Source organism: Candoia aspera, chromosome 11 (assembly GCF_035149785.1).
Source record: "Candoia aspera isolate rCanAsp1 chromosome 11, rCanAsp1.hap2, whole genome shotgun sequence".
In the NCBI taxonomy this organism is placed as follows: Eukaryota; Metazoa; Chordata; class Lepidosauria; order Squamata; family Boidae; genus Candoia; species Candoia aspera.
The window spans coordinates 6,576,109-6,637,056 of NC_086163.1; the positions used below are offsets into that span (position 1 = coordinate 6,576,109).

Here is a 60,948-nt window from a genome sequence, read left to right on the forward strand (position 1 = left end):
TCTCTCTCTCTGCTTTTTTAAAAAACAGTATTAAATCTCTTTAGACTTATGCTACATTTTCAATGTAGGAAACCCACATTCACCAGTGCAGTTACAGCTGGGTATCTAGGGTGGCAAAAAAAAAACCAAACAAACCCAGAATTCATGGATTATGCAAGTCCTAACCATACTGTTGCCTTTAAAACTCAGGCACCCATATTGGCATGGAGCTGATAAGAACCTGATCCCTGAGTTTGAAATGGAGACACTAACTTTGCAAAGTGGCTTTTTCCCCCTCCCGACAGTACAAATCACCAAGTACTTCAGGCAAAGCAAAAAGTGTTTTTTAAGGGGGAGGTCAAGTCTTTATATAGGGTACAGAAACAAATGATACATACATTCCGTATATGTGATGCATCAAAAAGCAACAAATCAAACAATAAGAGACATTAATTAGATGTGAGAATTAAAAAATACAAAGCATTGATCCTAGATAACATTCCACACCCGCTACATCACCCCCTTTCCCAGTCAAGTTTGTATCTTTCTGAAAACTTGCAGTGAATTCAAAGACAGAAGAATACGCTCCCTATTGTTTAGTTTCTGAAAAGGCTAGTTCTTGCACGTAAAATAAAAAATGATTTTGGCTAAAAGGAAAACATGGTTTCCTGAACTTCAAAAGGAAACATGGATGCCATGCTAAAATGCTAATATCACCATTATGTCCCCCGTTGGGGGAGATGGATGGTGATATAAATTTAAATAATAAACAAATAAATAATTAAAAAACTAATAATGAAGCCTAAAATTCCAGGTAACAATACCATCCCCAACCTGGATACTCTGCAGATATTATAGACTTCACTTCTCAGAATTCCTTGGCCAGCCTTGCCATCACTAAGGTTCTGGGACTTCATGTGTATACATCTGGAGGGCACCAACATTGGGATGGACCTTTAAAGAAGCCAGATCACAAGTCATCAATGGCAGCAGTGCCCAGTAAATTTGGGCAGCTATTAGTGTGCCAGGATGCCCAGTGCACGCTGACTAAGCCCTCTTGGATGGTACTGGAGAAGGAGAGTCATATTAGTCTAGGGTAGACAAATGGTATGCCTTTTGACCAAATGTGTCAGTAAGAAAACATGCTACCAGACTCCTGATTTTTGGCTCTCTGCTAGGAGAGTCTAATACAGCAGGTCTGCAGGTTAAGAATGAGTTCTGTTCCTAAGTCTGTCCTTAAATCAAATTCGTATGTAAGTTGGAACAGTTATTTAGCATGAGTTAGTCAAATGTTGGCCTTAGTTTATAGTATATATTTTACCTTTCTATCCATATGAACTTCAGCAAAGGATCATTACCTTGTCGTGGTGCTGGAGCTTGAGCACCTCAATGATGCCATGAGCTAAACCGTGAAGGGCCACCCAAGACGGGAAGGTCATGACAGAGAGGTCAGACTAAATGCGATCCCTGGGGAAGGTAATGGCAACCCACCCCAGTATTCTTGCTGTGAAAACTAAATGGATCAGTACAACCAGAGATATGTCGGTATACCATCGGAAGATGAGACCCCCCAGGTCGGAAGATGGTCAAAATGCTACTGGGGAGGAACAGAGGATGAGCTCAACTAGCCCCAGACGTGATGACGCAGCTAGCTCAAAGCCGAAAGGACGGCTAGCGGCCGACGGTGCTGGTGGTGAACGGCGAATCCGATGTTCTAAGGATCAACACACCATCGGAACCTGGAATGTAAGATCTATGAGCCAGGGCAAATTGGATGTGGTTATTGGTGAGATGTCAAGATTAAAGATAGACATTCTGGGCGTCAGTGAACTGAAATGGACTGGAATGGGCCACTTCACATCAAATGACCACCAGATCTACTACTGTGGACAAGAGGACCACAGAAGAAATGGAGTAGCCTTCATAATTAATAGTAAAGTGGCTAAAGCAGTGCTTGGATACAACCCAAAAAACGACAGAATGATCTCAATTCGAATTCAGGGCAAGCCATCTAACATCACAGTGATCCAAATATACGCCCCAACCACAGATGCTGAAGAAGCTGAAGTAGAGCAGTTCTATGAGGATCTGCAGCACCTACTGGACAACACGCCTAAAAGAGATGTTATTTTCATCACAGGAGACTGGAATGCTAAGGTGGGCAGTCAAATGACACCTCGAATTACAGGTAAGTATGGCCTGGGAGAACAAAACGAAGCAGGACATAAGCTGATAGAATTTTGCCAAGACAATTCACTCTGCGTAACAAACACTCTCTTCCAACAACCTAAGAGACGGCTTTATACATGGACTTCACCAGATGGACAACACTGAAATCAGATTGATTACATACTTTGCAACCAAAGGTGGGGGACATCTGTACAGTCGGTAAAAACAAGGCCTGGAGCTGACTGTAGTTCAGATCACGAACTTCTTCTTGCACAATTTAGGATCAGATTAAAGAGATTAGGGAAGACCCACAGATCAGCTAGATATGAGCTCACTAATATTCCTAAGGAATATGCAGTGGAGCTGAAGAATAGATTTAAGGGACTGGACTTAGTAGATAGGGCCCCGGAAGAACTCTGGACAGAAGTTGGCAGCATTGTTCAGGAGGCGGCAACAGAATACATCCCAAAGAAAGAGAAAACCAAGAAGGCAAAATGGCTGTCTGCTGAGACACTAGAAGTAGCCCAAGAAAGAAGGAAAGCAAAAGGCAACAGTGATAGGGGGAGATATGCCCAATTAAATGCAAAATTCCAGAGGTTAGCCAGAAGAGATAAGGAATTATTTTTAAACAAGCAATGCGCGGAAGTGGAAGAAGACAATAGAATAGGAAGGACAAGAGACCTCTTCCCGAAAATTAGAAACATCAGAGGTAAATTCCAGGCCAAAATGGGTATGATCAAAAACAAAGATGGCAAGGACCTAACAGAAGAAGAAGAGATCAAGAAAAGGTGGCAAGAATATACAGAAGACCTGTATAGGAAGGATAACAATATCGGGGATAGCTTTGATGGTGTGGTCAGTGAGCTAGAGCCAGACATCCTGAAGAGTGAGGTTGAGTGGGCCTTAAGAAGCATTGCTAATAACAAGGCAGCAGGAGACGACGGCATCCCAGCTGAACTGTTCAAAATCTTGCGAGATGATGCTGTCAAGGTAATGCATGCTATATGCCAGCAAATTTGGAAAACACAAGAATGGCCATCAGACTGGAAAAAATCAACTTATATCCCCATACCAAAAAAGGGAAACACTAAAGAATGTTCAAACTATCGAACAGTGGCACTCATTTCACATGCCAGTAAGGTAATGCTCAAGATCCTGCAAGATAGACTTCAGCAGTTCATGGAGCGAGAATTGCCAGATGTACAAGCTGGGTTTAGAAAAGGCAGAGGAACTAGAGACCAAATTGCCAATATCCGCTGGATAATGGAAAAAGCCAGGGAGTTTCAGAAAAACATCTATTTCTGTTTTATTGACTATTCTAAAGCCTTTGACTGTGTGGACCACAACAAAACATTTATTAAAACATTTGCACTACTAATTTTTCAATGCATTTTGCTACATATTTCTCGGAACATGCCTGTTTTTGCCTCCCATACCTGAGTTTTGCAAACTGTTTTGCTTATTCCGATGCTTTGTTCAGTCTTTCAAGCAGAATATCCTTTCTGATATAGACTTCCTAGTAGACACTGTTTTTATTGATAAACTGTGCAACAAACACTGGAGAGCGGGGTCTGTTTCAACTTATAGCCCCTTTTCAATTTGTGTTTTGGCTGGGAAGGCAAGGTGACCTACTCTGATTTTCAAATATAATTGCCAACCTATAAATAAATACTGGGGAAGGCAATGGCAAACCACCCTGCTCTATAGTCTGTCAAGAAACCGTCATGAAAGTGGCATCCCCCCAAAGAGTCAGACATGACTCGGTGCTTGCACAGGGACCTTTCCCATTTTCACATAAATAAATATAATTTAGAATAAATATAAATGTCAAAAGTGCAGGGATGAACCTCACACTATTCATGTCACAAGTGAACAGCACGTGTGTTCCAGAAAGTTGGCCAACAGGGATGTTGTTAACTGACGATTTGGGGGTGAAAAATGGCGGCCACAGCCATGCAATCAAAGCCCCACCCTTTTTGCAGGCATATTTAAAAGGGGCGACACTTCAATCACATGGTTGTGGCTGCTGTACCAACTATATTTACCCCTTCCTCTTCCCCCTCATCCCTGTAGATGCCCCTATTCAAATCTGTGACCAACCTAAAAGTTTCAATGGCTCACATCCCATATAAAAGTCAGAGGAGATTTACCTGGTCCTTTTAAAATAATGTAAATTTAACTGTGGGGGGAGAGAAGAGAGAAGTTATAGAGGGGTGAAGGGAGGATTCCCTTAACTCTCCCTTCCCATCCAGTTACAGGTCAGATGGATTCATTCTGCATACATTCCTTCGAGATTAAATTTAGCTATCAAATATATGAATTGGTGTTCAGGTAGATCCTGTCTTAAAGATACTTCAAAGCCAAGCCCCGTTGTGATCAGACTCAGAGACAGCAATTGTTTCTATAGCGATATGCCAAAAATCCTTAATTTAAAATTAAATTAAAATTGTGCATGTGTTGATTGGCCCTGGAGATCAGAAATTAACACACCTAATCCTGCTTTTGATCCACACTTGCAGATGCTTTGAATTTTTTAAAAAATGCTTCTGTATTTACTGGAGGAGAGGGAATGCTAATAGCTGGAATATTCAGATGGCTGACCACACCACTATTCTGTGTGCTGTTAGTTGTCACAAGATTTTTTGTGTGTGCTGTACATGCACTATGAGTAGTTGGAGGCACAGAAAATCAACAGCAGTCTGAACTCAACCACTCTGAACTCAAATCAGTTTTGAAGTCTACCAGTTATGGATGTACAGCTGTTCTTTAAAATATACTAGCAACATCCCCCCTGTATATTTTGATAGCAAGAGGACAGAATGGTATAATTCACTGTGCTGTGCTGAACAAAATGGCACCTTTTTCTGTTCAAGAAGCTTACCAGCAAACAGCCATATGTCCTTCCAGAAGACTCCATTCCATCCTTAGTCTGAAAGTGCATCCCTTCCCCCTTGCCTTTACAGTCCAAGAAACTAGGGAGGGTCCCTTCTGAGATGTTTGCCAGACCCCCATTGCTTCTGAGGACTCAGCTGCCAATTGCCTAGTCTGCGGCTCTTTCTCCAGTCTCCCAAGGTCATTCCCATATACCATTACACATCCAGAGCATCTCCTTTTATTTTCTCTGTGAAACAGTTGACATTCATTGCCCAAGTTTACTATGAGCATGATCAAACTCCAAGAAGATAGGAGTTGTCAGACCTGGGCTGCAGAAACCCCAGCTCATCTGGATTTTTCCAGTGTAGAGTTGGTATCCAGTTAATCCTTTGAAGTAGGTCAGGTCAAGAAAGAAGCACAGCAGAGATTCCAGGAATGCTCTTTCCTGTTGAAAGGTAGAATAAAAGAATCTTGAAAGCCCAACTAAGTTTCTCTCTGTCCCATCTTTTACTAAACAAAATCAAGGTGGGGTTTGTTTTTAAGTTTCTTTCACACAATTCTCTTTTTGTTAGGATTGGGTAATCTTTTCTGCAAGTCTCCCTTTAATAGTTCTCTCCTTCCTTCTCCAAGGTCAGCTCTATATTCCTCTATATATCCTGAGCTAAAGGGAACTATGAGATTGGGGTGGGGCATGGGATAAGAAAGCAAAGGGTACCCTTTCAGCTCCACTGGGAAGTCCGCTGGAAAGGACTGATGGAAGCTCTCTTGCAGAAGAGAAGGTTGAGAAGTGACATGATAGCTGTCTTCAAATATATGAAGGGCTGTCATATTCTAGAGGTTTGGACTTTTTCTCGCTCGCTTCAGAGCAGCCTTTCTCAACCTTTTGACCTTGGAGGAACCCTTGAAATATTTTTCAGGCCTGGGGGAACCCCTGCACGTCCAGGCTCAAATATAGGCCAGAAGTTACAAAATGAGTATATTCATTTCATGGCTAGGCCTGTACATATGCACTAACAGTGTTCTTAAATAAAAATAAAGAATGAAACCTACCTCTTGAATGTGAAGTTGCCCAAATTTGAAATAATTTTTAAAATAAATTATGATCTCCCAGGAAACCCCTAGTGACCTCTCGTGGAACCTTAGGCTGCCACGGAACTCTGGTTGAGAAACCCTGCTCCAGAGGGTAAGACTAGAATGAGTGGGATGAAACTTCAAAAATGTCAATACAGATTAGACCAGTGTTTTTCAACCTTTGCAACTTGAAGACATGTAGACTTCAACTCCCAGAATTCCCCAGCCAGCATGGCTGGCTGGGGAATTCTGGAGTTGAAGTCCACAGTCTTAAAATTGCCATGGTTGAGAAACACTGGATTAGACATTAGGATGAACTTCTTGACAGGAAAAGCTGTCAATCGGTAGAATAGGTTACCCCATGGAGGGGTTTCTTCCCGTTCACTGGAGATTTCCAAACAAAGTCTGGATAGTCTTCTAGTGGGGATGGTGTAGCAAATCCTGCAGTCTGCCCAGAGTTGAACTTCATGACCTCTGGTCCCTTCCAACTCTAGAATTCTATGAAGTTGGAGTCCACTTGCTGCTCATCCTTGTCCTGGAGAAACATAATAGAAGAAGCTGGATACCCGCAATTGAAGAAAAAGGCTGGACTACACCCAGGCAGGAATCAGCAAATCTTTTGGCAACTAAGAGATGGCGATTAAGGAAGAAGAAAGGATAAATCCCTGTTTTTTGTTTTGTTTTTCCTGCCATAATGTCACCTTCGTTGGTTGTGTTGTTTTTAAGCTCCAGAGATTCAGCCGCAAGGCGTTTGCTTGAGTATTCCCTGGCAGACTTTTTAGCGCAAGGGGCCTTTTGGAGCAAACTGTCAGAGTGCTGCAAATGCAAGAACAGCGAGAAAGAGAGACAGGCAGGCAGAGAGGCAAGGGGAGAACGGTTTGTGATAAAAATAATTGCCTTCGCAGCCGGTGCAAATGTCATCTGTTTTGCTCAGCGAAGCATGACTCACCCGTCCTTCGCTTACCAGCAAAATAAAATAATAATAATAAAAGATAAAAAATGGGCCTGTACATATTCTCTTCCCAGTTGCACTTTTAATTAACTTAAATCTTCCTAGGAGATGGTCTGACAGAAGCGTCTGGGAAGGGAGCAGGTGAGGACATTCAAACATCTACCCCTCCCTCGACAAGCCCCTGTTACGTTGGCAGGGTAGAAACCCAGCATACACTGCCTGGAGCAAATGATAAATGTAGAGAAAATAAAATAATCCTCCAAATCAGAAGAAAGGAATCATGCTCTCTCCTTATCAACTAAATGAAGCTTCTTCTTAAACCGCCTTCAGAGGAACTTATCACAGGAGCCAGCTTGACAAGCAGCAGCGATCAATCAAACATCAAAAGCTCTGATAGGGCAAATAAGGCATTCTCTTCGCCTAGAATTAAGACTTGTCAAATCTGGGCTGCATAAACCCAGACAACCAATGGGGGGGGGGGGGCAACCAAACATGACACAAAATCTAAGCCTTTGCTCCCATCTGGTGGTGGATTCTTGCAGTGCATAGATGTCATCTGGCAGATCCAAATGGTATAAAGACTGATTCTTTCCCCCCGCACTTGGTCACAGATTGGTACGATCCTGTTGAATGAATCTTTCCCAGCACTTTATGTCCTTACATTTTCATTATTTGTTTGGATTATTTGTTTACTGTGAGTTTTACATGCATTTAGTGCTGCTTATTGATGATGCACGCCACACCTATCATGCTGGTGGCTGTATAGAATGAATGGATGGATGGATGGATGGATGAATGATCCCTACCCAAGATGCACAGCTTGAATTGAAAGAATCCAATGAAATGAAATATGAAATGCAGCCTTATCTAAGATGCACAGCCTAAATCAATCAAACAAACAAATTAAATATATGGGAGCCCCACCCAGATCCAGTTCTTGTGACTTCTAGAAATCTTGGGTGATCCTTCAGTCTTTCCAAATTTTGCTATTCCACTGTAATTGTTAGTGTCTCAGAAGGGGGAAATTATTAAACATACGGGTGCATGTTAAATTCAACGTAAATTTTAAATTAAGCATGGAAGTACCACTTCTGCCCTGTCCTTGCCTGCTGGCTGGGGAATTCTGGGAGTTGAAGTCCACCTGTCTTAAAGTTGCCAAGGTTGAGAAGCACCGATCTAATGCAAGCCTCGCCATACTGATCCAAGACTACCCATTGCTATCCAACCGTCACAGCTTGCTTCGTTTAATCCAATTCAAGCCCCCTTTTCTTGTCCAAAACATTTCAGTCAACGACCAGTATGGAACAAGGCAATCAACAGAGTAGAAGGCCAGATATGAAACAAAAAGCTAAAAGGTAGAACTGAAGAATATTACCACTAGTGTTATCACTGTAAACTGTTTGTCTAAAGCTACAAAACAGAAGGTGGTTTGTCTTAAAAACTAAGATTCTAAGGCAGAAGTAGGCAAAGAGTAAAACCTCTCTGTATGTATGTCTATTCAGTTATTCAAGGGTTAGACCCTGTTGTGCTATATTACGGAATGTGGGGATTCGTCAAGTTGAATCTTATCTTGCTGGCAACCTAACAGGATTTGGCAGTCTCTGGGGAGACAGAGTTACTTTGCATTTAAGATGAGCAAAGGGCTTGCATAAATTTGCTCAAAGTGCTCCAGGAATCCATCTAAATCCAAATTCAAGACAGCCAGAAAACTTTTTTCCCTTGAGCACTAACTTTACCATTTGGTAAAACGTTGGGGGCTCCGTGAAAAGTTTTATGGAAACCATAAAGATTGCGCCCTTGTTTTACAGGCTCACCTTTTTTTAGCATTCCAAGTTTTTATCCTAACCTTTTTCTTATCCCACTTTGTTCTCTCCTTCCGTATCTTATTTTGTTCCATGTACAATAGTTCATCCTTTGGCCCTCTCTAAGAGGTTTGGGCAAAAGGCAAGTCAGAGCTTGATTCTTATCTGTCCACCATGCCAACAAAATGTAGCTAATTTGCTCGCTGCTCTTTAAAGGGTTATGTTATTTTTAAAGGAAAAGGAGGGGAATCAATAGATACACACTTTTTAATTTCCAGTTCTACAAGATCAGCATGTCCAATTATTTTTTTTTCTTTTACAACCGGCCACAGCCTCTAGCAAAATAAATCCATTGGCTGTGTATCTCCACAGAGGCTGTGAAAATAATAGTGCTGACCAGATAATTTGAGTCGACACAAAAGAATTTCCCAGCATAAAAGAAGCAATCTGTGGTTTCCATAGAAGTACTCTACTTCTGGGTTTATGGAGGCACAAAAGCCGCTGTTGCTGCTAAATAATGTCTTAAAGCAGAGTTTGCGAAGGAAGGAAGGAAGGAAGGAAGGACCAACCAGCTCTCTTTCCGGAAAATAACCCTGTGTGTTAGTGCCTTAATTAAATGTTATGAGAGATCTTTGCCTACATTTCCCATTCTTTAGTCCCACTGTATGAAAACCCACACACAAATAGATTTACCCTGCTTAAGAACAATTCAGAAGAAAGCTTTCATATGCTACATTGATACTTCTGGACTCATAAGTGTCTAGATTATCTTTTCCCCAAAATCATCAACAGCCTAACTTCGCTTGTCACAATCTGGTTTTTCTACAGCAAACCATCTTTTCAATGGGACTGACAGCTGTTGATGAAAACGTGTAGCTGCCTGTGTGGAATACCAACAAACAAGCTCAGAGTATCTATCACTCACATTTTCAGGAGGGCGGGATCAAAAAAGTCAAGCCGTTGGCTTCAGTCACAAGTTTCTGGTCAATGTCTTGATTCTCCTGACTCCCTCCCTTGCCAATGCCCCTTCCTGTCAGTCTTGTGGAGGGATAATGATGCCCTTTAACTAAAGTTCTTTGTTAAGGACACCTTGGGAAAGCCGAACCACGACTCTGATTCCTGTTTCACAAAATGAGATCTGACCTGAAAGATGTCGCAAATGCAGGCTATAAATTAATTTTTTCTTTTCAACATACTTCAGTTGGGTTGGATTCACCTAAGACAATTTGAGTAGAAGTTTGCTGCTGGATTGGAGTGGGACAGCTCTTCCAGCACAAACAGAACAAAGAAAGAACAATGTCAATTGGGGCATTTCCAATGTGGGGTGGGGGTGTACGGATATGCAGCCATCTCCTTTGTCCCTTGAAGGAGGAAGGCTGTAAAATATGAAGGCAAAACCATCTAAAACTTTTGCTGCTCAGTCGTTATTTTTTACCCCTCTGACATCCTGGGTCTTTTGCCAATATTTGATTTTACGCTTGGTCGGAAGCACTGAACCAGATGGAGCAGAAACAGATGCTGATTGGAAGAGACACCTCCATGAGGACCAGCGCTCCTGGTTGGTACGCTGCAACACAAAACACTTGTCCTGTGTAGCAGCGCTGTTTCTAAATACAGGGTTATTTTCTGGAAATAACAAGAAAAAATGCTGGATGGCTGCGATCTGATGCTTTCTGGGAAATGATGCCTGTCTTCCTAGCACAACTAAAAGTGGTTCTAGGGAGGAAACTGACCAGTTTACCTTTGGTCCGTGGTGTTTTGTAACAAGTTATGCATTCAGCACTCAGGGATCCTCCCCACAACAAGGGCTTTCCTCCTGTCCTTGAGATGGGAGGAGAATGTGTCCTCCCCACTCCCACCCGCCCCCAGTCTCAGGAGCAAGGGTGGCCATATTGCTACCCACGCACAGCGATTCCCTCTGCCTTCAGCCTCATCAGTTGCGCCCGCTCCTCCCTCTCTGTCTCACCTGTACTAGGAGAAGGTGCTATGGACCTAATCAGTGTCACCCTCTGTTCCCTACTGACCTTTTGTTCTGCAAAGGAGGAAAAGTGCAGAGAATTGAACAGGGCACTTTTGGCATCTTCCTCAAGGACAGTGTTTCTCAACCCTGGCAATCTGAAGATGTGTGGACTTCAACTCCCAACAAGGCTGGCTGGGGAATTCTGGAAGTTGAATTCCACACATCTTCAAGCAGCCAGGGTTGAGAAACAATGCTCCAGGACATGGAAGAACACAAATGCAGCCAGCCCATCCAAAGGGAATATCAACCTCATGGAAAATCCAGGAAGGGAAGGGAGGAGAAGGAGGAGGAGGAGAAAGGGAAGGGAAGGGAGTGAAGAAGGTGAAAGAGGGAGGAAAGGGGAGGAAAAGAGAGAGAGAGGGAGGGAGGGGGAAAGGGATGGGACAGGGACAGGGACAGGGCAAGGACCAGAAAAAGTGAAGGGATGGGAAAGTTGCTTTATAAGCTGCTGGGCCAGGATCTTGCTCCCTAGCAGCCAAAGCAGACATGCAAAGATGGCCACCGAGGCCCACAGCCCAGCAACTGGATGGGAGAGAGCCATCTTGCAACGGGGCCCAGGAGCTTGCTGGCTCCTCCTTAAAAAATGTCCACATGGGAGATTTTCAATCTTCCCAGGGAAGACAACTTTCAATCTAGTACACCTTGAACCAGCTTCAACCTGCTTCAGCAGCTGGTTGAAGGCTCTACAATGGTGTTTTTCAACCTTGGCAACTGGAAGATGAGTGGACTTCAACTCCCCAAATTCCCCAGCCAGCCTGCTCCACAAGATGGGGGTTCTGTTGTAAGAACATGTCCTTAGCAAAAAGTGGGGTGTGTCTTCAAGCCAGGGCAAGGAAGCTACAATGATGACCTTTTGCTAGATAGGCAATCTTGTTCATGGTATCCGCTTGGGGGGAGTGCTTGCAAATGGCTCTCAAAATTCCAAGTGTCTCCCTTGTGGCATCTGCAAAAGCAATTTAAACTGCAAGATAAACACTACCCTCAATTTTATGATACTTTTTTTAATGACTTTCTCAGCCTGTCTCCGCTTCTGTATGCCATTTTTTATTTTTATTCGACAGTTGCTCTTTTTAATTGTAATGAGTCATATCACGCAGTGCATACACCTTGGAAGGGCAGGTGCACAGTTCCTAAAATAAAGACCTGTAAAATATGATAATCCATCTTTTCCCCAGCTACAAGGAATGAGAAGCCAGATCTCTGCCTGCAAAGGTTTAACATCTAGAAACAGAAAATAGATGCAACAGAGGTGGAGCCAGGCCTGAACAAGAGAATGGACAAAGTATTTGGCTGTGATGAACTCTGGGTCTCTTTCCTGAGCCAGAATGAACTCCCATCCCCAGTGTGAATAAAATCTTCACACAGAGAAAGCAAGAGGTTATTGCAAAGAGGGGAAAGAGCAGAGGAAGCAACAGATGTGAAGCTGCTTCAGGTCTCTCTATGGTAGAGAAGAGAACCAGAAGCTGCTGAGAAGCAGGTATGGAAAATAAGCAATTCTCTTGATAGGGCCAAAAGGGGAAATCAATATTTCCTTCCCCATTTTTTCTTTCTCATAGGGGTTGTACACTTTGCTCCCCGCAAGCTTCACTTTTCTGGTTCCAGGACAGAAAGTTACTGAGCAGTCACAGCAGAAGCAGCCCAAAGACATTTCCCAAAGCAAAATTGAAGGCCGTGGGTTGGAACCCTGCCGGGGGAATCTAGGCCGGACTGCTATAAATTAAGTCCCCAGCCAACCTCCCAGGAAAATGTCACGACTGACAACATTTCTTCTTGTCCAGGCTTTTGTGCCCTTTAATATCACATGCTCCTGAAAAACCAATTGCCGCTGCTCTGATGCATTGACAGACACGCATTTGGCAGGGACCGTTTTCACCTTGAAAAGAGCAGAAGGAAAGAAGGTGGCAATTAGGGAAATGGATCTACTCCATAAATCAATACAGGTAGTCCTCGCTTAACAACCATTCATTTGGTGATGGTTCGGATTTATGATGGTGCTGGAGAAACCAATTTATGGCCGGCCCTCTCACTTACGACCATCACAGCATCCCCCAGGTCACATGATCACAATTTGGGTGCTTGGCAGCTGGTTAGCATTTATGACCATTGCAGTGTCACATGGTCACACAATCACCATTTTCATCCTTCCTGGCCAGCTTCTGGCAAGCCAAATCAATGGGGAACTGCATGATTTGCTTAACAATCACGTGGTTCGCTTAACACTCACTGTGATTTGCTTAACAACCACCACAAAAATGGTCATAGAATCAGGTTGGATGCACTTACTGACCGCTTCACTTAGGAACTGAAATTCTGGTTCCAATTGTGGTTGTTAGGCGAGGACCACCTGTAGTCCACACTGGCTGTGGATAATGAGGATTGTAGTCTCTCACCTCTGGAAGACACCAGTCTGGAAGACACACTTAAAGTGGGAAGGAAAAATACTTGCTATCAGGGGTGTCCATGGGAAGGTTTAAAAAATCAAGAGGCTAGCCACAATTGTATAAAAAAGGAAGGGCTTCAATCACATTGTTGTGGCCACCCTATTGACCTTTTTTAACCTCCTTCCTGGGGACATTGGCAAGGCTATGCATTGCACTGGATTGGTTTGGGAAGAGCAGTTTGGAACAAGGATGAACTTTGTCTATGGCCAATTAAAGCAGCCATGTCAGTTTCTGAGATCACCTGGCTGTAGCAGAAGCCTCCCCAGAGAAACTACGCAGCCCTGGAAAAACAGAGTTACTTTAATGAGTCACAAACAGTTAGCACATTCACACTCCCATACCTATTCCTGATCAACCATGATTGGTCATAGGTTTGGCTACAATTTTAAACAGTCTGACAATTGGGAAATGTTAAATGCAAAACGGTTTGGTGGGCCTAACACTAGCTATATATGGTGCGTATATTATAGATACGTGTAGGGGTTAAAAAGTGCAGATGTATGTATACACAGCAGAACCAAATTTCTTTCTTTCTCCAAGATAAAATAACTTCATCTTATTTAATCTGTGGATCTGCAAGGGCCAATTAAAACTGGTACAAATGGAAACAAGCATTCAATCTTGTCAAGATCTGTCCTTCAATATATCAGCTTGTAGTTTCTTTCTTTATTCAATGAATAGCATGCTCTAGGTTAATGTTTTCAAAGGTGAGGGGTCTTTGAAGTTACAGACTTTACATGCCATGGGGGTTTTCTAAGAGGAAAAAAAGCTACAGAGGATTTCTTTGATGCTACTGCTTAATAAACCCATCTTCTGGCAGTTCTGAATCTCTTGTGCAACTTTGGGTTGTGAACTTTATAGCTTCAGTGTCCCTTTTATTTTGTCTATTGATCATGAGTAATTTATACATGTCAAAGCACACAAAGAACGGGATGTCTCTGAAAAAGTCATTGGACTGATTCTCCCATTTAGAAACGTAAAAATATATGGGTAGAATATATTTGACAAGTTGGGTTGACGTTGCCCTTGATGACGTTGGTGGGCCTGTTCTGAGCAGAGGCCAAAGTTATTCTGTTTCAAAACGTACTTGATATGTCTACCTATCACCCCATGAGTTTGTAACCCTCTTTTTTCCCATGAGCCGACTTTTTTGACTGCTTGAGTCATACCGTTTTCTCCCAGCTCAGTGCAGAACTATCCTGATAGGGATTAGTCATATAAGGGGCTGCAAAACATCACCCTTTCTTACTCAGGCCTTGAGTGGCTTTTCAGTGAGTTCTTAGCACCAAAGTCTGGACATGTTTTTGCCCAACACCAAGTCTTATGAGTTGGTATAAATCCAGTTTTTACTGTAGTTTCACCAGATTTCTACTCTAGCATATTTATGTCTATATTTCTAATAAATAACAGTAAAATTCCCTTGAACTAAGCTTGAATGCTGGTGACTACATGGACATGTTTGCATTATTTTCTCAGAAGCAATGTGAAAGTGGTTTGTCTATTGAGTTGGTTAGATATTTTATTATTTTATTTTATTTTACTTTCTGCTCTAAGCTACATCTGTTGGATCTCCTGAAGGTGTCAGGTACTAACCAGGCCTGATCCTGCTTAGCTTTTTCCAGATCAGCCCAAGTCAGCTAGTAAATGTTATGACTCTAATAAAATAGCTGGACATAAAATTGCTGCTCTGTTTGGGAACAGGAAGAGTTTTCCTTGATTTTGAAAATGTGCAGGATGAAGATGATTCTTTTTTTGTTCGTTTTCTTTTCTTTTTCACAGCAAAAATGCCCTGCGTATTTCTAGCAATGCTGGGCTCATAATAAGAGGAAGGCTGTCTGTTGCAGCACTTCATGGAATGACCATGCAACCACACAACGGGAACATAGGGACTTAGTTTTTAGAAGGAAAAAGTCAACCCCAAGACAGTTAGGCATCTGAGATGTTTTCAAGAGGGACTGAGATATTTTTCTGGGGAAGACCAATCTGACCTCATTCCTGGTATCATTTTTTTCTACCAAGCATTTGCTGGGAGGAATAAGCTGTTTCTACTGCCAGAAAGATCTGTAAGGAAATTCTTGGCCATTCCAAGATACAATGTTTGGAAGATCCAAGTTCTGGTACAGTAGTTATCTCCTTTGCTTTGGGGGCAAAATGAAGTCAAGAAATTCCTTGTCCCCAAGATTTAGCAATCTCTTTTTCAATAATGGGCTTTGTGGAGGCATTACTGAGAAACTTGGGACTGGCTAGAGAAAAGGCCAGCTGTGGCAACCTGATGGAAACTTCAGCCAGCATGCTGACCTGGTGTGACTGATAAGTGTATCAGTAGGGGACAGCTCTGAAAAGAACAGCTGTGGGAACTGTAGCAAAAGGAACTGATAAGGAATTCAGATAATCTTCTGATGCATGGAAAGTGTAACTGGATTCCATTGGAATGCTTTAATCTTGAGTATGTAACAATGAAGTGATTGCCACAGATCATGACTTTGTTCCATGAAAAATATCTCTGGAGCATTCTTTGTGACCTGGAGGTCCCATTAGATCAAGGGACCTCAGTCTATGGCAGTCATCTATCTCCCCAGGTCAGTTTATCTGGTCCATCAGACTTCAAACAAGGATTCCTTGAATCATCAAACTGCTCTGACTGTCCTGATGAGACCAGGAGCCACAGACCCCAAGCCTGGGATTGTTTTATTCTTATCACAAAAACTTCCAAAGGATTTGTAGACAAAGGTGGGGAAGTCTCTTTCAGTAAGAGCAACCTTGGAGTCTGTTTCAGTAAGCAACCTGGCTAGTTGGGTAAAGAAGTGTGAAGTAATCAAAGAAAAGAGTGAGGCTGGCCAGGCAATCCCATGGCTGGGTTCACACAATATGGTAGACCAGATTGTGGTTGAGTGGGTTCTGGCACTCCAGCAATTGTTTTAGCAGGTAGGGCAAACCAGGCCATCATGTAATGCCAGAAAATGGTTTATTGGTTGGGTGTTGCATCTTCTGTGGACACAGCAATTGTGTTTTAGGGTGTAGTCTATTGTCTATGCAAGTACAGAAAACAGGAATGGGATCCCTCTGTTTGTGAGTGGATTTTAGCAAATGTAAACGTGTGTGTCAGAGAGTGAGAAAATTTTGGGGAGGAAATTAAATAAATAAATGACTCTTACACACAGGAAGTGTGGAATGATAGAGTGACTGGGTTCCTACTATAAACTGGATTAATCAGATACCTCTTGGCTGCATTTTCACAACTTGCTAAGCTTGGCTAGTTTTCTTGTGGACTTAGGGTGCTGTACAGTCAAGGTAACTGGTTCAGAAGTGACAACAAGGGGCAGGGGGGAGCAAGAAGAAATAGCAATCAAGATGGCACCACAATTAAAATTCCCATGTTTCCTATGAGTGTCATATAGGCAACATATGTTTAAGAGAGATGGGGATTCAAGCATGGGGGTGCCATGCTTTTTTAACTCTATCTGCAGAGATGCTGGTATAGAATTATAGCAGTAGTCCATACACCAGGACGGCCCCAGACTAAAAAAAAGCTCAGACTAACTTCTATCCCATTTCTTGGTGCATCAGACTTAGGACAGGCTGCTTTGAGGTCCAGCCACGATGAAAGAAATGAACATTGGCTAAGCACACGTCCAGATTCCTGAGTTAGATGATTGACTGCTTTGAACACTGGAGAACGTCCTCTTTAGCAAGATTTAATACTTTGCCTTCTATGTCTGTTTGGTGCCTTCAAGTTTTTAACTCCAGGTGACTGCCTGGACAAGTCCCTGCCAAGTTTCCTGGCAGGATTTCAGAAGTTGTTTGTCATTTCCTGCTTCTTCCTAGGGCTGAGAGAGGGGGACTGGCCCAAGGTCACCCAGATGGCTTTCATGTCTAAGGCAGGACTAGAATGCACAGATTCACGGTTTCTAGCCTGTGTCATGTTCACTGTTCCAATGTGCTTGGTACATCGTAACGTTTCGCATGTCATTTGCCTGATATGTGTTTGATCTCGGGAGGGAGGAGGACTCCTCTTTGGGGAGTTGTTATCTCTTGGCTGCTGAGTTGGAATGTGTTTGGGTTATCTCATGTGTTCAAGGTTGCTTTCCCAGGATATGTGGAAAACGGTGAACAGCACCTGGGAGGGGGGTGGTTGCTATGGCTGGGCGAGGGGAGGGATTACGTTTGGAGCCGAGGGTTTTTAGTTTGTATTTGGCATGCTTTTCATCATTCTCAGCTTTCTCTGTATTTGCATACTATTCTTCCAATAAATCAGATATCCTTAAGTATCTGCTTGTGAGTCTGAGTATATCAGGATAGGCAATCATTACAGCCTGATGCTTAACCACTACACCAAACTGGCTCTCTTGCCATCTATGTTAGAAGCAGGAAAATATAACATCATTCTTATTCCAATCCAAGAATGGCCATTTCCATTTGGAGAGCAGCTGTTTAGCCCTTCCAACCTATAGATATGATCCTCTACACAAGCTAATTTCTTTCACATTGTGCAGAAGTTCCACAAGATCTCTTAGATTATTGCAGGTGTTGAGGGGTTTTTCATTGTTCAAACTTTGCATTGTCTTTATTCTTTGATCTCTCTCCTTTGAGATTGTGAACTTGGTTGACAGTCAATCTATGACCCTAAATCAAACTAAAATTAAATAAACTTTATCCCATACCTTCACTCTTGGGCCATGCTTTTACCATCACGTGCTCCTCACTGTCAAACAGTCAATCAAATGTAATTTATGGTCATCAATCACAATTTTGTATTTAAAACATCAAATAACAAAATACGTAATGCAATTAGAATATTAAAAGAAAAATGCATAGCTAATTGCCTTCTAACACAGAAACAATTTACCTAAACTTAATTATACCCCAAATTCCCTTACAGTGTTCATGATTGTTAGCCCTTTGAGGTAGTCCAGACAAGAAGCACATCAATAAATACTAGCTCTACCTTTATTGTAAGGTTGCATTAACAGAACCTTGCAAGAGTGAAAGCAGCATTTTTCAAACTTGGCAACATGTGTGGACTTCAAGGGAATGGTGAGATAAGAGGCGGCATAGCCCGCGGCTGCACAATGGGTGGAGCAAGAGGCTCAGAAGGGACCCTCCCTAGTTTCTCAGGCTGTAAAGGAGACATGGGGGGGGATTGTACTTTCAGACTTGCAAGATTCTGTGAATGGAGCTTTACAATAAAGTAGAATTAGCCCATCTGGTTGCGAATCCTATCTGGTGTACCTCACGAGGCTGACATGCTGCTTCCCAGATTTCTCCCTACCTGAGCTGAGTTGCCATTTATGAGATAACCTACCAGTGGATTCACCTTCTCTCTCTTGATTGTTCCCTTCCTTTCCCAGCTTCCCCCCAATCTCTCCCACACTAGTACCCTCCACCACACTCTGCAATACAGGTAGTCCTCGACTTATGACCATTCATTTAATGACGGTCCGAAGTTACGACGGCCTCGGAATGGGTGCTTTGCAGCTGTAAAGCATTTCTGAGCGTCACAAAATGTTGCACCACCCCCTGCAGTTACATGATTGCATTTCAGGCGCTTGGCTACCAGCTCACATTTACAACTAGTTGCAGCATCCCCCAGTCATGTGATCACATTTTGTGACATTTTTTGCTGTTTTCGAGCAAAAAATGCCCATTGGGGAAGCTGGATTCGCCTAACAACCACGGTGATTCACTTAACAGCCCATGATTCACTAAACAATTATGGTAACAATCACCATAAAAATGATTGTAAAATTGGTGACTTGACTTACAACCGCAACAACTTAGAATGGAAATCCCGGCCCCGATTGTGATCATAAGTTGAGGACAGGAGAGCTTCTCCTTTTCACCAGGGGAAATTTGGAAAAAAAGTATCAAGCACACTAAGAACATGGATGGGGTGAGATGGAAGGGATTGCCCCAAAATCAGCCCCAGGAGCTTCCATGGTTGAGTGTAGACTTGAACTTGGGTCTCTCCAGCCCCAGTCCAACACCTCAACCCCTGCACCATACCAGCCACAGAATCAAGTCCACAACTTGCTGCTATAACCTAATGGGTGCAAATACAGGAAATTAGTCATTAATTAGCTTTTTAAAAGCAAACAAAAAAAATAAGTCTGCAAGCAAACTTTCGAGTTATAAAGAACATTTATGGAACCTTTCAGCAGCCTTTCAGCTAGCTGAAGCTCTTTGTTAATCTCTGATTTAAACAATAAAAAAAAACACACACACACATATGAAGATTAGCTTTTTGCATTTTGGGGTCCAGAATTTTTTGGGTCTTTCTTGTAGTTTTACTCCATTTCTCTTCCCCCATTTTCTCATTGTGCTTCCTTCCTCCTTTCCATCTGAAATGACATGCCTACAGTCAAGGCATATGTTTATTAATTTTTGGACTGAGTGAAGAGGTAGGCCCAACATAAATAATAAATATAAGCAGTAAATCCTTGCATCTGAAATTTCATCTTGACCCTTTTCTTTCTCTTTCACCAATGAAGGTTAAAAAAAACTGGGCTCAGTCTGGATTGCAAATATTCCAGCATTCCAGGGGAAGCCCTGCCCTCTGCTGGCTAGAAAAGGAACTTCATTTTAGCTACCAATTAAACCAAGTTAGCTCTGTTGGTTTATGGGGGGGGGGGAGGGAGGGGGAATCCCAGATCAACCATAGCTCTGTAAGATCATCCTAAATTGAACAACTCATATGCAAACATTTTAAATTTCCAGAGCTTTTTATAGTGCAAAACGGTACCAAAAATTAAATAGAAACTGATCAGCAATGCCAGATTATTAAAATTGAATAAAGAAGAAGGCAAGAATGGATCGTATTGAGGAAACATTTAGGGCCTGAGGGCATAAGACATTTAACTGGATAACTCATGAGAGGGGTAGCTTATTACGTGAAAAGGAAAAAAGGAATAACCTTGAGGAACAGGAGGAACAGCCACTGCCAAGAGAACAGTCAGATAAAAGAAACCTGAGTCTGGGGCAGAAATGTAATTTGAGAAAGCATTTCAGACAGGACCTACCCAAGCTCTTTTTTTAAAAGATAATTTTATTAAGAATTATGAATGCAAATAAAAACAAACTACAAAAAATACAAACAGAAAAATACTATAGTGATACAGCCTGCAGTTCCACACTGAGCCACCAGGGACAGTATTACCTATAGATTCCAGTATATTGCAATACCTCAATGCAGTTGCAGTACGGAAAATAGGGCAGCATAATGGAATGTATAGGAAATACTGTCCCCTGGTGGCTCAATGCGGTATTGCAGTCTCAATATGGAAAACAGGACAATATACAAGTGGTCCTCACTAAACAAACTTATGATGGCACTGAACGAGTGGCACCTATGCCCGGTCCTCGTACTTACAAAGGATGCAGCGTCCCCACGATCATGTGATCATGATCGGGGCACTTGGTGAATGGCTCGCAAATTATGTCACAGCATCCCACAGTCACAAGGCCACCATTTGCGACCTTCTTTGCCAGCTTCTGACAAGCAAAGTCAATGGGGAAGCAGGCAGGAGGTTGCAAACGGCAAGCACTTTGCTTAGCCACAGAAACTCTGGTCCCAATTTCTGTCGTTAAGTGAGGGTTACCTGTAATGGAATCTATTGGAAATAATAGAGAGCCAGTCTGGCGTAGTGGTTACGGCGTCAGGCTAGAAAATGGGAGACTGAGTTCTAGTCCTGCTGTAGGCACGAAGCCAGCTGGGTGACCTTGGGCCAGCCGCGCTCTCTCAGCCCTAGGAAGGAGGCAATGGCAAACCACTTCCGAAGTCTTGCCAAGAAAACTGCAGGGACCGGTCCGGGCAGTCGCCAGGAGTCAGCACTGACTCAAAGGCATACACACAATCAGAAATAATTCCCTTTGGTTGCTCAAAGAGGTATTGAAGTCTCGACATGGAACCTGGCAGCTGCTGACAGCATACCCTCCGAAAGCACGTGCCCAGATTTTCCAGGCACTAACTTCATGCAACAAAAGGAACATATAGTTACCCGTCTTTCTTCAGAAAGACAGAAAAACCCCATCTGGCATATGACCTCACAAACCTCAGCTCTTGTTTTGCACTTGCTGGAATGTATCACATTCTATTCTGAAAACGTTCTGTAAACTTTGGCCACGGAGTAATCGCTAGCAAAATGAAGAACCACCTAGAATCAGCTCGGATTTGAACTTAAGAGCACATGCACAAAAGGCTACATGCAATAAAGAAAGAAAACGAGCCGATGATCCGTTCCTTCCACCTCCAGCAGAGAGCATTATTTGGGGATTTTTTTTTAACAAAGTCCTCTGAGTCAAAAAGGCAAAACTCGGTAACTCTCCTTTTGGGTGACAAGAGGCAATCCAAACTGGCAGCCGCAGCTTTAAGCAGTGAACTTGATCAGCAGTGAAATAAACTTTTGCTTACAGAAAGCAGCAATTTGGGCTCAGCTGTTTGCCATGAACAGCAAACTAATGCCAAGTACAGAACTTGGCTGCTTCAGGCACTTCAACCAGCTTTGGAAACAAATTCTGGAACTGTGCTCTAGTGAAATCACAGACTGAAGATATTCAGCTTAAGTAGAAAAGGAACACCCTTCCGCAGCAGATTTTCAGATATACTGTGGGAACCAAATATACAGCCTTCTGCTTTAGGAAGGACTCTTTAGACACAGAGAAATGTTAGAGCACAGGCCAAGCTAAACCCGTCTCTCTCTCATGTGTAAGTTTCCTATAGCTGGGATAGTTGCTTGAGAAGCCTTTGTGTCTTGAAACCCATCCATCGCACCCACAAAACAAACTTACATTGAGATGACTCCTCTGCAAGGTGTCAGGAACTGGGATGAGCCAAGGAGATGGGGAAGGAGTTCAGTTCTGGCAGAAAAATACTTGGGATGGCAAAATGGGTGGGTCACCTGTATCTCTCATCTCTCTGCAGATACATAATGTTGAGCTAAGTCAGAGATGCACCCTGCAGGTGAGCTGAAAATCCCTTGTCTGGAGCCTTTTAACCATGAACCAGGCCCACTATTCTGAGATCCTGGCCTGCTTAAAGGAGCTAGATAGAAAGGCTGCACAAGACCCTACTTGGAACTCCAAAACCACAGCAGCATATTCAGGTCTGGAGTAGGACAGTGCCAAGTTAGTGGTAGTGGTGGTGGAGGTGTAAGGCAGAAGTTTTACCATTGCTTCCTTGGCCAATTGAGAAGAATAAAGTGGTGTGGGACATGGTTAGGCATGAATGGAAAGCCATCAGGGAATCCAGAGCTGCAGCCTAGACTGAAGTTCAAAACTGTTCAAGAAGACACCAGCCACAAAACCGTACAGCAGCCAAAGAACTGCATGATAGTGTCTGCTAGGTGCTCAAAATCTGTACTTGATTCAAGGACTTCACCACTGTTATTTCCAGGTGAACGATACCTTCATAGTAAGCATGTGTATGTATAAAATGCATGCAGATTAGTTCCTGCCCGTATTTTCAGTAGGAAAGAGGATCTATTTCCTCTTCCCTGGTGACACAGAAGGAGTCATTGCTACTGTTGCACGCCTAGGTGTCAAGCGTGAATCCAAGGAGGCTTCAGCTGATCAAGAAGTGTAATCTCCTCTCAGAGGGTTCCTAAGAAATGGAGTCTTTAACACCAACTTGATATAACCCAGAAGAAAGTGAGAACATTGCATAAAACAGGATGGTTGGATAGGCGCTGGCCGGCCTTCGGGCTTCCTCCACTTCACACATCGATACCTGGAACCATGGAGATTTATCAGAGTGAACCAGGGAAGGTCTTTAGCTGCAGTGAGGTTCCACTCAGGTCCTTGAGACTAATCATGACTTCATTCCTGATTTCAGTGAACCACTCACCTTTTGGAAGACACTGTTCTTGCCATCTTTCTTGAAGTATTTATGAAACGCTGTTGTTGAATGCTACGCTCACCTCTTAGTGGAGTACAAAAATCCTAATATGCTACTAGGATTGTAGTACAGTGCAGATATGGTAAATGATCCCCTTCCACCATATTCTCTTCCAGCTGGGGGCACTCTGATAAATTATAGGAAGTCAAACTGCCAACCTTCAGTAGTGAAGCAGCAAGATCTTGAACACCCTTGAAGACCAGTCCTATCTCAGCTTAACCTTCTGCCGTTGATATGAAATTTTGAGGGGGGTTGATGAGACAAACTATGCTTTTTTGCCTACGTTCCTTACTAGGAAGAAGCAAAAAATGCCATGAACGAACAGATAAGACTGAAGAGGTAGATGTGATAGGAACAGTGTTTTGGGATAAAACCATGATGCTAGACAAGAGCATTTAACAAAGGGAGAAAGGCTTTCAGGTACTTCTCATGCCATGTAATATCCAGGCACCCTCAGCCCAGATTTGCAGAGTCACTGTGAAGTGCTGCATTCGTTCCTCCACAGGCCATACCCTATAGACTTTATAGGGGCATAGACAATTCCAGGGCATCCACAGAAAACCCAATGATGTCATCATGATGTGTGTGGTGGCCTCACAGCACAACTTCTGCCATTATGTAGTTGTGTCTCTACATCTAATGCAAGAACTAAGTCACAGGATCTGTGTGATGCTGGCACGCACGTTTCATTTGGCCAACCCAGTCCATGAGCCAATGGGTTGACTATCTCACCTGAAGCCTGACTTCGGCCTCCAGCTGTCTATCACAGATGAGTCCTCTACACCCAGACCACCCAAGTTCACTTTCAACCCCCCAAAAAGAGAGCCACAACAGCTCGGTGACCTTCCCCCATGAACGCCACGCCATGCCACACCACGCCAAAAGTTCTGAAGTGTCATGCTTGAAAATTACAACACATTGGTGCTATCTATGGCATTTCATCACCTTTATTAAGTTATTAAAATATGACAAATGTGAAAAAAATCTACTTGTTCATACACAAAAGAAACTGTTTATAAAAACAAGAAGCCTTGGTAGACAGTGTTTTGTACAAAATACTGTTAAACTGAACAGCAAATTATTCTGTCCCTGAAACTGAGTATCTTAACATCCTACACAAACTAGCTTAATAGGAAGAATTCTCAACTTGCACTTATTGCTAATCACACACAGTGACCTTAAAACTTTGCAGCAGCAACAACGCCTTAAAAGGGGGCTCAAGTCCCACCCAGCATCGGCATCTTTTTTATATATATTACCTCAGTAGTATGACATTTGGTCCTTAGAAAGTATGTAGGTTTTTGAAAAGCCAAAAACTTGTATGGATTAAAAACTGTTTATAAGCACTTGTGAGTTGCAAGACATACCTTGAATTCAAGGTATTCAAGATACCTTGAATCCGGTGGGGGGATGCAACCCTCCTAAACTCTTGGTAACCAATAAAACCATGAGCCAAAAGAATACATTCTAGGACCACTAATTGTCTTCGCCCAGTGAAAATGTGACTCTGAGCATTTAATTCCCAAGCTGTAGAAAACCATTAGGTAATTTCTTGCTTCTGACATGTGGTTCAGAGAAGCAAGTTTTACAAAACTAATTTGCAGCTTGAGGTTGATGGCCACAACTCACGAACAAAGAAAGACACCGGGCAGGTTGGAATCTATTTAGGCTCACAGACCAACATAATTCACGGTATTAAGTGGTAGGTACAAGCACTTTTTATTCATCCTGGATTGCTGCATGTATAAACTGCTTGATGTCTGAATGAGATTTACCACAAATCACCAAAGGATGAATCCTCAGAGGATGACACTGAAAAGGCACCACATAGGCAAGAGGACAAGAGTAAGATTTCTTGGAATAAAAAAGAATACCATCTCCTGCAGAAACATCAATGAGATGCTGAAGGTGGTTTGCCTAACCACATTTGACAGCTACCAGCAAACACAGATATTGATATGAAAACAGCCACTGAGCTGGTAAGTAAAAAGAAGGCGGCCGAGATGGATGAGGGTCTCAGGCAAAATTCTACCAGCGCTATGAAATTGGCTCGGGACGTTCACAGAAGTGTTGCTTGGTCAAAGGACTAGACGCAACCAGTTCCCCGGGAGCGTATGCGCAATCACTGGAGTAGTATCAGGCCTCAGTAACAACTGAGATTAATGGCGGGCATGTGTACATTTGGCGTTGCTTAGATTCCTCCATCCCGTGCCACGTATCTCACGGGCACTATGTAAACAGTGTGTCAGAGAGCCAAACTTTAAGAAATTTCACATCCTTGTTCCAAACAATGGATTTTCTTACCCAGTTCTCCGCTGCAACAGGCTTTACAGAAAGTGCTACAGAGGCCAGACCAAGAATCTGCCCATCAAAGTTGCTTAGAAGGTTGTATTTCAGCCACAATGGTTCACCTCGCCCTATGCTTAAGGCTACCTTGAGGCTTTCAATGTAGGCTAGATACGATGCAGCTATTTGCATGAAACTTTTCACCCTCTAATCAAGGTCAGGGATGGTGGCTTTTCAGATTGCCTTGGCACTGAGATCCTGAAGAACTAGCAATTACAACTGCATTAAAATGGAGCTAAGATTTACTCTGATAATTTCAAGGCATGGCTTGAAGCATTCTTCTCATGGAAGAAACCGGTGGAAACTTTCAGAAGTTGTAAACCGCACTGGTTCACTATGATTGTCAGTACAGGTAGTCTTCGGCTTATGACCACAATAGGGACTGGAAAACTTGTCATTAAGCGGTGCAGTCATTAAGCAGGCTTCACATGACCACACCCAATTTTACAACATTTTTGTGGCGGTCGTTAAGCGAACCACACTTGGTTTTGCTTGTCAGAAAGCCGGCTGGGAAGGTCGCAAATGGCAATTGTGTGACCCCAGGATGCTGCAACCGTCATAAATTCATGCCGGTTGCCAAGTGCCCAAGTTTTGATCACGTGACCGTGGGGACGCTGTGAAGGTCATCAGTGCGAGGACCAGTTGTAGGCCACTTTTTTCAGCACTGCTGTAACTTCAAGCAGTCGCTAAACAAATGGCCATAAATTGAGGACTATCTGTAACTTTTAAACCAAGAACTGGCATTATTGAACAAAGAAGCCAACATGGATTTGATGCCAGAAAGCCTTTCTCAGCTTGGCTAATAGGATGGACTACAGCCTGATCCATTTGGAGGCAACCAGCTTGCAAGTCTGTCCTAAAACGTAATGAACTGAGCAGCCCAACCTTTTATGTTCTAGAAGAAGTGGAAGATGAGAGAATGGCATACATTACACAAGTTAGAGACAGAGCAGCCTGCGAGCTCTTTTGTGCAGATTCCATGTATGTGTTTTCTGAGGCACACAGACCAAGGCCTTAGAACCAGGAACAATGCATTTGCTCAAGGAGTCCTCAAGCGGCCACGTTCTGGTCAGAGAAGGGCAGGCTTGAAATCGCAGTGTTGAAACTTCCAGATTAGTCTGATATTCCAGCCAGGAGGTTTGGCACAAATTTCAAGGTTTCGCATTCAAAGCACTCTATGAAATCACTGACTGAAAAACATCCAGGCTTAACATTTTACCATTCGAAAGTTAGCAACCATGTTGAACAAATAGGAACTCTATACGGAGAAGTGCAAAGCAACCTGAAACCAGTACTGGGCCGCATTCATTTAAAGAGGCTCAAGTTATTTTATTACTGGATTGTTATTGAACAGATGACTAGAGGCTCTGACGTGGGTGGCTACAAATACCAAGGGCCAAGTCCTGAATCATTAGTCTTCTCTAATTACAGGGAATTCTAGCTGTCGTTTCCTCAAGGGGTTTCTCACAATTATGGGTGCTCATTGCAGATCTGAATTATGTCCTATTTTTTTAGCTTTATGAAAGAAGACTTGATCTCCCCTAGAGAGAATCAAAGGAATAGGGTAGAAGGACTGACACCACCAGGAGAAACAGACCCCAATACCAGAAGAAAGAGATATCAATACTGTATCTGGTGCATGTCTGGATTTGGGGAAAGATATTACAGAAACCAATTCAGCAACATCCAAATTGCAGTATCTGCAATAGCAAAAATAGTGGGATTAGTATCTTGCTTCAAAAAATAATGGGTTGTTGGAAGATCGCTTCAGATCTCAGGTGGAAGGCATCTGGCTAAAATAGGGCCTATCTCAGCATTGGCCTTCGACAATATTGAAACAGTCAAGAATTGAAATAGCTGTAAATGATCTTGATCACCACCTTAACAATGCTAATGTGTATTAATAAAGAGCTCTCTCATTAGCCTTTAGCCCGCATCTCGTCAAGTAGGAACCAAATTAATAGGTTCATCTTACTTTAGAAAGTCTTGCAAGGAATTCCAAGCTCCTGCATTATTTTCAAGAACAATTCACATCTGCCTGGCGAGGCCAAGCTAGGATAAATCCATGCCTGTCTATGTTAATACCTGTTGCCAAGGTTTCACAATTCCCAGGTTCATATTGGTGACAACAATCCAGCAATTGTGATCCTTTGGAGAGTAACATTCCTCCTTAATGTTATAGCTCAATAAATACGGAAAAAGAAATATTCTCCACATCCCAGAGAATAAGCACGGAACAGCCTTCATACAGATGGACACTGGGACATGGCACTAGAGATGCCAAAATGCAGCTAATGTGCATTTGGTCAGGCATGTTACAAATGTTACTCTAGGAAACAAGTAACCGTTAACTGACATAAAAGCAGATTTCCAAGAAGGCTCAGTAAGCCCCCCCCCCCCAAAAAGCTTTAAAAATAGAAGTCCAAAACATCCCTTGTTGTTTCCCCAGTTGAAAAAACGTTCAGACATCTTGGAGGAAAGGGTTGAGCTGTACTGCATCATGAGCCAAAAAGAACCTTTTCAACGTAGGATAAGGTTAGGCTATGATACAGCATTTCAATATGCTCACTTCCTGGAAGCTCATAAAGAATCACCTCTTGTTTCTGCTGACCCACCCACTTCTGGCACTGCAAGGCACTTTCTAAGTTCACTGTTCCATCCCCGTTCCCGTAGAAGATCGTGGGCTCCTTGTCTGGCAGCCGGTCGTAGAAAAATGAGTCTGGGGTATTTATCCCGGTGCCATAAAGACAGTGTGTGCGCACCCCTGGGGGAGTCATGCTGTAAACCAAAGCTTCGGTATCTTTTCTCATGAGCCAGCCATTCTCAAAACCAATGTCCACATAGAACTTCTGGAAATCCCGAATGGTGTAGTTTGCAGCTGGGGTGCTGACAAAGATCTTATCTGGAGACCATGAGTAATTGTAGGGCAGCAACCAGCTGGTGGAAACCGCAGATCTTTGCTGGTCCCTGATCTTAAAGGAGCTGATAACGGGAATCCGGTTGTTGTCACCTGTGACATTAAAAGTATGACTTATTAGGGGTTCAGTTTATTTATTTATTTAATTTTTATCCCGCCTTTATTATTTTTATAAATAACTCAAGGCGGGGAACATACCTAAGACTCCCTCCTCCTCCTATTTTCCCCACAACAACAACCCTGTGAGGTGGGTTGGGCTGAGAGGGAGGGACTGGCCCAAGGTCAGCCAGCCGGCTTTCAGGCCTAAGGCGGGACTAGAACTCTCCTACCACGCCTGATTGGCTCTTGGGCTGAGAGAGAGGGAGTGGCCCAAGGTCACCCAGCCGGCTTTCGTGCCTCAGGCGGGACTAGAACTCTCATACCACGCCTGATTGGCTCTTGGGCTGAGAGAGAGGGAGTGGCCCAAGGTCACCCAGCCGGCTTTCGTGCCTGAGGCGGAACTAAAACTCACAGCCTCCTGATTTCTAGCCCCTTGCCTTAACCACTAGACCAAACTGGCTCTCATAAACTCTTAACTCAAACTTAAGCAAAAAAAAAAAAAAAAAAGTACAGCTTAAAGCTTAGCCTGTTTTCTAAGAAATTAGATAAAGACCCTCTCCTCAACAAGTAATGTGGAGAGCAGCAGGACAAATGTTTGATATAAAAGCTTGAAATACATTTAAAAAAGCTACTGTCCTTCAGAAACAGTCATCCTTTGTACTGCTTCCTGTAATCTAAGCATTTTCTTTGAGACAGGATAAAGTGATTATACAGTGATTCACTTAACTACCATAACAAAAAAAGCCGTAAAATTGGGCATGACTCACTTAATGACCGCATCGCTTAGCAACGGAAGTTCCGGTCCCAGTTGTGGTTGTAAGTCGAAGACTACTTGTATTGTTCAGATCGCCCTTTGGGGATCAAACTATACCGGATGCGTCCAGTTGTACCACGGGCCCCACCTACCTGATGCCAGCACTCGGAAAGCTTTAGCTACGCCTCCCCAAGGAGCTCCTAAGGACACAAAGTCCCTGATATATCTGTCTTTCCACTCCTGTGGCTGACGGCTGAGGAAATACAGACAATACATATTCCCCATGCTGTGGGCGATTAAGACCACCGGTTCGCCATACTCTTCATACATGATCTCGATCAGCTTCTGGAGAGCCACAAAATAGTCTCCGTTCTCATCTGCAAGGATTAAGACACAGAAGTTATCCAACGGAATGAAGGAATTCAGTATATCTGATTTAAAACCTTTGTTGCCTCATCAACAGATACCCACTTTCAGATTGGCTATCTTTCAAGCCAAGATTATTGAAAGAGTGCAGTAATAATTAATGGCGTGGTGCTTTCCTTCAGGACGGCCTCATGTATTATAAACAAGTTCTGCCTAAAGAAATGTAAGACAAACACCTCTAGGTATTGCGCTCAAGTTCTAAACTGGTACTTGGTAACTAAATAATTCCTTTTAATTTGGGAGATGGGTACACCCCCCAGGGACTCAAAATACGAGGTTTAATTATCTTTCTAGGAAATATATTAAAGGTTAGGTGTAAATGTAGGGACGCGGTGGCGCTGCGGGTTAAACCGCTGAGCTGTCGATCGGAAGGTCGGCGGTTCGAAATCGCGCGGCGGGGTGAGCTCCCGTTGCTCGTCCCAGCTCCTGCACACCAAGCAGTTCGAAAACATGCAAATGTGAGTAGATTAATTGGTACCGCTTTGGCGGGAAGGTAACGGCGTTCCGTGAGTCATGCTGGCCACATGACCCGGAAGTGTCCTATGGACAACGCCGGCTCCAAGGCTTAGAAACGGAGATGAGCACCGCCCCCTAGAGTCGGACTCGACTGGACTTTACGTCAAGGGAAACCTTTACCTTTACCTTAGGTGTAAATGTAGGAATTATTTGCCACCTTCTCACACTTCCTAAAGAACAAAAATATTCCGAGGGTTGATTTCATGATCTGAGGATAAGATACGGTATCGTAACTGCAACACACCCAGAAAAAATTATTTTGACCAATGACTTCATGAAGCAGATACGCAAAAACGCTCTAGCATATTTCCAGGGAGGCCCTAAAGCTAATCTGTTTTCAACAATATTAATAAACTTGCATTTCACCTTCTGATATAATCCCAGAATAAGGACTAAATTTGGGTAAGACTTCAATGCTTTGCATGTTTTCTAGCACTCCTTCAATGACTAACAATCACAGAACTGAAACCGGAAATTTCTGATAAAAATTAAATCTGAAAGTTAATGCCGTCTTTTTTAGAACTGGAAAGTTCTAAATTCTTTACATGAATGCCTTTCACTAATTTAGCATTAAAGCCCAAGAGTTTGAGCTTAGTGTGAACAACATTGATTTTAAAAGTAATAACAACCACTATTTTTTTTATACCTTATAGACAATTTCTTTAGTTCTGTATTTCAAAATCCCTTTCTCCTTGCTTGTTGGATATTTTAAACCATGAATTGTTAATTTTTGGTCGCACTGTCCATTCTTTTCATTATTCTTATGATTCTATTATGCTTGTTTAAAACTGCAACAATTTATACACACACAAAAAAATGACAGGGTTTTGCACTCGAATTTACCTTGAATTATGAGCTTCAGGCAGAAACTTTTAGGAAACAAAGTTTCTGCCTGAAGCTCATAATTCAAGGTAAATTCAAGGTATAGTGAAGTAGCTATATTTTGAGCTTGGGTTAAAAAAGGTTGTTCTTACAAATAAAAAGAGCAGCTTCTATAAGGTTTTTTTGCTGTTGGTTTATGCCCGTTTATGTAAAATAGACTATGTAAAATAATTTCACAGAGGAACACTGGCTTTTCCACTGTCAGGGTGATTTAATCATGTTGCAATTTTTTTCAACCCTTTTTATCAATCTCTCTCTAGTATTTAATCAGAGCCCTTGGTTTTCTTCCAGCTTGAGACCCGTGAAGTGAGAAGGTCACCAAGATTAATTGGCAAACAGTCTCGTGACATTTGGTTGCATCAGGGGTAAACAGTTCAAGTCACTGAGAATGTTTGCATGCAGTTCCAAAGATCTCAAATTCCTAACTTATTTTTAAGCGAGCGGCGTTAACCGACCAGAAGTATCTGAATGCCTAAAGAATTCGGAAGGAGTCACATAGCACCTTGTCCAACTAGCAAATCAAAAGGCAGATGGTTTTGTGAACTGCAGCCCATTTCATCAGGTGCATCTCATGGAGCAAGCTATAGTTTACAAAAAGCATATGACTTTTAATGAAACGTGTTAGTCGGAAAAGATGCTACTCAAAGCCATCTTTGATTTTCGGCTACCGTACACTAACATGGCAATCCCCGAGCATCTGAAGAAGTTGGAAAACTTCTGTACTGCACATTACAGTTTCAATTCCTTATGAAATCCAACCCTCACATTCCCTTTCTGCAAAGATATGTAAAGGAAGCAGCACTTCGTACAAATGAAAGGGTGTTCCCCACCCCCATCCCCACTGGGAAAGTTGTTGGTTTTTTACAAAATTTTTTTAGCTCATTAGTGGTCAGTGGTTGGAAATGAAACCTGACAGGCGACAAAATTAAAATCTCAAATTCAGCTGCGGAGCCTGCCAGATGCTGGAGAACGCAACAGCAAAAAGTGCATCAATCACCTGCCAAAAGAACGTCTTTTGACAGTGTGCTGCATTTGGTTTTAGAGACACAAATTACATAAGCTTCCAAAAGGGGTGGGGGTGGGGGGAGAGATGAGCATCAAGATCCTAGTTCAATGGTAAAACTTTCTTAGAAAGTGGCAAAGTTGGGCCTTTGGTTCGCTGTGTTCAGATGTTTTAGGTACGTCATAGATAAAAAGACAGGTAGAGCTTCCATCGCGACTCAGATTGGCCCCCACCTTTATACCCTTCTGAAAGGACTGAAGGCTTGGTTTTGCCAGTGGGCCTGGGGATCCCAGGTTGATGCAGAGCCCATCAAATGGTTTGTTTGAATGTATTGCTGCTGCCAGGGGGTGGGGGTGTAGTGGGTTTTGTATGTGGGATTTGATTTTTGTAAGCCACCCGGAGTCACCGTGAGTTGGGCAGCCATATAAATCTCTTTAATTAACTAATTAATGACTTATTGGAGCATAACCTGAGGACATCCTGTCACTGTATAATCACTATTTCCACACACACACACACACACACACACACACACACTGGTTGATGCTGGGTTTTGGTATTTCAGCTAAAAAAAAAAACCCAAACAATTGAAAATTTGAAATCAAAGGGATTGGGGGACTCACCCATTGAGGAAATACCTGCCAGGGGAGGCACGAGAACATCAAAAATAGAAATTTACCAAAGTATTACCAACTTCCCTATTTTACATCCCCCGACCTGCCCAGGACACATGATACTCTCCCAACTGACGTGTGTCCATTTTGCGGGGAAATGGGACATTTCTAAACCAAGTACATCCATAACCTTTATTTTCTGAGCAAGCATATAAGACTGCCTGAGATCCAGAAAGATAGGAAAAATTTATTCCAGAAGATGGTCTTTTGCTTTATAGCACGGTAGCTTTCTTTTTATTAAAAGATTTAAGAGCCCAAATCCTTATAAATTTCATACTTGGTGCCTTCCGCCAGTCATAGGGTGCACCTCTAATATTTTCATCTCGCTGATAGCCCAAGTCTACCAGTTTCTGCACCAGCGTGTAGAAGTACGTGCCTGTGGACAAAAAGAGAATCTGTGGGTCTGCAAAAATTCAGTTAACAATATTCCCTCTGCACAGAGTGCTCAAACACAGATTCTTCTGCAGCCAATTCTCATACATTCACGGATAGTTATAATTTGTTCAAACAAGTAAGTTTTCAGATAAATTTGCTCCAACCTGGTTAATCAGACTAACTTTTGTTCTACCCAACATAACCATTTTTAAGCAAAAACCAATCGTTTCCAGTTTTCAACTAAAATACAAATGATCTCCATACACCCCAGATGTATGTACTGTATATACTTTAGGATAAGCCCATCTGTGGATAAGCCAGCCCTCCAATTTTTAATCAAAATGCCATGAAAAATGTGCCACCTGCAGATAAGCTGACCCTTGAAATTTTCTTTTCATTTTCGCAATTGGCTTATCCACGGGTGGCGCATTTTTCATGGTATTTTGGTTAAAAATTTGAGAGTCTGCTTACCTGGGGATAGGCTCATCCACAAACATATATGGGGTATATGGATGAGGGGAAAACCTACTGTATATACTTGCAGATAAGCTGAACCCAACTTTTTGGTGTATTTTGGCACCTAAAATTCTCAGCTTATCCTTGAGTATGTACAGTGAGCATTCCTGCTACCTGAAGGAAATTATTACTCCCCATTTGCATTCCCTGGGATAACAGCCTTCGAACATAAGACTGAAGAGCAAACACTTGCCTCTTTTGCAGTATTTGTTTTTTTCACTTATTCATTCATCAAATTTGTGAGCTACCCAACTCCCAAAGTCTCTTGGCAGCCGTTTGCTGCAATACTGACCCTCTTTGGGTTAAAAAATAGGAATCCACTCAGTGAGCTATGATGAGTGCAAGCAGATCTTTTTGCAGCTTTTCCTTTTCTTGTTAATTAAAATTAATAAAACATAAACAAATAAAAATTAATTTTGCAGCTTTTCCCAATCTATTTTTTTAAAAAAAACCTATTCTTTTTTTTTTTAATTTCTCAACTTCCGCAAATGCTCAGAACAGGTGGCATTTTCTGTAAGTTCAACATTTCCTCAATTGCTAAACACTGACCACACCCTGCAAAAGCAGCTATACTCAGTTTTAGCCTTATTTTTTATTACATTAAGCACGCGTAAAATGGAAGTAGCCTTGTGGCATCTACCTGAATAAAAGATGGGGCTATAAAACTTTTTCTTTAAAAAAAGGGTTAGCTTAGCATTTGTTGGAAGAAATGGCACAAGGGGATTTATGAAAGGATATTACAGAGTAAGACTGTTTATTTCAGCCCTTGAAGATGTCATGAATCGACGCCCAGAAAGCCCTTCCATTTACACAGCTGTCAGATTCGTGAGCTGTTATTGGGCTTCAGGCATCCCAAACTATAAAAACAAGTGAGCTTCCTTAGCTCAGGTTTTGCTCCTCATCACTCTGTTTAGCAGCACTAAGGGAAAGAAACACAAAATACGTTGCCCTGATCCCCCCTATCACTCCCTTTTCTCAGTAGACTGATGCAAACCAAAATCTTCTACATGAGCATATGCGCACACACGTAGTCCTCGCTTAACAACCACAACCGGGACCGGAATTTTGGTTGCTAAGCGGTCACTAAGTGAATCTGACCCAATTTTACCTTTTTTTGTGGTGGTCGTTAAGCAAACTGCCGTGGGCATTAAGCAAACCATGTGGCTGTTAAGTGAATCATGCGGTTCTCCACTCATTTTGCTTGTGAGAAGCTGGCCAGGAGGGTCAAAAATGGTGATTACGTAGCCACGGGATGCTGCGATGGTCATAAATGCTAACTGGTTGTGCCCAAATTGTAATTGTGTGACCACGGAGACACTACAATGGTTGTGTGAGGAACAGTCGTAAGTCATTTTTTTTTCAGTACCGTCCTAAGTCTGAACTGTCACTAAACGAATGGTTAAGCAAGGATTAGTGGGTGTATACACACACACGCACGAATGACCACAAGAAGGACCTGCAAAAAGTCTTCTATTTGTCCCATCCAGTTATGTTATTTTGCAACTGTGGATTTGTTGTGCATCTTTACTGAATCTTAAGAGTCAGTGAATGTGAGTCAGGAATAGGGAGAAAGATCACTGCTAGTTGTCTTAGCACCACACTTCTCCACTGAGTTAAAGGTTCATCTAACTTATATGATCAGATCTACAGATGAGCTCTTTTGCTATTACTGTGATTAATCAGACAAAACAAAAGCGAACAGTGGCAAAAAATGTACTCTGAGAAAGGGCTACGCAGGTTTGCGATACTTGTTACTGCCCAATGCCCCGATGAAAACAGATTACATACCAACACTTCTTTTACTAGGATCAAGGAATTCCAATGAAAAGGTCTGCCCAAATCCAGGGACTTTGATATCAACCCCGTCCGGGGGACCAGTAGATCCACTAGTTCGATTGTACACTAGCCTGGAGAGAAAAACCAGCATTAATTCAAAGGTGAACAGAATTCTATCTGATCATGCATTGTAGTCAGAGCTGCCTATTTTCATTCTTTGTGCCAATCTTTCTGCAAGTTTATCAGCTGGTAGCAGTCAGCAAGGACTTTATGGAGCTACTGTTTTGGCCCTAAGTTGTAAACAAGGGAACGAAGTACTCATTTGAGTTCTAATGACCAGAACACTCAGCATGTGTTGAATTTAGTTGAGAAAGAACACAGCCAACTCATAATGTTCTAAGGAGGGTGCTTTGTTCTGAGCTGAAAGTGAATAGTTTGAAATTAGCCACATCCTACTTAATAACTACACATTTTAGCTATCAGAAATGTACCAAAATGTACAACAAAATGTACATTTTAAATGGATTTTGTGAACTCATTTGTTCATTATCAGTTTTCAGTATCAGAACATACCACTGCAGGGCAGATTAAGTCTAGGGAGCAGTGATCAGCTTCCTTGAATAATTTATCGGTAAGTGGAATGTGCCATAAAGCAGGCAAAAAGGGTTACGACACTGTCAGTCAACTTTAAATTGATTAGTTTAACAAAGCTCTTCCAGAAGACTTAATATAGCCTAAGAAAAATATCCACTTAATACTGCAAGCCCAAAAAGTCAAATATAATTGTTACAAAAAGATCCTGGAAAGCAAACTATTAGTTCACCTTTCCCAATCAGAAGTGCTGAGTTACAGCTCTCAGAATTCCTAACCAACATGGTCAACAGGCACAAGAGATAAGAATTTGGGAGTTGTAAGTCCAGCACATCTTGTTGGCAGAGGCTAAGTTAAGCAGGCTAACTAGGTTAAACCTAATTGCCAGGTCTAGCCAGTAGTGTTCTCCATTCCTCCTATCCTACAATCTAGGTCAATAGAAACATTGATGATCTATCTCCTGAAATCCCACCATTTTAATGGTTTCACTGCAGATGTCTCTTTCTCATGCAACTGATATAATTAATGACTGTACTTGGCAATTTTGACCAGTAAATGAACTGATGCCTTGTTAACAAGAGGTGTATTGACTTGTTTCCACTTTCAGTTAGGAAAGAAAGACTGTATCATCTGTAGTGTTTGTTCTTATGAAGAATTACAGGTTCATACGACAGCCAAGTTGATCATTAGGTAAAGGTAAAGGTTTCCCTTGACGTAAAGTCCAGTCGAGTCCGACTCTAGGGAGCGGTGCTCATCTCCGTTTCTAAGCCATGGAGCCGGCGTTGTCATAGACACTTCCGGGTCATGTGGCCAGCATGACTCACGGAACGCCGTTACCTTCTCGCCGAAGCGGTACCTATTGATCTACTCACATTTGCATGTTTTCGAACTGCTAGGTGAGCAGGAGCTGGGACTAGCAACGGGAGCTCACCCCGCTGCGCGGTTTTGAACTGCCGACCTTCCGATCGACAGCTCAGCGGTTTAACCCGCAGCGCCACCGTGTCCCTTATAAGTTGATCATTAACTCCCAGCTAATTCCTCCCTGCAAATAAGACAGCGTTGAGATGCTTAAAAAGCACACTGCAAGGTGAGTAACAAGTAAAACTCAAAGCTGTTTGACCACTCTCAAGGTAAACTGCTTATCCATGTACTGTCACAAAATTTAAACCTTAAGCCTTCTCTGTCATGGTGGCCGCCCTTTGGAACACCATTCTCCCCTGAGATTCGTATGGCCCCCATATGGCCCTATTTAAATGAGCCCTCAAGACCTGGTCCTACCCCCAGGCTCTGGATTACTGTGGGTGATGGGTCCCTTGGTATGGTCTTCTGGTCAATGACTGCTTTTTCCAAACTTGGGATGATTTTGGTATGTCATAATATTGCAATACTGTTGTATTTGGTAAGCCACCCAGAGTTGAAACCAATCAGGGCAGCCTATAAATTCCACAAATAAATCAACTCAATTGTCAGAGAGCATTTTTTCTCTTAATGCATGTTTACTCTTAATTTCTCACCAGTCTTTTGGCTCCCAGCATCCCAGCATCTGACTGAATTATACAAACTGTAGTGCAGCCCACCTGATATTATCTATCCAGCAGTCAATGATAACTGGAAGCAACAATTCTAAATTCAGCCACAACGTAAAGTAACTTTCTGTCTTCTTAGAGCAGAGATAGTGCACCACAGATGGTTTGTCCAACTTGGCTTCTAGCTGGTTTCCCAAATCTCCTGGCACTGTAATTATACAAGACAAGGAGACTTACATGAAATTCTGTAAATTTATCCAAGCCTTTCTCTCAAAGATCGCTTTAGGTGCTTGGGAATACATTGCATTTCTTTTCTTTTCCCTACCAAACATGAAACTCCTTTTGGTCTCAATGGGCACCTTAGAAATGTTGAAAGCTATTGGGAATGCCTCTCGCAAAGCAAATCAGCAAGGTGGATCCCCAGCAACATCTCTAGAGGCTCAGCTTAGCTTTCTTCTTCCTCCTCCTCCTCCTCAGGTGGCACACTTACAAGCAAAGAATTGGACCAGCAACCACTTCCCATGTTTATTCCCTAAGGTCGAGGGGATCTTATGGGGCTCGACTGTTTCCGGTAGGCAAAGGTGATGCTTTATTTGCACATGCCAGATTCCCATTCAATCTACAAAACAGGAGCTCAAGTGCTGGTGAGATCACGCCCTCTGCCAGAAAAACAACTGTACTATGATTTTAACAAAAATCTAACAGAGGTACTAAATAGCTCATACCCTACGTAAAATGAAAAACTTTTAGTGGGCAATGGCCTTGCCAAATTTCCCAGAGATACAATTAAGGCAGTAATTTCATAAACATCTTCTTGGTAATCCCTTGGAGACAAACATCCCTCTTGACAAACACAAAAAATATTTTGAATTGGAATTTAGTTTTTTAAAACTTGTACCACACCCATGAAAATCATTTTTTTTTTTTTGTCTAAAGCAAAGCATGACCCGTTGTCATTTAATTTGCTTTTTTAAATTAGGCTAAATCAAAAAATTAAGGTAAGATCCCTATATTTGATCGCTGCTTTATATAAAGGCTGTAGCATCTTTCTCTCTCTCTCTCTCTCTGATTATTCATTCAATATAAATGTCTGAATAAACTTCATTTGTACTGGATATTGCTCCCTGTAAAATAGGTAGATTGAATGAAACACTGACACAAAAATCATTCAGTGTATTCTGCATTCCACTGAAGAACATCAACAAAAGTCCTGCAAGTAGCTTGGAATTCTTCTAAATATATTGTAAACTGCATTGTATGGGATTATCAATAAAGCAAATAAAAAAGGATAGCCTTTGGAGGGAGATGGGCAGTGATAAAAATTTAATAAATAAATTTATTTAATAAATAAATAAAATAAATATATACTGTGTATAAATAAAATACACACACACACACACATATATATATGCGTGCATACACACACACAGGCAAAAAAACAAAAAAACCCACAGGAAAATCCTCTGCCGCATGACTGTTCTGTGCAAATGAGATAATTATATACCGGGAGTGTACAAAACATTCTGAATTTGAAACACGTATTTTCATTTGAATCTGGTTATTCCAATTACATAACCGTATGAGAAGTGTTTCAAGTTTTAAACTGTTTCAAAACATGTCCAGTAAGATCAGGATATCGTTTCAAATTTGAACATTTTTGAATCGCAAAAGCTTTGCACACCTCGCTGCATGACACTACTGCCTTGAATGGTTTAGGCTTTTAGAATATCATGGTAATTTTTTTTCCCTAGAAACTCAAAGTTACCCTAGTTTAAGCCTTACATTCCTAGGCAGCATCCTAAAACCAGGATTCGGAGAGCAGTCTCAAAGGTTCTAACCGAGGTTGGCAACTAATTTGCTTTTGAAATATGTCAAGCCTCATCTAGGAAGGTTTTCAAGCAACTGCACTGTCAACATTCTGCAACACGAATTTATTTCCCATCTTGCCTGAAATACTTGATTTTTGGATTTCATGGAATAAGGTGTTCTAAGGAATGGGCAGTTTGGTCTAGTGGTTAAGGAAACGAGGAGACTGAGTTCCAGTCCCACCTTGGGCATGAAACCCGGCTCGGTGACCTTGGGCCAGTCACACTCTTTCAGCCCAAGAGCCAATCAGGTGTGGTAGGAGAGTTCTAGTCCCGCCTTAGGCATGACAGCCGGCTGGGTGCCCTTGAGCCAGTCCCTCTCTCTCAGCCCAAGAGCCAATCAGGTGTGGTAGGAGAGTTCTAGTCCCGCCTTAGGCATGAGAGCCGGCTGGGTGACTTTGGGCCAGTCTCTCTCTCTCTCAGCCCAACTCACCTCACAGGGTTGTTGTTGTGGGGAAAATAGGAGGAGGAAGGAGTATTAGGTATGTTCGCCGCCTTGAGTTATTTATAAAAATAATAAAGGTAGGATAAAAATAAAAAAAATCTCGTTCATCCATCTTGCTTAAACAGCATAGGTATCTTTGCATAGGCAGTCACGCAGAGAATATTAGTAAGACGTAGCTGTATTATTCCTAGCCAGGCCCGCTTCACTTCTCCTTGAGTTAAACTGCAAGCTAGAACAAACCCTTCCACACGCACGGTGCCATGGTAGCAATAGATGGCGATCAGATCTTATCTGAAAATGGAATTAAGCTTTTAAAAAGCAGTTAATTAGTCAGGGGGTTCCAAGCTTCTTCAGACCGTGGAACCCATTAGTCAAAAAAATATTCCCAGAATCCCCAATCAAGAGGCCAAACTCCAGTAATAGAAAATTTGCTTTCTTCAAGTGAACTCCCCCCTGCCTCTCATTCCCCTTGCCCCCCTCTGTCCAGTTTGAAAACCCTACTCTAGTGACTGGGATGGCAACATCATCCCCAGATAACATACCAACAGCAGGGGAATATGGGAGGTGTAGTCCAAAATATCCAGAAGGCCTCAAATTCCAGCATCAAGAATAGAGACTTCAACTTCCTGCAAAGAATAAGTATCGTACTGCAGAGAATACGGCTGGGCTTAAAACTGTCTCTGCCGGTATGTGCAACCATATTAGAGCACAGTGGTTTTCCTACATTTTAGCCTGCAATAACATCTAGTACTAACCATTTGCTCAAGGGAACACAGCTTCACTCTAATTATATCATATTAAAGCAGAAATAATTGCACACAGAAACAGGAAAAAAATAAGACTGGAAGTTCCAAGCCTATTATCAAGGAAAACGAGTGAGTGTATACATATGTTTCAAAACAATATAATGTATCAAGATTTACAACAATATAACAAAAAGGAAAAAACAAAAAATATCTGTGTGTGTGTATAAATAAAACAAAGTGAAGTAGAAAATGGGCAGCAAGTCGTCAATCTGTTTCTCTCTGCCACAGAATCATACCAACGGAAAATTGTCATTTATGATGTTTATGGCAGCCACAAAGCGATTAGGAGCCAAAGATTCCTGCCAAGGAGGACACAATACAAAACTTCTAAGTGGGACAGGCAGAATAAACAGCCTCCATAGGAGCAGAGTTTATAGGTATCCCTGCCTTGTTGAAAAAAAGCAGCAGCGGATTGACAGGATGAGAGGGACAGCCGCAATGCAAACTGGGATTGCCAGCTGACCAGCACAACCCCAAATTTCTTTTTTGGATTCCCACAGAGCTCAGTGGGACTTAATTGTTGCAGACGCCCATGCAGGAGTTGGGGCTTGTGCATGCGCACAACCAGGGAAAGGCAGCCCTCCAGCTTCTGTGTGGACAGTTGCATCTGCTGGGGATGTGTGGTAGTGGAGGTCAGTGGATTCAAGGAGGTTTTTCCTCCTTAGTTCCTCATGGAATCCGTTCAAATAGAACCCAGTTTGGGGGGAAAAAACCTTACTGGATCAATTATAGTCTAACATCCATCTTTCATTGTATTCATGGGAATGTTTTGCAAATCATTTAAGAGGAAAAAAACAGATTAGAACTTAAAATGCTACATTTAAAATTATTAGGGAACTTTAACCTAAATGTTTTATGTCACTGGGGAACTTTAACCTAGAACATTTATCAACAAACACTTTTGCATCCCTGTCTTATTGGACTGTATTTCCCAAGTTCTCCAAAATCTTTCTGATACGTGGCCTTCATTCTCTTAGCTGCACCAGGCATATTGCAAATGATAAAAGAAGTTAAAACCAGCAACAGGTAACAACCCTGAACTTATTCACAGATTAAAGTTTATGCACCTTTTAACAAAGCCGTTTCATCTCAATCTTAAAATGAGAAATATATAGCAATTAATATCTGCACAAAATGTGGCTCTTTGGTTGCCAACCCGCTGTAAGAGAAATTTTGCAGACAGATAAAATCAGGACAGTTGTAGAAAGCTTTCCTGCCCATCCCATTCCATGTCTCATTAATTATAATAAAGATCAGCTCCAATTATAATAATGATCACCAGCCATTTAAAGTAATCTAGTAAATAAACTTACTGCTTATATTTCCCAGTTACAGATTTCAGATGGAGTTTGAGATCATAAGGAATATAGAAGACACAAGACATTTTGTGAACAGAGATCATAATGTATTTTAAACTTGGGGGGGAGGAAGGAAGGGAGAGAATATAATCCAAGAATAGGCTTACAAGAATCAAATCCAAGATTAAAATTAATGACGATCTTATTGTCTGACAATTAGCTCCCCCAGTAGAATACTGAAGGGTTTTTATGGAAACATTTGAAGAATTCAGTTCCAATGTGACTGCATGCTATTTAAAGTTTTACTTGCAGACAGTTACAGAGCATATGGTATTCCCTATCATAATTTCTGCCAGCCAACCTTTGAAACAAGAACAAGCAAAATATCACAATTACCTTTAACTGGTGTCTGGTCAATTGCTGCATGTCAGCCAATGTGTAACAAAAAAGTAACTCATTTTTTCTTCAGATTTAGAGCCTAATACAGTATTTATTGCAAGCATTCCTAACATGAGATCTGGGGATAACTGGTGGTCCCAAAATGTGATGTAAATAGTCCCTTTATCTGCAATACAACTAATGCAAATAGTTGTTTTGTTGTGGTCAAAAACAACAAAACATAACTTCAAAACAGCCAAAATCTCTTGTTGTTGTTGTTTATTCGTTCAGTCGCTTCCGACTCTTCGTGACTTCATGGACCAGCCCACGCCAGAGCTTCCTGTCGGTCGTCAACACCCCCAGCTCCCCCAGGGACGAGTCCGTCACCTCTAGAATATCATCCATCCACCTTGCCCTTGGTCAGCCCCTCTTCCTTTCGCCCTCCACTCTCCCTAGCATCAGCATCTTCTCCAGGGTGTCCTGTCTTCTCATGATGTGGCCAAAGTACTTCAGTTTTGCCTGTAGTATCATTCCCTCAAGTGAGCAGTCTGGCTTTATTTCCTGGAGGATGGACTGGTTTGATCTTCTTGCAGTCCAAGGCACTCCCAGAATTTTCCTCCAACGCCACAGTTCAAAAGCATCGATCTTCCTTCTCTCAGCCTTCCTTATGGTCCAGCTCTCGCAGCCATATGTTACTACGGGGAACACCATTGGTTTAAATATGCAGACCTTTGTTGTCAGTGTGATGTCTCGGCTCTTAACTATTTTATCAAGATTGGTCATTGCTCTTCTCCCAAGGATTAAGCGTCCTCTGATTTCCTGACTGCAGTCAGCATCTGCAGTAATCTTTGCACCTAGGGCCAAAATCTCTAGATATAGCCAAATACTATAATATTTTTGCAGTCTCAATATCTTGCAAACAGTACTCCCACTGTTTCAGCCAGGAAAGTCTCATGAGATTTGGCACTCTCATATTTGTCATTTAAATTTTTATTCTGAGGCCCTGTGGATGATCATGAAAGCATCATATATTACTGGTTCTTAGCTTATATAGTAGCCCTCAAAATGCGTTGCTATGATGTTAAGTCCTGCTTAAAGGAAAATTGTTAGGAATTGTTTATTGTGTTTACATAGCATCATCTTTTTAATACATGAACAACACAGAGCGTCCTACAGCAGGGACAGACAAGCTTCAGGCTTGTGGGGACAACCCTGCTTTTTATTTGAACCCCAATAATGTTCTAATAGTAGAAGAAACATACCACATACACAATACTCTTTGCTTCAGCACCAAAACAGGATGTTGGAGGAGTTATTTTACTGATGGCATCTTTGGGAATGAGAAATGGTTTCTGGTCTGCTCAAGATCAGCCATGGGTCGTCCACAGATCCTGATCTACTTCTCCCCCTGCCTCCTAAGGCCAGCCTAAGATGCATAGGATGCTGACATCTGACAAAACCCCATCCTTAAACATTTTACGCCACAGTAAGCTCATTAACCTTTAAAATGTCCCGGCTGTAAGATCAGTAAGAGTACCAATGTTGCTAAGAATTCAGGAATTTTTACCACATTCAATGAGGTGACATGCATTCAAAACTAGCATTAGAACAGGGGCAGTCTTAACAACCAAATCTCTAGCAAGTAACTCTTAAAATTTGAAATGACGGCTGTTACCACGTCCCAGTTCAGATCTATTGACCTTTGGAGGACAATGAAGGAATGGGAGGAGGATTTAAGACCAGTTTTAGAACGATGTACATTCAAGGAAAGAAGCACTTAGATTACAAGAATATTTCTATTAGTTAGAATTGATGATGGAGATACTGAAGTGGTATCTGCCTTTTAGGATCAACCATCAACAGTAAAGGAACAAGCAGTCAAGAATAAAGCCACGGACTAGCACTTGGTAGAGCAGCCATGAAGGCCCTCGAAAAGATTTTCAGATGCTGTGATACATCCCTACCTACAAAGATCAGAACTGTGCAAGCCATGATCTTCCCTGTGACACTCTACGGAAGCCAAAGTTGGACTTTAAAGAAGCAGGACAGGAGGAGTATTGAGGCTTTTGAACTTTGGTGTTGGAGAAGACTCCTGAGAACACCACGGGTAGCCAGAGAAGCCCCAAACCAATGGATCATAGAAAAAATCAATCTGGAATTTTCACTTGGGGCACAAATGACCAAGCTTAAATCATCATATTTTGGACACATTATGCAAAGACCTAGCAGCTCTCTGGAGAAGACTCTAGTGCTAGGAAAGGTGGAAGGAAAGAGAAGAAGAGGATGACAAGCAGCAAGGTGGAGGGACTCAGTTACATGGAGATGGGGGCACCGCTGGAAGGCCCACCAAACTACTGAAAGAAAGCTTGGTGATTGTAACAGAAAATATATTTAACTCCATAAACATGGAAACTTAAGACAATATGATCTAAACTAAATTAAGTGAATCTATGAACTATCAGTACACTATCCCTGGAAAGAGAAAAGATTCAGTGCACTGAAATTAAGGTAAAAGCAAGTTTCCAGAAAGTCAAACCTGACTCCTGCGACTACCTGGACTAGTTTTCTTGAAACAGTGCATAAATGGTGTGCTGCTGCTTTCTTCCAGGACAACTTCCCATTCTGGCTTACAGCTTTACAATCTCCTGGTGGTCTCCCATCCACTTAACAACCAGGTCCAATTCTCCTTAGATTTTTCAAGATTAGGGGCAATGCACATTCAGGTAAAATAATTAAATGAAGAGATGTTATGCTTTCTATCCAAACAGAAAGTGGCATTGAAATGCTTTGTTCCGTTACAGAACGCTGCTTGTTCACACACAACGTCCCAACTCAGCCCATTAGAAAACAGACTGCTGCAGACCATTCTTAGTGGACTTTCATGAAGTTGCCGTAATGCCTGCTTTGAAGATTTCTTCTTGCACTCCCAATCACTACTAACTGAAGCTTCTGGAAGGTCACAAGATCAAACCACAAGTATATAATCAATGAATTATCATTAACCAACCTACAAGGCATTTTTCTTCCACACCAATGTTCCTTAACCCTATGGATCATCTAAAGCAGTAAAGATTACCTAAAGTGGTAAAGCAACTTATGTGCAATTGTTCTTTTGACCAAGATGCCTACATAGTGCTACAGAACATCAAGTTCCCTCCTTGCATTTATTAAGAGTATTATTCTGAGGGCAAACAAAATCCAAGGAGATGTGAATTATCCCTAAAGCAATCCAGGCATTTTATTTCCAGATATTTCACAAAAGCCGTTCTATAACTGGAGAGAGGAACTAATGAAAACTACTTCTAGGGAAGTTGGAAAACTTCCAGCACCATTAGCCACATAGAAACTTGATACAGACAACTAGACGTTTGAGCTAACTATTATCTGCAAACAGATTAAGAATTTATTTTAAGATTCTGCTTCTCGGTACCTACCTAAAGTTTAGAACGTATTTGTTTTCTCTGGTTTTGTCCTTCCCTCTCTTTAAATTAATTCTCCAATGGAATACTTGAAAGGTTTATTTATACAACTACTCAGTTTTTCCAAGAATTGTGGAACATTACTCATTGCCACCAACCAAAAACAGTTCATAGAACTATGTATGTGAATCAAGATAGTTTTACTCAGCAAGTTATTATTAGAACTCAGGGACAATCATGCAGAAAATGTGTAAACAACAAACACAACCTAACTCAACCAGTAAGAACCAGTAAGAAAATGCATTCCCCAATACTTCTGCTGAGGGCCAAACTAGACATACCTGTGCTTCAGAACCAGATCGCAGCTGAATTAAGAACATGCATGTGAGGATACAATTACATTAAAGCAACCTAAAATGATGAATGATTAACTCATGCCCCCTTCTTTGATACCCATTCCCAGTATTTTTTTCTTTAACGTCTGGACTAAGCAAACAGAACAGGACAGCCAAGATCTCCGGAGCAGAAGAAAATACAGCTTCATTCCGTAACAGGGATGAACAAAGATGTTAATATAGGAAGCTGCACTTCTTTGCCCTATGTGAGTAACGAAGAGAAAATTAAACTTAAAAATCTGTCCAAGACAGAGAGGATTCCAAAGCTCTTAAATGCAGATGCACAATAAATTACGCCATGAGGTGGCAAATTTGACTTTACATCTGAGGATCAATTTTTTTGCTCCTTCCTTCAAAATTCAGATTTAGGACTTTACCCAAGGGACAATTAGAAGTTCCCAATCTGTAGTGTGGAACCTCCCAATTCACTGAAGCTGTATGGAGAGGCCAGTACAGATGGCATGCAGATTCCCACTTGCCATTTTTCTAAGGCTGGGCAATAGATAACATTCAGCCCACCTACCGGGATTGGGGGGGGGGGAGGAAAAATGTTGCCCAACCTTGGCAACCTCCAGCTGCATGGTCTCCAGCTGTCTCGATTTGCCAGACAGCATGGCCACCAGTGAGGATTCTGCGAATTGAAATCCACACATCTGGATTGGGCTGCCAACATTGGGAAACACGGAGCTGGGATGAACCCAGGGTAGTCCTTGGGTTACGACAACTTGTTCAGCACTGCTCAAAGTTATGACAGCACTGAATGAGGGGGTCTTGCAACCAGTCCTCAAAGGTGTGGCCACCTCAACACCCCCACCATCACGTGACTGCAATTCAGGCACTTGGCAACCGGCTCACATCTATGACGGCTGCAGTGTCCCATCATTGCCATTTGTGACCTTCCCATGTCTCTCCACTGAGGGGTCCCCACCTGCACGCCTGGCCACACACCGTGCCACAGAATTCACCTCCCCGCACTTTCACTGCAGCATCCGCCCATGCCCCCACCCATGAGTTGCCTACAGAAAGGCTTGCCGTGACCAGGATTTGCAATTCCCTGCTGGCTCCCCGTTAACTTTGCTTGTTCGAAGCCAGCAGGAAGTCACAAGTCATGGTCATGCGAGGTCCTCGCTTAATGGCCTGCGATCCTCATTTGATGACAACAGGGACTTCCAGGATCGGCATCACTAAGCAATGTGGTCATGGGACATTGTGCTTTACAACAGCATTGCTCAGCAATGGAAACTCCAGCCCCAACTGCCATCACAACCCGGGGACTACCTGCAATCAGGGAAAGCATGCCGAGCATAGCTTCTAGAATGGGCCCCGTCGCCTTAAAAATAGCTCTTTCCTAGAGGTCACGTGACCAGGAATGAAGAGAAAGGGGTATTCAGTAGTCATCCACACCCTAGTCACCTCCCATGTGGACTACTGCAATGCGCTGTCCATGGGGCTGCCCTTGAAGAGTATCCGGAAGCTTCAGTTGGTTCAAAATGCAGCGGCCCACAGAGTTTTGCACAAGCCTAGATCTGCGCATGTGTCACCTCTTTTGCAGGAGCTGCACTGCTTGCCAATTTGCTTCCGGGTCCAATTCAAGGTGCTGGTCATCATCTTTAAAGCCCTACGTGGCTTGGGGCTTGCTTATTTGAAGGGCTGCCTTTTCCCAGTCACATCTGCCCGGCCCACCAGAGCAGAAACAGGGTACGTTACAGGCCCTTTCTATGAGGAAAGCTCATCTAGCAGGACCATGAAAAAGGGCCTTCTCCATGGTGGCTCCCTCCCTGTGGAACATCATTCGCACAGAGATTAGGTTGACCCCCCCACCTTTTCCAAAAGGCCCTAAAGGGGACCCTAGACTGATATGGAGCCGATCAAGTGGTTCATTTGTGTTGCAGCTACTGCGAGGTTGAAGGGTTTTTATATTGTGGATTTTAATTTTGTAAGCTGTCCGGAGTCACTGAGTTGGGAGGCCATATAAATTTGTTTAATAAATAAATGAATAAATAAATGAGGGAGTCAGCAACCTTCTGAGCTACTGTGAGCCTCCTACTCCAACAGATGCAATGTCAGGTTTTTCTTCATCCACTGCCCCCGCCCACCAAATCCAGCCTGTTCATATGAAATCCACTCTAGGTTGTGTTCTCCCACCAAACCAAGTTGGTCCTGTTCCATTTTTGGATAATTGTTCTATTAATGGACAGAGTCCCAAGCCCTGTTACATATTTTCCTTCCAACATTCAGTTGGCTGGAGAAATAAAATATAAATAAATAAGTTCCCTAGTTAACTAAAACATTTAGGTTAAATAAAAATAAAATGATTTAAAAAAAACAAAGAAAGGATTGTTTTCAGTGCTTACTTAAGCTTGGGACAAAACTCCAGACCTTGAAGTCTTCTATTCCAAGCTTGGAGCATTAAGAACAGCTGTTTTGCACTCAGAACATATTTGCACACTTCAGCCCCCACTCCGGGCACTCAACTAGCAAATGTTTTCTACCTGAAAGTTCTAGAGACAAGAAACTAATGTTTTCCTGATAAAGTCAGTGTAAGACTTATGTAGAATATCACAGAAGCCAGGTGTTTTTTTTAAAAAATCTCCCTACTCATAAGATTGCTTAGTTACTGAATATATAAAAGCATACTCCAGGACCCTTGAATTACTCAGCAAGCCCAAATTTACCGCCCCAAAGAAGCGGGCAGGAGACAGCCGAGCCAACCCCAGACATCTCACGCCCGGCATATTTCTAGACGTGCCCTCAGAGCGCCCCCAAACCCGCAAGGGCCGCGGCGGTCGCCGGCAGAGCGCCTTTCCCACGACCCGACTCACCGCACGCAGGTTTTGCCTCGAGCCAAGGAGATCCACTTTTTACCATGCACACGCGCAGGTTTACCCCGGGGTGGGCTCTGCCAGCGAGGGTCTCCCGTCAAGCCAGCCCGGTTAGGCATATGCACGTGAGTTCTCCCGACACGCATTCGCGATCAAACGACCCGCAAACCCCCCCGCTGACCCACAGGCGTGCAGAAACGGAACGATCCGGGCTTGGGAGAGCAGGGAAGGCGTGGGGGGTCTCCTGCCCCCGTCTAAGCGCTCCGGGGACCGGGGCTACCGCTGCCCGAGGGCGAACAGGGGCCCTGCCAGAAGGGTCCCACCAGCCTGGGACGCCCCCGCCTCCTTACCCAGCACGATGGGGGGCCCCGGGGCGCGGCTCCTGCCCCGCGGGGGCCCCGGAGCCACGGCGGGCGGCCGGGAGCAGAGCAGGAGCAGCGCGAGGAGGGCCAGCGGGGCGGCCGGGAAGAACCGCGAGCCGGGCGGCGGCGGCAGCAGCCCCATCTCCTCAACACACGCCCCGCCGGCGACCGCAGCAGCAACGGGAGAACGACAGCACTCCCCCCACGCCACCTTCCGAAGCCGAAATGAGGCGGAGCGTGTCTGAAGAAGGCGGGCCGCCCCTAAAAGGGGAGCCTCCAGCCAATCCGCTGCTCCCCGGCTTCCCCGCAGCCAATGAGAAGGAAAGGAGGCGTTCCGGACCAGCCCCGCTCCGCTCCGCCCCGCCTCGCGCGCCTCCTCCTGCTCCTGGAAGCCATCCAAGATTGGCGAGTTGCGAGTGGATGCATCGATGAAAAGCCCCGATAAGGGAGGAGGGCAAATCTGGGTCTCTTTGCCTTCTGCGTTACCGCCGAGGCTCAATCGATCACCTATCGAATCGATGCAGTTTAGGCTGGGACGTCGGCGGGGGGGCGGGGCAGGATACCTGGTCTTTTTTTTTTTCCGGGTGTCCTTAATTTGTTTAGTGCATTTCTTAGTCGTCGTTAGTTTCAGTGTTTTTCAACCCTGGCCACTTTAAGATGTGTGGACTTCAACTCCCAGAATTCCCCAGCCAGCATTCTGGGAGTTGAAGTCCACACATCTTAAAGTAGCCAAGGTTGAAAAACACTGGTTTAACTGAATATTTATGCAGGCCTTGTTCTCGTGCTATCACATGCTGGCTTGTTAAGCTGTGGTGTCCTGATTCGGTGCGTTTTTTTTCTCTAAAGTCATAAGAATTCAAAGATCCTCAGGATGGTGACCCTGCTTGCAAGTGAATGGGTGAGTATCCCTCTGATGCTTTTTTCCAGAGTAAAAGCACCGCTAACCTGTTGCATCAAAAATAAGGGGGAAAAAAGTTCCGTGGCACTTTTAAACCCCTGCTTCTGTTATTTAATATAATCATCTTCCATGAAATCATTGTCGGAAATGACCTTAGAGGCCATCTAGTCCAACCCCTGCTTGAGGCAGGCTCCACTAGAGCTTTGTTGCCAGAAAGAGAGAGAAATAAGCTGTCCAAAAGTAAACCTCTGCACTGTGTGACTTGCTTTAAAGTTGGCCAAGCCCTTTTCGGGTTTACAGAACAGATAAAGAAGAATTAGCTATGGATCTTCCCCCAATTGTTTGAAAATGATAAGCAGCTCAGAACCACAGTACCAATAATTAAAACCATTCAAAAATGGGGAGCAGATTTTCAAGATCTCCAGATTCCTTCATCAGATTGGTCTGCAAATAACAATTGGATTATTTCTTTTTTGTGGGGTGGAGGGAGGGAGAGTTAAGTACTACTTGCTTGCCTCAATTTTCTGTGGTTCCATGTCTTCTGGTCTAATCCAACCTTCTCTGGACTAGTAATTAATTGAAAGCAACAGGATACAGTACACATTTTTGTAATACAGGTAGTCCTCCCTTAACGACCACAATTGGGACCAGAATGTCAGTTGCTAAGTGAAGTGGTCATTAAGTGACTCCAACCCGATTTTACAACCTTTCTTGCAGCAATCATTAAGTAAATCACCACAGTTGTTAAGCGAATCACGCAGTTCCCCATTGATTTTGCTTGCCAGAAGCCAGCTGGGAAGGTCGAAAATGGCGATCATGTGACCACAGGACACTGCAATGGTCATAAATGTGAATCAGTTGCCAAGTGCCCAAATCGTGATCGCGTGACTGCAGGACACTGCAACGGTCCTAAGTGAGAGCACTGGTTGTAAGTCGTTTTTTCGGCACCTTCGTGAGTCTGAACTGTCACTAAACAAATGGTCATTAATTAAATAAATAAACTCTATACATGCTGGGCTGCTTCCATGCAAATTGTGTTTCAAAATGTGGTTCATGTAACCTTCAAATCTTTATCAGCATCAAAGATCAGAAGTGACTGTGTAACTTGGTTTTTTCTCTTTCTCCTCCCCCTGCCCATTTTTCAGTGAACAGCTCTGATCTTGAAAATTGGCTCACTTGTTAGGCATTTTCAGTTTGTCTCTGAATTTTGGAGTTGTTGCTCAAGGACTAATAATGTATATTATTAGCATACATTTTGCATGCAACTCATTTATATTGCATGCAACTCATTCTTCCCCCATGACTGCCATTAAGCAGCTAAAGGAGGACTTCCTGATAAATCCATCAAATGGTTCATTCACGCCTCTGACTTGAGGAACAGTTATAAATATATGGTTGGGCCGAGAGCTAAACTATGCCACAGAAACCACATAACACAACTTTATTTAAATTAACAAATCATTTGTCACTTGCTTAATGTGTTGAAAGACACAGATTTTAACAGCAAGCTTAAATTGGCCCTCTGCAACTGTTGAAGCTTTTTCTCCAGCCTAGCATATCCTCAAGATATATTGAACTACAAACAGTCATCATCCCCAGCGTGTAGAATCAAGGTAGCCAAAGTCCATTGGCCAGGCTGATAAAGGATGATAGGAGTTGTAATCCACCATATCTGAAGGACTTGCAAAAGTAGATTTCTTAACCTGATACCTGGTGTACTACTCCTAAATTTATGAGTACATTCAGTTGCCTTCTCAGGCACTGAGTAAATGTGCTTTAGAAATATTTGAAATCATCTTTGTCTCTTGCATAATTTTCCTTCATTTGAACAAATTTGCACCAAAGATGTTCGGGCTGTTTTTCGCGTCCAACAACACTGTGCAACCGGATGGCTCCAGGTGATTTACATATGCTGAATAATGCTGAGTCTGTTACCACATGGAGAACATCTACAGTATGGTCCTTTCTTTCAGATAGTTGGATTTAGGCCCTTCTCCCTTTACAAGGCATAGTGGTCTCTACCCATCCTTGAATCTACATTACTTTAAAAGTACAGCTGAGGAAAATGTAGGCCTGACCCAAGGCCTTTTCATTCTGCTGAGCTGAACTGCTACCCGCTCCATCTTAAGTCAGGAGAAAATTATTCTGGCATGAACTTTGCTTTCCCCATTGTTGAACTTTAACCTGCTTCTCTGGCCTCTGTTTCCAGTTGTGCCAGTCACTCAACTTTCTTCCAAGATAATGGGGGATAAAGCCTAACAGAACATATATATCTTGAGGCTGGCATAACTGGGTTGCAGAAATACAAATAGCCGCTAAATGGTAGCAAAGAGATCAGACATTGCTAACTATTTGCTGCTCTAGTTGCCATCTGGGTTTTGCAGCCCAGATATCTTAGCCTTACCCTTGGATGGGGTTGGAATAAGAAGGAAAACACCCTTTTAAAAAAGGAAGAGCTAAGCACAACTTAAGGATGACTCAGAGATGGGAAACATGTTTGTATCCTGGTTTGGTGCAGGTCAAAAAGGGCTTATGATTGTATTTGCACATTACGGTACCCAAATCCATAATTAATTTGCTTGAATTTAGCCACGGTGGTTATAAACCATGATTTATGGTTTAGCTTTACCTCCACCTATCCTTGCTTGGCTTAACAAAATATGCTTAAAACATGTTGTGTGCAAAGTGTCCAACAATCAAGTAAAAGAATTACAGCCAGACTTTTCTATTAAAAATTTATCAGAGGTGGGCGGAAGCTAAGAAGTGCTGACCTTTATGTACGCAGTCAAAACGTACAAATGCATTTTGCAGAAATGCAGAGGGATATTTACATCCAGCCAGACGTTAGTACTTAGTCAACCTTAGTTGGTCTGGAAAAGCTAAGCAGGATCAACATTTTGACATGAAACTTCCAAGAAATCCAGGAATCTAGCCTAGCCTAAGGTTCTGCTTAATTATCTTATATTTAATATTAAAGACCTGAAACTTCTGATTTCCCATTAATAGATGAGAGATCATCTCATAAGCTCTTGTAATAGTCTCACCTTCTAGTGTAGGCATCAGGAAATTTCCATCTGAGAAAGCAAGGCAGTTTTTAAAAATTGATATTCTGGCGCCAGGAATAATTAGGGCAGTTAGGAGGAGCCCTTCTCTTGTTCTCAATCCACTTCTGAACTGCAGTTTTAATTCAAATGGGAACTCAGGGTTTCTTGCTCAAGAATACAGCAACCAATGTCTTTGCTAATCTTTCTTCTCCAAACAGATTGCTTTTTGAGAGCTCCCTAAGATAATGTAAGGTAATTTGATAAAATCTCTGAAAGCTATTGGTCTCCTCCAAACTAGATTATAAAATAATTCCAGGAAGACTGCATTGTTTGGACAGCCTGGGCTTTGAAGGAAGGGTTTTATGGTGCAATTGGATTGCATCAAGCCCATGTCCTTCTATGCTAATTCTTGACTTGACGGCAGAATGGCTTGGCAACCTCAGGTTTACTGTCTGAACCTTGGAGGGTCATCTCACCTCCTTGGCAGGCCTGAGAGTTACCAAGTCTTTCCACTTCTTTTCTGTACTACTCAGCAGTGGATCTTTCTCTCCCGCCCCATATATGGTGCTCTTCCCCTCCCATCAAGGAAGGTGTGTTTATTAGGCCTCGGCAAGAGAGCTTGTCTTTGCAGCAACATGGTGCAATCCTCATCAAGGTGAAGGTGCGCCCCAATTCTCCTAGACAAGGCCTTTCCCTTTACAGTTCCTTGAGATCTTGTTGAGCAGGTCCACTATTTGCCCAAAGGGCTTCTTATATTTGCTGTGTTTGCTTCCTTGTGTATTCCTTAAACATTTTTAAACTGCTGGATAGCTGAAGTATCTTGTAAAGGAATGTAGAGCTAACCTTGAGGAAAGGAGAAGAAAATCATTAAAGGGGGATGGAAGGAAGGCACAAGCCATTCACTGGAAGGTGGAGGGCAAGGATCAAAGATTACCCATCCTAAGATAGAGGGAAGCATGAGAAAGAAACTCAACATATTTTGGCCCTTTGAAGTTGGCCAAATCAGGAAACAGACAGAGCAAGGATTTCAGAAATACTACTTTACAGTTATAGGGTACAATAGCAGGCTCTTGAAACCCGGCCAGAGTTTTTCCTTACTTCTTCTTATGCCAAACAGAATCAACACAGGGTTGTTTTGAGTTTCTTTCTTACACTTTCCTTTTTCCAGGACTAGGTTGAATAATTTTAGATCAGTCATTGTCTGGCTTCACACATCATGCCAAGCCTTTGTTTGCTCCTGTATTCTTGACTGATGGAATGATGGTCCTGGTTTTCTTCACCTTCTCTGATGGAACATCTGCTGCTTCTCCTCCTGCTCTTCCTTCTTCAATAAATCTCTCTCCCTCTGTCTCTCTCCCTCTTTCTGTCTCTCCACACCCCCTAAAAGCAAAACCTGGGACTGCTTAGGACAGTGTTGGCTGGCTGGAGAATTCTGGGAGTTGAAGTCCACACATCTTAAAGTTCCCAGGGTTGAGAAACCCTGGTTTAGAGGCTCAAAGCACCACAAATAAGGGCTTCACCTATTTCACTGGCAGTGCTGATGTGTAAGAAAAACTAAAACAACACAGAAACAGGCTATTTAGGCCCAGCACGTCCTCTCATTTCCAGTTTTCTCCTCAGAGCCAGATTTTGGGAACAGGGAACTGCATGATCCTTCTAGCTGCATGCTGAAGAGATTTGCCTCAGATGTGGGTGAGCCATCTCAGCAAGAAGGTGCGGACGTTTTATTTCTTTGTTCGTTCGTTTGTCAAATTTATCACCGTCCATCTCCCCCTCAAGGAGGGACTCTCCAGTATTTAGCAACGGTTCCTAGCCTGGGCGAGCAGAGGGGAGGTGGCATCACTTTGACCTGGCCTTGGACTGCAGCCACAGCAGAACCCCCCTTTCTGGTGATGTGGACATCCTGTCCCAAGAGAAAGAGAAGACTCAGCAGAAGGAGTTTGTGCTACCTCGATCAACAAAGAAATCTCCTTGAGTACACATCTTCCAGACGGTCTGGCCACATTTCCCACCAACCCTGGTGGTACTCTGGTTCGGGATCATAGGGTCACGGCCCAACAAACCTGCAGGGTCCACCTGGGGGCTCTAGCGCTGGGTACGTGGAATCCGGTAGATTTAGCAAGCGAGAAACCCAATTAGCACACCACACCGAGCTGTGATGGCTTAAGGAGGTTCATTGAATAAATGACAACTGGGCGGGCGCAACATGCGAAGTCAAAATCAGACAAAGCACACCCTATATGCATTCATACAATGTGTGAATCTGGCAGTCTCTGTCAGTCAAGACAGAGACTGGCAATGCTCTGTGCCTCTCTTCCACCCTGGCCATCAGTACAAGTTCTTGGGGTGGGGGGGTGGGGAGATAGAATAAACAATGGGAAGAGCGCAAAATGGAATGAATCTGCTCCCCATAGTTGCCTGCAGCACATGCACACACACGCACACACACACAGACACACCCACACACGGCTCTCAGGGATTTGGCATGCTAATCAAGGATTCTAAACTCTGCATGTTTTCTTTCCATAGATTAAAAACAATAAATGTTGTGGTTCAACAACATTCCCAGCAGGGGCAAATGGGATCAAGGGAGCCATATTCGTCTATTTAAAAATGAAAATAAAAGAATACAATGTCTGTTTCTTACAGCAATAAGGATTAAGGGAGAAAAATAAGAGGAAAGATACTATTTGCCACATTGCGACATTTTCACCCCACCCCATCACTGGCCTTTTAGAGATACTATCGCTACAGCAGATAAATGGGGCTGCTATCTGGCCTAACCCTGATCACGTTAGTCCGGTGACTGGGGAGCCTACAAAGTGACTTAAATGTCCATGACGCATTTTAAGCACTTAAGAAATCCTGTCGGGCCTTCGTAAAGGTTGGGTAAGGTAGAGAACAGCAGTGTTCTCTTTTTTTGCCCTCTGAACTGGACCAGCTGTTGTGATTCTGTAGCGTGTAGACTCATCCTGTCTCATCGGTGGCACTTTGTCGTTTTTGACGTGTAAAAAAGCCCATTTAACCTACCAAAGCCAGTTCTGCCAGAGGCATCAGTGGAACGAGGACAAACTGCAGCCGAACAGGAGAGATGCTTTTTTCCTCAGAATATTTCGTTCCCCGTCCCCACTGGCCTAGTTCTACTTCCCCCAGCTATGAGCTCTGCATCCGTCCTGGTGACACAGTTTGGGAGTTTCCTCTCCTGGAAGGAGAAAGACGCATTTGTTTGTTCTTAGATGGAGGAGGGATCTCTGTTGTCTTCATGGATGGTGGAGTTCTCCCTTTCCCTCCCCCCCGCCCCAAGCAACACCACTCAGAAAACTAAGCTGCTCTCCACCACATTGTCTTCACGTTTGTTTTGGTTCCAGTTCTGTTCCAGTTCCTCAGCAGGATGTAGGAACCCGTTCGTTGAGGCTGGGAGTGTAACGGACGTTGCAAGGTTTACACGATCTGAAGAGAAAGCAGGGTATCCATTTCACTTCTTGATTGATTACAGGCCATCAAGCTGGCGTCGACTCTTCGTAATCACATTAATGGACCTTCTCCAGGGTGACCTGCCCTCAACCTCGCCCCCCAGGTCTCCCAATGGGGCACCCATCACCTGCAATCAAGTCCCTCTACCTCGCTGCTGGTCGTCCTCCTCTTCTCTTTCCTTCTCCCTTTCCCAGTATTCTGGACTTCTCAAGGGAGCTGGATCTTTGCATCAGAGCGTGTCCTCCAAAATATAACGTGAGCCTGGTCCTTTGTTGCCTTAAGTGAGAACTCTGCACTGATTAGTTCTACCATCCATTTGTTTGTTTTCTTAGTTATCCATCATATTCTCCGTTTGCTCTTAGATGGCTTTAAAGGGTCTAAGATGGGTTACTGGAGGAAGAAAAAACAACCCACAGAGCATTTTGCCAAGAGGGACAGATGGGCCCTTCACAACAGTTGCAGGAAAGAGGAATACCACCTTCACACCTTGCTTAAAGGTTTCTCAGAAGCAACTGCTGTGGCTTGTTTGTGCACACGGATGTCACGTGTCCCTGGCTTGTTGCACCTCAGTGAAAAGGGAAGGAGGAAGATGCCAGAATGAATGTCTCCCACAGAGGAGTTGAGGGTTGTGCGCAACTGGGAAGTGATGCAAAGATGCGTAACCGGAAACAGCAGGATCCGCTATAGCACTTCCACACCTCCAACCATCAAGCTCACAAAGGCAACAATGTGGAATTAAAATAAAAAACAAAACAAAATGAAGCATCCTGAGAATAGACAAAAGTCTCTTTCAGGGAGGAAGAAATATTCTTCAAAAATGCCTGGCAGGTAAGCCCAGTCTACATCTTGGCAACCTTGTTTCAGCGCAGCCTCATAATGCTTCTGTCTTGTCTCACTAGTTGAGCTGGGCTTGCCTGATAATTAAAATGAAGAAGTCTAAAGCTGGGCATGGCCAGACAACCCACCCCCACAGCAATATTCCAGATCAAAAGGGAATGCTGTTTCCTGAGCAGGAATCGAAAGGGACATGTAAAGAGCTTCAGGTGACAAATACCAGCTAAGAGATTACTTGAAAAAAACAAATGTCTGTTTATAGAATTCAGATATCAGTGAAAAGACAGCTGTTACAGTGAGCATGAAAATTATTATTTACAAGGACACTGAGCATATCTTAGACCATGTGGTGTACATTTTCTGCTGCTGTCAGTGAAAATAAAAGAGAAAAAAGATTTCCACAAAGACAAAACTAGGCACAGAATGCGTTTATTTTTTGGAATGAACTTACTGACTGGCATGGCCCGCAAAACTGATCGAGAAGGGTTAAGGGCACCTTTAGGAGTTTTGCAAATGACAGCATCTACATAGTGGCCAATGACTGTAACTGGACACCAATAATGTAATTGTCTCATTTGCATGATAATGTCATCTCACAGTTGACACAAATTGCTGCAATGGCTTCTTTTGGTATTAAACAGACATTTGGGAATAACAGGAAACCTCTCCATGCAATCAGTCAATTAAAATGAGATTTCACTGTATTTAAGATGGTCAGGATCTTCCTTTCATTTGCTTTAAAACAGGATACGCCAACTGTGCTTTATTTGGGGCACCCCAGTACTGGTTCCATGCATTCCTCTGAGTGCATGCCTCAGTTCTTCTCCTTCCTTCCATCCATCCATCATGTTGTTATAAATCTGGATACATTGCATTGTTTCAACACAGTGATGTTTATACAATATTAATGAAAATGTATTGACATTCTATTATTTAGATAACTTAGAGGGTTGAAAATAGAGAAGAGGCAAAAAGTATTCTAAAAAAACATGCTAGCTGAGGAATTCTGGGAGTTGAAGTCCACGCATCTTAAACTTGCCAAGGGTGAGAAACATCGGTATAACTAAAGCTGGCTTCTTTCAGCAAGCATAGAGATGTGCCTGAATGACACACTACAGTCCCATTCTTCCTCCAACAAGAATTGTTGAAGCAGAAGTCCCATCTCTGTACGGGGAGTGTCCCATTTTCAAACTTTTGTCCCAGGCTGCCATTGCAGACTCCCCCGCCGTCTCATATATGCCTCAGTTTATCTTGTGTTACTGTTCAGTATTAAGTGCTGCACACCAGTCCATGAGCTGGCAGAAGAGATCCCAGCACAAACACAGCTGTCCTGCATACCAAGCCCTATTCTGACATAGGAACAAGGCTCATGACTTGCGCTAAATTTCTTGATTCAGTGGAGGCAAGTTAAGGCCACTGGTGTAGTGGTTGAGGCACCAGGCTAGAAACTGGGAGACCAGGAGTTCTAGTCCTACCTTAGGCACAAAGCCAACTGGGTGACCTTGGGCCAGTCACTTTCTCTCAGCCCTTGGAAGGAGGCAATGGCAACCACCTCTGAAAAACCTGGCCCAGAAAACTGCAGGGACTTCTCCAGGCAGGTGCCAAGAGTCAAAAACTGACTCAAAGGCACCCCCCCAAAAAAAAGATTGGTGGTCTCCCCAGCTTCATTTCCTGCTGGCAGGAAAAGCAACCACTGATTGCTCTCCTTGACATGTAGTGCGCTGGGCTTAGGCATTTGTCAGCCTTAGGAGTAGACCAGACAGGAAACATCATCAGATGACCTAATTCTACTTGATTGGACCTAATTCTACTTGATTGTAAAGCTACATTAACAGAACCTTGCAAGTCTGAAAGCACTTCCCTCCCCCATCCCCTTTACAGCCCCCAAACCCGGGTCTCTTCTGAGCTTCTTGCCCTGCCCGCATGTGATGGTTGCCTTATTCAAAAAAAGACACAGACTCACCAGCCAGGGCTAAGGATATCTGGTTTATTAAGAATAGAATGCAGACACAGAGAAAGACGGGAATAAGCACATGGCGTGCGAGGTAGCCAGTAAATACCCGCGGTGCGGACCTGATCCTTCTCCACCCCCCATTGTCCCAAAGCCCTGACCGCTGGTGAACCCAGAGTCTTGATGGGCGATCAGGGGGCGATTCCGGAGTCTCGATGGGCGATCAGGGGGATTAGCGCTGATTACCTCTGTCCTCTTCCTGTGTCCGGAGCAGGTGTGTCCCCCGTGGTAATGCAGAGATATCAGGGAGATAGGATGATGGCTTCCCGGGTCAGGGCAAAGGTATGGCTCCTTTGTCCTTTATCTGTATTGTCTTTCAGTGCTTATGGGATTAGCACTGATTCTTTCCTCCCCCCTCCCCTTCACTGGAAAGGCATGTTCCCCGTTGTGATGTATGTATACATCGCAACGGGGGACATGACATACTGCCTCCCCCAAAAAAACTTCAAGGCGCTGGTTTGGAAGGATATGCTGCATGGAAGCGTGTGACTAGCCATTGCGCTGAGACATCCCGGGCATGCACCCACTCAGGGTGGGGGAAATGTCTCCAGCAGACCAGGTACTGAAGGGTGCCCCATAGCCTTCGGGAATCTAGAACCTCCTTTATTTCAAAGTGCTGTTGCCCATCGATCATGATGGGAGGGGGCGGGGGGGGGTTTCGTTTTGCCACTTTGAGGAGGTAGCTGGTTTCAGTAAGGCACAATGGAACACCAGGTGTATGCGTTTCAAGTTGTGTGGCAATTCTAACTTAAAAGTTACCAGGTTGATTATTTCCACTATTGGAAAAGGGCCAATGAACTTGGGGGGCTAACTTATTTGAGGGCTGCAGAGACTTAATGAATTTAGTGGAGAGGTAGACCTTATCTCCCACTTTGAAGTCTGGCTGTGCAGCCCTGTGGTTGTCTGCATAACGCTTGTAGGTTGCTTGGGCTTCGGAGAGAGCCAGCTGAATGATTGGCCAAACGTTGGCTAGCTGAGCCGCCCAGTCATCTGGGGAACAAGGCTGTGGCAACTCCGGGATCGGAACGAAGTCTTGACCATAGACTACCCGGAAGGGGGTGTGGCCCGTGCTCTGGTGCACTGCATTGTTGTATGCCACCTCAGCAAAGGGGAGTAAGTCTACCCAGTCATCTTGCTGGTAGCTTATGAAGGAGCGCAAAAATTGCTCCAGGGTGGAGTTAAGGATTTCCGTAGAGCCGTCCGGGTGGGGGTGCCAAGCAGTGGACAATGCCTGCTTGGTGCCGATCAACTTCAAAAATGCTTTCCAGAATTGTGAAGTAAATTGTGTACCCCTATCTG

General features: G+C 43.2%; 1 protein-coding gene across 1 annotated transcript; it reads right to left on the bottom strand.

The window, feature by feature from the left end:
- Positions 1-26,487: 26,487 nt before the first annotated feature.
- On the bottom strand, positions 26,488-55,373 carry PLA2G15 (phospholipase A2 group XV). The gene is made up of 7 exons (XM_063313092.1): positions 55,280-55,373; positions 49,377-49,895; positions 37,650-37,806; positions 35,494-35,612; positions 33,092-33,190; positions 29,466-29,690; positions 26,488-28,553 (listed from the first exon to the last, which is right to left on the bottom strand). Exons 1-7 carry the CDS (start codon positions 55,371-55,373, stop codon positions 28,042-28,044), a joined length of 1,725 nt encoding a protein of 574 aa, XP_063169162.1. The 3' UTR covers positions 26,488-28,041.
- Positions 55,374-60,948: the final 5,575 nt, after the last annotated feature.

What these genes read in the sequence shown, in the direction of transcription:
- PLA2G15 (XM_063313092.1), bottom strand. Translation starts at nt 55,373, where the DNA reads ATGATCCCGAACCAGAGTACCACCAGGGTTGGTGGGAAATGTGGCCAG. An exon ending in AGATTTCTTTGTTGATCGAG is followed by an intron (nt 49,896 to 55,279) that starts GTAGCACAAACT and finishes TCGATTCGATAG; the next exon opens with GTGATCGATTGAGCCTCGGC. An exon ending in GGGGCCCCCCATCGTGCTGG is followed by an intron (nt 37,807 to 49,376) that starts GTAAGGAGGCGG and finishes GTATAATTACAG; the next exon opens with TGCCAGGAGATTTGGGAAAC.